At 39.6% G+C, this 72,089-nt stretch overlaps 1 protein-coding gene and 1 long non-coding RNA gene across 2 annotated transcripts; one reads left to right on the top strand and one right to left on the bottom strand.

Annotated features, from left to right (window-relative positions):
- Positions 1 to 12,934: 12,934 nt before the first annotated feature.
- Positions 12,935 to 55,482, top strand: LOC108244209 (rho GTPase-activating protein 20). Its single transcript, XM_017430186.3, has 15 exons — positions 12,935 to 13,208; positions 16,034 to 16,119; positions 28,501 to 28,677; positions 30,176 to 30,325; positions 30,943 to 30,984; positions 31,724 to 31,808; positions 31,911 to 31,988; positions 32,103 to 32,169; positions 32,790 to 32,975; positions 39,596 to 39,786; positions 39,954 to 40,118; positions 40,591 to 40,700; positions 41,173 to 41,362; positions 50,900 to 51,008; positions 52,265 to 55,482. Exons 1-15 carry the CDS (start codon positions 13,113 to 13,115, stop codon positions 53,902 to 53,904), a joined length of 3,372 nt encoding a protein of 1,123 aa, XP_017285675.1. The 5' UTR covers positions 12,935 to 13,112; the 3' UTR covers positions 53,905 to 55,482.
- A 2,022-nt stretch (positions 55,483 to 57,504) lies between these two features.
- On the bottom strand, positions 57,505 to 64,123 carry LOC112451042. Its single transcript, XR_003039783.2, has 2 exons — positions 60,413 to 64,123; positions 57,505 to 60,344 (listed from the first exon to the last, which is right to left on the bottom strand). It is a non-coding gene; the product is annotated as an uncharacterized LOC112451042 (long non-coding RNA).
- Between the last annotated feature and the right edge of the window lie 7,966 nt (positions 64,124 to 72,089).

The raw sequence follows: 72,089 nt of genomic DNA, 5'->3' as shown, positions 1-72,089 counted from the left end.
CTAACTCTGCTAGATAAGGATGTTTGTGTTCCTTCATGTCTCATCAGTTCAGGGGATCACTGTGAAGGAGTGGGAATGTGGTCTGGCAGTAAGGTAGTAGCTCACCCATGACTGTAGTTTCCACTTTGTAATGTGGTTTAATTTCCAGGTGAAACTACAATGGCAAAATTAACAATGGAGTCACTTCGAGTTTTTTGGGCAGGTGTTGAGCAGAACATAACGCACCTGCCCGGACAAGCACTGTAGTGATTGGGAAACAGCTTTGAACATTATCACTGTATGTTAGTGTTAGCAGTGTGTAACTACATGGTGCAGTTTTTTAAGTCTATTAATTGTTCAAATTTTGGTACTGTAATGACTGCTCAAACATTAAAAAATCCTTGCTGATACTTAGAACATAGCATTTCTTTTGTGTAAAAACACCTTTGGTAATTTAGCTATAATATCTGAATATGTGGTTCATTTTAAATCCACAGCTGATAAAAAATCAAAACTGTCCTAAAGTTGCGAATGCACATGCACCAAAAAAAAAATCATAAAATAAGGTTTTACAGTACACCAAGTACTTTTTGAACAAATATCTTTCTCTCTATCCACACTATTCTAACAAAACCACTAAAATACTTATTCTGCACCCCGACGTGACAAGAACGTCTGCAGTAACGACGTGGGAAAACACAGAGTAAGAACATTCTTGGGTCCCCTGAAGGTTCACCCAAAACTTTTTTTTTCTTTGACATTGTTTATAATTTCCTCTCAGTATTTTCAACACAATAAAGTTTAATGGCAACAGGATTAATATGAAACAAGACAGACACGCAAAAAAACTGTAAAAATTGCTTCATTGTTGTACTTGTTTCCATCAAATCAAATAACAGTGCTAAACAGGCTGTTCCATAGTTCCATATTTTAAGTCTGCATGATATGATGGATTCTTTGGAAAGGGTTTTGTGTATGAATAGGAGGTGCAAACAGCAGAAAATCTCAATTTTATTAATTATCCAGGCAGTGTGGACAAGGTCTGAACCTATTTCTGACACCAGCACCTATTAAACTTTGGTTATACTCAACTTATCAGTCACTGAATTGGTAAAGTGTGATATCAACACAGTGTGAAACAGTTTATAGCAGCACTTAAATCCACACACATTCAATGTAGACCTCCTGTTCTTAAAGGGGAGGTGTTATTGCTGCACCACAGACGTGACAGCAGAATAGAGCTGGTTGGTTTCTGAGTCACCCGGGTTAAAGATCCGAATCCTCTCACTGAATCAATACTCACGAGTCCAAGGTCTCAATTAACCCAGATCCTTCATGTCCTCTGGTAGAATATTGCTAATTTAGTGAACTCAATGAAAAATCAGCTGAATCCGTGGAAATACTGCTGCCTCAGGTGAGTGGGGTTAAAAACTCACTGGAAACATAAGTTAACATTTTGATGAACTTGTGTTTGATTTGCACATTTTACATTTTTGTTCCATTACTTCCATCATTTGTAAGTTGTAGCGAACACAGAAATGGCTACAATTAGAATTGTGAAATAGACATAATGCAAATCCACCGCCATGGTTGTTTTGTTTTTTAGTAGCAGGGATGGGCAGTGTGTCCGACTCAAGTGACTCAAGTGACTCAAGTGAACCATTTAGTGACTGATTCACATTAACCCAAATCCATGAAGTTTACCACCTTTACACCAGAAGGAGTCATATTGGAGGCGAATCATTTCTACATGAATATGACTGCAGTTTTAACTTTAAACTGGTTTTCATTCTTTTGTAAACTTGTATTTCTTCAGTTTCTCTTCCCTCCAGCTCCTTCTGTTTTTCAAAAGCACTACTTGCTCGACATGGATCAGGTTACAAAAATCTGAAGGTTCACAACAGGCTCATGACTCACCGAAAGCTTCAGGCACACTCCCCAACATCAATGTTGGCAACAACCCCAAGGTCAGTGAGGACAGTACTGCACTTTGCTTTAATTCACATCAGTTCAGACAGTCGTGAGGAAATAACTTGTTCTGCTGCATCCTTTAAATTACTTCTGTCTTTGGTTGAGAACACACCAACAAAAACATGCCAATTATGTTCAAGCATCCACACAAAAACGCACAAATGTTTTGCATTCTTGCGAAACCCTTAAAAGTGGTTGAATAAAGCAAACTGCAGAAAAGAAAAATATGACCAACTTAATATTACTGCTGCTTAAACTAGTATAAAAAATATGAAATACAATAACTTTAACACACAACATAAAACAAAATCAAAAGATACTAAACTAAGAAAATAAAAACAAAAAGAGCAAAATTTACAGTAGATAAAAAAGTCAATTCCGCAGTTTTTTTAGATCAGTTCTGGGTTCATACTGAAAAGGTTATTACAATGTAACAGCATCGAATCGAGCCACAGACGGATGCATTTAACTTCGTGACACACAGAGTGGAGTCAGGCTAAAACAGTCATAACAACCTCTATACAGCACAAACCCACAAAGTGCCGTGTGTCAGCTGTATCTTCACTCTGTAGGGACACAACACTAATCAGATTAGTGGGGTTAAAAGGTCCAGGGGGAGGAGGGGTCTCTGTGTGTGTGTGAATATGAGTGTGAGCGTGTGCGCCTAATAAGAGAGCAGATGTTACAAACCAACAGCCAGGCTCAGACCGTCTGTTTCTCTGATTTATTTTTCTGTATTTCTGACTGAAAGAGTGATTGTCTGTCTGTCTGCCTCAAGAGGATAAAGTCTTGGACAAAGTAAACATGTCAAAAAATGATGGAAAGTTCAAAGGTTCACAAGTTATTATTGGGATTTCTGTCTGAAACAACCAAACAGGCATAGAAATTTATTTGTGCTCAAAGCATTTTAAATAGATTATTCTAAAATTAAAAAACAAGTTATTCAAAATTTGCTTGTAGTGTTTTTTGTGGGTATGCAAGTATCAAGCATAGTCAGACAGTTCTTACATGAAGTGGAAACATACTGTGAGACAGTTTTTAGTGCACTAACACAGGTTTCAGTCCTCAGTGTATGAGAGGTACACATTAGTTTTAATACATTTGCTCTTTACTGATTGAGTTAAAACAACAAATGCTTTAAGCCTTTAGCTGCTCAAAAGTTTGTCTCCATGTAGCATAATATAATAAAAATGCAAGAATAAATAGTATTAAATGTGATATTTATTTTTTAAGTGGTGTTGGGTGGAGAACTTAGAACAGTCATTATTCTACCTGCAGTAGAAACCTCTAGAGTGATGTCCCTTTGGATCAGTGAAAAAAAATATCATGGAGGAGAGAACCTAACAGCTAATGTTGCTAATCCTTCAAAAACAAATGTATTCTATTTAAAACAATGCAAAGTTTTCATTGCAGTTTAAAAAACACAAGAACACTAATCATGAGGACACAAGACAAGAAACCAATGCATGCAATTTGACAAGTCCAACTGCAAATGTGTGACTTAGCAGTTTTCATTACAACTTAGGAGGTGCTAACGTGCTGCTTTGCCAATTGTCTGTTTAGGAGACAAGACATTTTTTGAGTAATTTCTTATTGCAATTATTGTGTCCTTGTGGTCTTCAGATGAGAAATTATTCAAAATTTATTCCCTGCAGTCACAAAAGTCAGGGTCGTACTCAGCCGCTGCTCAGGGACCTGACGTATCTTTGCATTCAGGTAAACTTTTGGAGATGAGAGTACAGTTGAATAAACACCGAACCATGAATTAAGCTTTGCGCTTTACACAACATAACCTCCTTTTTTCCTAACAAAAATAAAAGAGGATAATCATAAACATGTTCTTTAATGGTAAAAACAACAAGCTATAGCTTCTGTTATATTTTCTGATATAACAGTATACAATGCATTATAAGGTATTTACTAAGTCACTCACCGAAATAAACAAATCTAGTTAGAATTTTGTGGCTTAAAGAAGACAATTTTCCTACAAGAGAAACCAACAGGAAATTGCTTTGTATAGTAAACTTGTTGGACATTATCTGGGTTAATGTGGCCTGAATGTGATGAAAACCCAGCAGTTCTTTGAAGCGCTGAAAACCACCCCTGAACCATGAGCCTCTGTTGGAGGCAGTTTCCATCTAACCCACAATTTCCATCTCCAGCGCAGCATTGTTTGGCTGTGGCCCCTCGCTTCCCTCCACCTGAGTCACCTCCCTTCACCGCAGGCTTTGTCTCAGTCGGCTTCAACGAGGGCGCCTTCGCCTGTCTCCTACACGTCTCTGTGGCTTGATACGCCTTGGCCACCCTGGGCCACAATATTTAGACAAAGTGAGAGACACGGAGACACGCTGGTTGTAGAGTAGGCTGAGGCTAAAAATCCTGCAGTTTTATTCTCTGGAAGTAACCCTCCATGTTGGCCTCAGAGGCTTTAAAGGCTGGATCGGTAAATCCCAGAGGAGTAAACAGATAATGAACTGCAAAACAGAGCTTGACTCTCAAGTTTTGTTGAAAGAGCTGCTCATTAATGCAACATTATACTCTAAACAGTAGGATGTGATGTTTACGGTGTGATGTGCAGAAATGTTGGGGAATTTTGACTTCTTAAACACATAATTCTTTTACAAAGATTTAATCATTGTGTTTAGTGTTTAAATGTTTTTGAGTCCAGGCTGGTCAGTTTTTCAAACATAATTTACTTTAAAATTCCCACAAGAAATATCATTTGGTTTTGTGGACAATTATCTTTCAGTTTAAAAGGTTTCAGAATTATTTTACAGAGGTTTTTTTTTCCCATTAACTTTGTTAATTTGGGGTTTCATTGTAGTAATATTACTTCAAATCAAATTAAAAATCCAATACAGAAGGCTGTGTACCTTCTTGTTTGTGTTATTTTGCACGGAATTACAAATATTCTTGTTTTGGGTAGGGGTTTTGGGTCTGATTCACTTATATTTATGCTCAGGAGCCAAACTGGATAATTTTATTCTACAATACTTGATTTTCTGGAATAATGGTGGACTCAAGCATTAAACAAGAGAATTGTCTTTTGTGGAGATTTAATAAAGGCTATAGCAGGTCACAAGTTTAACAGTGTACAGAGAGTCTGCAAAAGTTGTGGCAATAGTTAAAACAAAGCAGGAAGCATAAATAACTAATCAGCTTCCAAGAAGCACTCATGATCAGAGCATGCACGAACCCCAGAACCAGTCACTGAAGAGGGGTTTCACAACAAATGACTGCTCCATTCCCTAGTTCAGGAGTCACAACATGAAGAGCTTATGATGCAGCAGTCAAAATGAAATGTTTGGCAGTCATAACATCCTTTTCATCCACAAATATAAAATGTTCTTTGCAATCAGTCATAATAATATAAATTTTCATCATCTATGTTTTAGTCCTGTCAGCGGTAAATTTACAGGACCAATATGCAGAAAAAGAGGCAGAAAGAAATGAAAAAAAAAAACAAAAAACAAGATTGAAACAAGAAACTAAGCCCAAGCTGAAACTTTCTGCTACATTTCCCCCTCATGTTCACATATAAACTGAGTTTTAGGTGAGAAAAAACAAAGTTTGCAAAAAGTAGATTTATGAACGTTTTGTTTCTGGTGCAGTCGTGTGGACAGGAGATACAGAGCTTTATAGCAGCCTGTTTCGGGTGTGCCACTAACATTTTGTGTCCTAGAAACCCCCAAAAATACAGGACTTTTTTTTCCTGGTTTTTCTTGGTCTGTCTCACTTAAGCATTTTGCATTTTTTGCATGCCTTTTTTTTCTGAAAAGACAAAACTATTCAAATGCAGCCAAAACTTGATTCTTTTTTTTTTTCAAATATTCTGAGCCTGTATCATGTGTTTTAAAATCCTCGTGAATTATATTAAAGTCTTACAAAAGACTTGTGTTTTAAAATTGTGAAAATAAAATATTTTTCTGCTCAGTTGTAATTCTATCCCAAATTTTCACAATCATACCTCAAACATTTGTGGGCCAGAAGCCACTGGATAATGTTCAGAGGGGGGGAGAAAAAGGGAAACAGTGGGGCTTTATTTTAGGCAGGAAGCTTGGAAGTCTGGCTTCTTAAAGTAGCAGCGGTGCCGGTGGCGGCTGTGGTGGTGGAGGCGTCCGCACCGTGGTGCCTGATGCTGTTTTGAGTCACAGCAACTCCCTGTCTGCCTGAAGCAACTCCCTCATTGGTCACTCGTCTATTCCTCCTTCGATCCATCCATCATCTATCTGAAAGTGCTCATCGCATCCTCGTGGCCTTTTCTCCGCCTCCCTGAAAATGTGCGAGTGTTTGTTTTCTAAATATACACCCAGCTATATTTTGAGCGTGTGTGTGTGTTTACAGTGCAAAGTGAAACCCCAACACCCCATACGTTGCACAGGTAAGAATGAAGCCTTCATGTACAGCTCCTGTCAGAACTCTGGACTGTCTCCAGCTCATTTTCTCCCTTTGGAATGGACTGTTTGCTGTCCAAGTCAATACGCTCCTCGGCTTCAGGTTTTCAATACCCTGACTCCTCAGGCGTGACAAAGACATTCCCTTTAGGCTCACATCAAAGGTGATGCCTGATAAAATTCACAAGGGTATTACTGATTCTCTGCCTTTCATTCAGGAGAAGAGTTATAAACAATCAGGCTTCCAGTTTCCCCCTTGAACTTAAGTTACTCGACTAATCTGGGTTCAGGTATGAGGAGAAACTTGGAGTTTTTGGCTGCCATCTGACATTCAGATGAAGGACCCACTTTACGTTTTCACGCCTACATACAACAGGTTTTTTGCCATGGAAACTAAAAGAAATAAACGCTTGCTTTTTATTGTTGTAATCCAGAGTGTGAAGCAAAGTGGAACATTTAAGACGTAGAAACTAAACAGTGCAGTGCAGAGGCAGTCGTGGTCAGCCAATGATGTCTCCAACCACATTTCTGACACACCCTCAATTTAGACTGACTTTTTTTCTTCTTCTTTTTTTGGATGCCTCCACACAGCAGCCCTCAAAGCAGTCATTTAACCCCTAAAACTAGGCTGCAATTTAAGCCCAGTGACAAATACAGCTTGGCCTCACTCTGCTCTTGATGAAGAGATGAGTTAGTCGTAGGGTGCAGGAACATTTATTTATTTATTTATGTTTTTTTACGAATATTGAGGACTGAAAGTTGAAACTCTTCAAACAGAAGCCAGTACTCTTTAGGTGGTGCCTGGTGTAGCATGTAATGTGATCTGAGGATGATGAAGCCCAACCGTTGCTCTTATCATCCTATGCAAACCAACTTTCAGGGGACAGATAAGCTAAAACAATTGCTGCATACTTTTGTATTTTACAAGAGGAAGGTAGTGACCTATGAAAACTACTGTTGATTTACAGTGAGTTGACAACAGAATCTAAATATGTTTCATAAAAATTGTAACTTATGGTTAAAGTTAGATTCTTTTATATGTAAAAAAACTGTTTATTCCTGTTGATGATTAATGAATAACAGTAGATAATTGTAATTTATTGGTATAAAACTGTAGTTTACTCTCAATGACAATGTTAGTAATTAGGCACAAAGTTTGTGAAACAGTTGACTGTTACACATTCTTATATATTTAATTCTCCATGACACGCATTATTGTTCCAGCATGGGAAAACTCCTTTACAAGCCTTTTACACTCAACCCTAACTCATTTTCACTTTTGTCAGGTAGAACAGCCTCCTGTGTCCTGTTCTCAGCCCTTTTTTAGCCTTGTTGTAAACACTATTGGGTTTATGCTCTAAACAGAAGCACAAATGGATGAATTCATAGAAAAAACAACAACAGCAGCAGCAGCACATATTTTTCCTTGGCTTAGTGGCCAGCCCTGTTGCGTCACAGCAAGATGTTTTCCGGTTCAAGTCCAAAGTTTAGGTCCCAGGTTTGGGTATTCCAGCTTCATCCCAGAGTCCAAAAACCTGTATGTTCAGGCTGACTGGAGACTCTAAATTGTCCCAAAGATTGAGTTTTAGTGTGCGTGGTTTTGTGTCTTGTTTGCCATGTGGTTGTGAGCTGGGCTGGTGACATGTCCAAGTGTCTCCTGCTTTCACCCAAAGCATGCTGGGATAAGTTCCAGCTCCCGCTGCCCTGAACCCTAATTGATAAGAATAATTCAGAAGGATTGATATCTGTTCCTGTATACATAATTTTTTTTCCCATTTGTATGTCTATTTTGTGCAAAAACATTCAAGAATTAGCAACTATGGAAACCACTGGTTCTACTGACTGTTGTTCTATAACTGCACAATGCTGCCATTTGGCAACATTTTCAATGTATTGAATAAGAACTCACATATAATAAAAACACATGGTGCAAATAGGTTATAACTTATTATATATTGTTGTTGTATTTTTTAAATGACGCCAATGTAAGAAAAAATGGGAATAAATCTGTGTTGAGGAGCTATTCTACACATGAATCATCATCAGTTAGATTTTTGTGGGTTTAAACCTCAGCTGAGGCATTCTGGTTAAGACTGTTCCCCACCTTCAATGTGTAGACCCATAAGTGTTTAAACTGATTTGTAGATATTAGGAATTTGCTGATACGGGGTACATTGCCATAAGGCAACACTGTACAGTTGAGGGTTAAAAACTTTTGTATGGAACTTTCCAAAAGTTTTAAACCACCCCTAATCTTTATATTTTTATTTCAAAGACTCAGGCTTTCTAATAATCTTTTAAAGTAGTGTGAATCAATAATTATCCAGACTTTCTGAAAGTCTTTCAAAACTTTGTTTTGGATTTTGCTTGTGTGTGTGTTTTTAAAAAAAAAAAAACATTTTCTGTCCAGTCTTTGTAGTTGACCATGACTGCTTTTTACGTGCTTTTAAAATAATGGAGGATAAAAGAAGCATCATGTCTAAAGTACAACAAACTGTAAAGGGACAGTATCTGAAAGTCATGTCTGTAAAAAAATGGAAAAATCCAAAAAAGACCTGAGACATGCATCATCCTTCAGTAGGTCATCTGCTTTATGTCAAATTTTCAGGTACTAGAACTTTGGGAATCACCTTTTTGTTATTAAAATGCTATATCATGCCTTTTAAAATGAGTTACCATTTATATTTTTTATAGATTCCACTAAAGAAATTGGAACAAATTGCGTCTTTGTGACCAGCTGTCAGTAAGAAAGAGCCTAAGGATTCAACTAATGATTGTTTTTTTTTTGCTAAATTATATTTTATGTGTTAGGAGCACTTTTATGTCTGAATGATTCATGGATCACAGTTGGCTTAACAAACCAATAGTCAAACATTCCTCTGAAAATACTCATGTACTGAAAATAAGTGATAAAAGAGCCAAAGTCCAAAAAAAATCTTTGAAAGACCTTCAGAAAGCTTGAAGAACTATTGATCAGGACCACTTGAAAGTCTGTCTCCTTATAAGCAAAATATTTTAAAAAATCAAAGCCTGAGCATTGCCTAAAGTAATGCTTATCGCCGTTACCTTTCATTTCAGAGTTTTAGACTAATCTAATCTGATGCTGAGAAATGACACAGTTTAAGTCATTTTGATCAAACTTAGAAAATGTGCAATCTCATGCAATACTGTAAAATGTCACGGTCAGATTAGGGTTAGGGTTATTGAGAATGACTCTAAGCTGCAACTACATCAAATTTTAGCTCAATATCTGTAAAATTCACTGAATTAAAGCCATAATTGTGTTGGTTAAAGTCAATTATCTAAGGCAAATATCTTGAATTGGATTGTTTCAAAAAGTTAATCAGTTGTAAATACATATATCCAATTATTGCTTTTTGAAACTTTCATTAAAATCGGTCCAGTGATTTTTAGATATTTTGCTAACAGCAAAGCTTAAGTAGCACTTGGGGTATGTGTTGTGAATGACTCCCAGATCCAATCAGTGTCTGTAAAATTGACTAGTTTATAGCCATATGTTGACTAAAGTCACTTAGTTGTGGTGGCCATGTTGAATTTGGTTGACTCTAAAAGGTAATCAGTTGTAGACAAACATTCAGTGATTACTATGTGGAAATTTTGTCAAAATTAGTCCAGTGGTTCATAGGATATTTCGCTAACAGGGAGACACACAAACACACACTGGTACTGTCACATTATTTAAACCCAACTGCTGTTGTAGTTTAGGCCAAATAAAGTAAGAAACGGTTAAAATCACATATATTTTTATGCACCCTGGTATCATTATTTTACTGTAAAATGTTTCACAGCGTAAAACAGAGAAATAAAACCAACCTGCCAGGCAGACACTTTCTACACTGTTACAAGAAAACCACAAAAGCTCACGAAAAGACTTTTGAGAAAACGATTTGCATTATTATCAGCTCCAGGTTTCTCTTCACTGTTTAAGCCTTAGCTTAGTGGACATAGACATTTAAACAGCACAATCCTAAAATTCACTTTGCGGTCACAACAAATATGTCTAACTTTGGCCTTGATGGAGGGGACTGGCCTCTCAGATTTCCTTCAGGCTTTTCAAAGTAAACACTCCCACCCTCCCAGGAGTGCTTCCTACAGTGAGGTTTACTGTAGCTGCAGCAGAAAGTCAGGGGAGTACTGCGTCATATAGTGGGAAAAATGACTGTGAACATTCCTGCTCATGGCTCGTGTTATTCTTGGCTTGTGGGGCACATTCTTGCACCTGGACTGGACCCTCTGTAAACCACTGTCATGTAGTGTAGGAACAGTGAACTTCTATGTGACACTGAAAACACAGACTAAGTCAAAGCATGCTTTCAGTCCAAGAGCTGGGAAAAGGTGTGAAGGTTAGATATGACTGAAGGTTGTTGCTGTTGTCAAAATAAAAGAAAAGTAGGATCTGTTGAGGTAAAAAAAAAATATGTTTAACCATTTTAATATGTAAATGTGCAGACATTTTATGTAACACATTAAAGAAGAAATAAATGTGGCATAGGGGTTTGGGTGAGATTCCAATTCATTGACTAAAGAAGAAGAAACATCCTTTCTGTCTTGATTTTTTTCTTTTATTACTTACTGGATCTCTGACTGACATTTCAATGAGCACAAAAATAACCAATATTGAACTGCTGAACGCAGCTTTTAGATTCAGTTTGCAGGACTAAAACTCAGCCCTCATCGTGTGGTGAATGGAACAAAAACAAAAGTAAAAGGAGTATAAAAATGTACATCATTTGACATCAGATTTTGGATATTTAAAAACAACTTCCATTCCAAAAAAGTTGGGACTTTGTGTAAAATGTAAATGTAAACATAATGTAATGATTTGCTTACTCATTCACATTTTAACAACATAAACATACAAAATGTTTCATTGTACCATTTTGGGGAAAAAATTATTTTACATTTAATAGAAGAAGCACATCTCAAAATAGTTGGGAAAAGGGGGTATAAATGAGAAACAGTATTTTGTAAGTAATTTGGTTAATTGGCAATGGGTAAGAGGACTGAATATGAAAATATTTTAGAGAGTCGGAATCTCTTAGATATAAAGATGGACAGAGGTTCATTAATCTGTGTAAAAACTGCATCTAAAAATGAGTGAGACAATTTCAGAATAATGTTGCTCAATGGAAAATCGAGAAGACTTGGAATATCCCAAGATCTAGAGTTCATAATAGCATCAAAAGATTTCAAGAATCTGGAGAATCTTTTTATGTGTCGAACACAACGCTAAGTATTGTGGAAAGCTGTTCTGTGGTCAAACAAATTGAAATATGAAAATTCTTTCTGGAAACCACGAACACCATATCCTCTGTATGAAAGATGAGAGGGACCATCCAGCCTGTTATTAGTGTACAGTTAAAAAAATGCCTCTCTGATTGTATGGGGGTGCATTAGTGCCTCTGGCAGGGCAGTTTACACATCCGGAAAGGTACCATCAATGCAGAACAGCATACAGGTTTTAGAACAACTTATGCTACCTTCCAGATTTGGTGCATCATAAAACAAGAAATCAGTCAAAGAACACCCAGAACTGTTGAACAGCTAGGATCCTACATGTACGCCTCCAGAACCTCCAGCAGCTGCTCTCAGATGTTTAAAGACTGTGGTAAACATGCCCCTGTTCCAATTAAAATGAACATCTTAATGTGTTTACTATGTTCATTTGTAAATACAATATGGGTTTAGGAGATTTGCAAATCCTAGCATTCTGTTTTTATTTACATTTTACACACATCCCAACTTTTTTTGGAATTGGGGTTGTACATTTTGGAAGTCTAAAATAAGTTTTAATTAAATTGCTAACAAACAAGACACTAAACTTCAGAGTTGACTTTGTGTGTTTATGCATATTTTGGTCCTTTTCAATACAAACAATATCTCTAAACCAGTTGTTCCCAAAGTGTGGGTCGCACCCAAACAGCGCCTGACTAATAATAAGGTGTGTGCATAATGGACATGTTTTTAACCCCATTTTGCACAGAGGCTTTTTAAAAATGTATTGATGATAGCAAAGTTGAATATTGTGACAAATAAAAAAAGAAATATGTTTGAAATAACACTAACAGCAAAGAATACTCTTCTACAGTACAGAACTAAAAAAAAAAAAAACAGCTACACAAAAGTGTTTCACTGTAAAGATGGTTTGTAGTTTGTTTTGTTGTGAAAAAAGTGTGAAACAAACTTCAGTGGAGTTTGAAAACAAAATTTGTGTCTATATCTGTTTGTACGATGTGTGTGCCCAGTTGATTTTTTTTCTGTTTCTTTTTTCTTTTCTTTTCTTTTCTTTTCTTTTCTTTTCTTTTCTTTTCTTTTCTTTTCTTTTCTTTTCTTTTTTATTTATTTATTTATTTTTTTTTGTGTGTGTTACTAAACCAATATAAGGGTAACCTAATATTGAGGTACATAACTGTGATTTAGGTGTACTGTTACACCTTACAGGACANAAAATCTTTGGGAACTACTGCTCTAAACTATAACGCAAACTCTTTTATTTTGGAAAACCACAGCGGAAACAGTCGGTCTCACTTCCTGTAGCTTTCTAACAGTTTGAATCAGTTCAGCAGGACCGTAAGCTCGGTGCTCAGATTGAGTCAGGATCTCTGCGAGCGGGTCGGTCGGTCACAGCCTCTTGTTTCGGTTCGGTTCTTCCCCGCCATGGAGTCTGTCCTCTCCGCCGGATAAAAGCCGTGGAATAACCTCTCGGATGATGGGAATATTCTGGTCCCGTGGAACCACACAGCCTTGATGGACAGCATGTCACCGCAGCAGGGGACCATGGGACAGAACAGGTCCGAGTCTCTGACGAGAGACAGCAAGCCGCTGCCCGACGGCAGCAACAAGGTACCCGGGGGGTGGGGTACTGGTCTGGTTCTGGTCCCGGTTTGGGTCCCGGGACGCTCATTGAGAGTCATGTAAAGCTGGATGTAAAGGGACCAGTTTGAAAATGGGCTGAATACTTTTCACCTGTTACCTGTTTCATCTCTTTTGTTACTTTTCTTATATTTTCTCCAAGTCTCAGTTGTTAAATGTGCACAAACTGCAGAGGATATTAGTTAAATTATTCTTGCTGTGTACTCTTATGGCATGTTTGACCGCTAATGTCTTCTTAGTTGGGCGTTCATCCTGCAGCATCTCTCACTGGTTTATTAAGACCCTTTGACCTATTGCTTAAGGCACGAGTTATTTAAGTGTGAATGAGAAAATGAAACTCAGGATATGGTTTAAGGTTATTTTGGAGAGATGTTTACCTCAGATTTAATTAGCGGCTTGTAATATTTTAATTTCTGATAAGCTTCCAGTTAAATTGTGGGTTAATCTTTACAGAATAATGTGCTGACATTAGCTGTTTGCTGGTTTGTTCATTTAACAAGCAGGAGCCCAAACCTGCTGAAATAATTCTTGTAAAATAAATAAACAATTTGAGACTTCTTTCCACTACCTTTAGGGCTGGAAAAGACATTGATATCCCATGACTAAGTTTGTTTAAAATTGAAACTCTCCACTGCAGTAGTTTCTGTGGAAATCAGCCTGCAGGTCATTGAGACTTTCGCAGAAACTGGTTCATTTTCCGGCAGATGATTTGAGAACTTGCAGTAAACAGCGCCCCCCTCCCTGGCGTGTTCAAACCACGTCATTACATCTGTTAGCTGGCAGGAGCATCTGAGGAGGACCAGATTGGTTAAAAAAAACAACAACAACAACAGCAACGACAAAAATACACTATGAAGGTTATTTCTTCTTTCTAACACGCAGAAGATGTTGACAAAAAATGTTTACCCACATCTAATTTATAAATGGACTCAGCACAATGACAAACTGTTTAAATTGACAGTTATGATGATGTATTCATTATCAGTGGTTCCTCTAACCAGTACATCTTTTTTCTGCTTTCTACTGTTTATATTTACTCGTGTCCAATAATTGGATCTTGTATTGTCTTTGCAAGTTCAGTCGTCTCTCAGGTTTAATTTATTTTAGCCAAAAAAAAAAAAATATCTCTGTTCTCTAAATGATGTGGCTTTAGCGTCTTTTATTGCTGTGTTCTTATATTCTGTGCTCTGACCTAATCTGACTTATCTGACCTCTGCTTTTGTAAATCATGACAATTAAACCAAAACAGGGCAGAGTGTCCCATTGGTCCCCCCGCTGAGGCATTTGTTATCATTACAGGGATATTTTGATCCATTTTGAAGTGTTTTGTGTAAGAGTTCAGCCAGGATCAAAGCGGATTGCGGCCATCTTGAAACGGCTCAAAGATTTCATAGCAGTTCATGTCAGTGCTATTTCATAAACCTTTCGTCGTGCTGGTGCAGATTTGGGTCAAATCCGACAGGAATTTATGCCAAAATACTTGTGTAATGTGAACGTGACAGTGGTGTGAAACTTTTAAAGACAGTGTGCACACACCGCTTTGACGTTTTTGGGGTGGTTTTAAGACAACAAATTTCGCTTTAGAAGTGGGTTTGCTTAGCCCGTACTGATGAGCTAATTATGGCTTATCCAAGTGGACCCACTTCCAAAGTGGATTTTGTAATCTTCAAGCAAACTGAAAAATAAAATAATAAAGGTTCATGCGAATGATATACTTTAAACTTTTACGCCACTGTCAGTTTCCTTTGGTGCTCTGTTTGACATGGATGACAAGTTTTCTGCTTCTGATGCTTTTTAAGTCTGCCTCCTCTTCGCCTTCTCCGCACAGTGAGCTCAACCTGAGTCATCAGGGCTGCTCGAGTTCACAAGTCTGCTCCGTGTTTCGTGTGCATCAGAGTGTGTTCCTGTCAGCAGTGCTGTGCGCCCTGACAGTCGTCTAGAACAAGCTGTCGTCTCTAATCTCACTGTTGTCTTCGTTTCTGATTCTGCAGAAGACTTAAAGAGTCTAGCAACAGAGGCTGATTGCTGAAACTGATTGATGTTCCACACATTTAAAGCTTTGGACTTAAAACTAATGCAACTCACTTCAGTGCCACACATTTGACCAACTCCAACCAAATTCTGAGTTTAGAAGAGAAGTAGACGTCTGGGGGAGCCGTTCATCTCTGGACAGACACGTCAGCCTGGTGTCCCATGATGCTCATCATTTCATGGTTGGGCTCCTGTGGCTTTGGCCTCCATATGTCATGTAAATCTGCTAACCGAGGAATATTATCCATATATCCCTGTAAAATGTGCTTAGGATGGTGTTTTTCTTATTTGTGTTCCTCGTTTAGGAATTTTCAGCTTTTTAAAATAATATAATTGTATTGTGAGTCAGCGGGGGATTTTGGGAAGTCGTAAATAGTTTAAATTGAATCGAAATGCTTGTGGTCGACACAGAGATGCCAGTCATACTTGTGTAGGAGCAGGATATGGTTGTTTTATAGTGAGCATACATGAGGATTGTAAAGATTGAGCAGCCATCAGGCGATCTATTTCACTACTCCGGAGCGTCTGTCGCTTATTTTCCTGTCTGTGTTGTCATTTCCTCTTCTCCCTCTTTGCTGCCACACTTCTCCTTTTCTACCAGTCCCCATCCTCCCCTTTTCTCTCCAACTTCCTGAACACACTGCTGACTGCGGACTCTCCTCCATAAACGTCATAAAGCGCAAAGGAAAAACACTGGTGCCAACTTTCACTCGGCACCCGCTTTGACTCGTGTCCTCTTGTTTGTGTGTGTCTCTCTCTCTCAGAAGATGAAGAGCCTGGCCCAGAGGCGTCAGTCGGCTCCATCGCTGGTCATCAGCAAAGCGCTTACGAGATCGAGAAGCGCGTCCAGGTACCAGCAAACACACCTGCTGTCATAAAAATCTACAGCTGGCCTTTAGTTCCTCTGCAGAGCTGTGATTCTCTTAATGTTACGTTACAGAAAAAGCTTGTCTGTATAACTTTTTAACCCTGTATGACATGCCTTTCAAACAGTTTACAACGTATAAATAATCTCAATGAAAAATCCCTCTTTGCTAATGTCCATACTCATCTAGTGTGACATTTGTTTGCTCAGGGGCTCTTAACTTCTGGACCGTCGTGCATCCTAACAGTGTATTCATCCTGAAATGCAGACTTGATATAAAAGTCATGCATGTCCCTTGGCTCATACACTTTCAAACTAACGTGGAAATGTTTGCCAACTCTTTGCCATTTAATTGATGTGTATTAGATGCATTGATTCATGAACCTTTCATGATTTTTTTTTTTTTTTTTTTTGTTGCTTAACGTTTACCAGAAAACACTAAAGCGGTGATTTAAAAACCTGAAAGCACAAAGATTAAAGATGGAGAAAAAAAAAACAGAGTGAAATCAGCAGACAAATGTGAAAATCTGGATGTGTAGCTCATTACCTCTTTGTAGCAGAGTCTCAAATTTAGATTACACACTTTTAAACAACCAAGTTCACAATTTAGACTCAAATGTTTGCCTAAAAGTTAAAAGGTTTGCCTTGGAGGCCTTTTCACTTGGGTGTTTGAAATGCTTACTTCTCCCAGAGCTATCGGCCTTTTCATCAGACCCGTATCACTCAAACCCCTTCCTCTTCCTTTACGGGGGTCGGAAATAAGCCATTACAAACCCTTTGGGCACAATGTTTATTTAGGAGAAACTTAGTTTATCTTTTATACAGTATTTAATTCTTTGTTGGTGCCAGCTTCGGAGGCAGGCTTGTTCTTAATGCACTTCCAGGCTTTAAAATGTAGGTTTTCATGCCAGCTGCTGACATGTTGGAGGTGGCAGCTTTTACTGCTCGCTGAGAGGGTGACAGGGATTGGCAGCAGCCTGCTTGAACCCTGGAAGTTTAACTTTTAGAGCAGTGCTGAAGGAAACTCTCTGCACTGTTAAATGGGTCAGTTCTCGTGGGGCGGTGTGTGTGTGTGTGTGTTGAACTCATTCTGTTTGCAGATACAGCGGGCGAGTGAGACAGACACTCTTGGCAGAAAGACAAATAGTCTGACTGACAGAGACGCTTAGTCTGTCCAAGTCTGACCTGTGTGTGTGTGAAGCGGAAGAGTATATGTGGAGCCAGGACTTGACACTCTCAACTGTCACCTTTAACCTTTGACATCACATCAGGAGGTGTGTGAGGTGTTTATTAATATCCGGACTTGTGTGTTAGCAGGGGGAGCTACCAGCAGAGAGATGGAAGATAATCCTGGTTAGATCAGGACATAGAGGTCATGAAAATAATGATGATGGCTGATGGGGATTATTATTATTATTATTTTTTATACATGTGTTTTTATTTAATTCTGTTTTGGAAAGCAGGCAGTTATTGTTATAAATTTGTTGTTAGGTTTTGGAGAGTATATGCGTGCTTTTGAGGCCATTTCATAAAAGCCATATAAACCCTGAAGCCACATTTATGCAGCTAAAATGGATAAATCAGTAGTTCCAGCAGTTCCTGGCAGTGGCTTCAACATCATTGCATCATCAGTGGGCTCCTCATCCAAGTGAACCCCAGTCAGTCAGGAGGAAAAGTACCAAAAATATGTATATTTTTTTTCTGGAATTGAACTGTTTTTATAGGGTTTGAATACTTTCTGTGTTTCAAAATTGTCCCTCCTTTATCGTAATATGGCAATCTGAGAGCGAGATTCAAGGTTAAGATCAGAATTTAGGAGAGCAGCACTGACCTGGTTAGACTGGTGGAGTCATGTAACAACCCAATATCCACTTGTCTTGATTGTACACTGTAAAACTAGGCTGAAGTTCTGACTGCATGATAACCTTGAACAAAACAAACGCCCGGTTTCATGATATTTTAGCATTTCAACAAACATTTGAGTGAAAATTTAGAAATGTACTGTATTATCTAACATATTTTATTTAAAATGCTTTATTTAAAATATTATAAGGCTTACTTATATTGCTAAATATCTAATGTTTTATCTTAAATACATATTTTAATTGAAATTGTCATTTTAGTTAACTGTATTGACTGACTGAACCAAAACATTACTTTGAGCTTAAATGACCATTTTACTATCACTTCTTTGGCCTGTTGGGGGTACAGTATATATTAAAAACAATTAAATTGTTGTTATTTTGTTGAAAGAAATCATTGATTCCTTAAAAATGGTCTCTGTTAAAACAATCTCAAATCTGGCGACCTGTCCAGGGTGAACTACTGTCCAATGACTGCTGGAGATAAGCACCAGCTTCCTGCAAGCAGCTTAAAAATGCATAGATGAATGTCTCAAATCCAGCATAGAATTGCATGAAGAATGGTTTATGACTGAAGGACAAAGGAAAAAACAATGGTATAATCTCGGAGAAGGTGGAAATATCAGTGTGAATCTGTTGTTAAACATGAAAGAAGAACAACTTTGTGAGGCTGCTGTCAAGAATAAATATCAGGGATCAAGCAGGGCAGTGGAGCGCCATAAAGACAGAGCTCGGCATTCAAACACGGGCAAAACTCAACAAATCAGAGCATAAATGTGAAAATGAGTCCTAACGAGCTCAAACTGCAGTGCACAAAACGTAAAAATGTTGATTTTTGCTGTAATTGAAATTTTCATAAAAATGACTCCATATAATCTTTGTAATCTACCTTTAACAGTTTTGTCTTCAAAAATTATCTTTTAAATTTTAATCTTTTTAATTTCCTTTGAAATTGACCATTTTTCTCTGCTGGCTGCCGTAGCGCCAGGAAATCCCTTCGTACAATGTTAGGTGTCATTGTGAAACTCGGGGATTCCCCCTTTTTTAAATAGAGGGCTGGAATTCCCGATGACGTCACTCCAGACCAATAAAATAGAGTTTTCAAACCTGCAAACTAGCTTGTTTCCAGTCCAGGTGATAAATCACTGAATTTTAACAAACTATGTATAATTTTGAAGGTTTTGAGTTGAAGAATTTGAAAATAAAAACAACTCGGTATTAAAAATTTCTCATTGGGACCCATTTTGCCAGCAAACGTCTCTTGCATTGACACCACCATTGTTGACCTGTTTTCAGTCACTTCGGCTGTTTCTGTAGGTAAATAAATGTACGTGGTAGTTTGCAGACGTTCATTGTTATATGGATTTAAGGACACATTAATCATTGATATGAGGAAAAAAAAAAGTGTAAATTTCCTTTCTTACTTGGTGACTTTTTAATTTTTTTTTTACCAGTTTGCATGACATTTCAATGAGTACCTTTTCATCATTTCATTAATACATCGTCAAAACCGACCTAAAATCTTGCTTCTAAATAACCCTTTTTACAGTGTATGCAAATTCTAAACTGCATTAAAGAACATGACCAAAAGAATCACACACATTGAGTCACATTTTTCACTCCAAAGTATGTAAATTTGGATGGTAAAAAAGTCAAATTAATCTAGTGAGTTATAGCCATAATTCTTTATGACCTCAGTAATGTATCAGCCATGTTATTTCCATTTATTATCTTTTTTTTTTTTTTTTGCAAATTGAGATCTGTTATAGCTATGGCTCTGATACTCACATTTCACTTACAAACTATTTTTATACAGTTTGTACTTTTTTCTCTTTTATGTTTCAAACCTTCACCCTTTCTCTCTGCTCTGTCTTTTCCATCAGGTTGAGAGGTTTAGAAAGGGTCTCTGGACCTGAGCTTATCCACTTAGATCACCTCCTCACACATGTACGCTGATCCAGGAGTGTAACCTCATCCTTCAGGCTTACATCGCAGCAGATTATTAGAGCAAACAGGACAAAAAAAGCCTCCTCCTCCCCCTCCTCTTCCTCCTCAGGGAATGAAATGTATATGTCACAAAGGAAATGAGCTGCACCATAAAACACAAGAACACATGACTAGCTGACACTCTCACTCGCCACTGGCCATAGAGTCACCACAAAGATATGTAAATTAAAAATACTAAAAAAAAAAAAGCGCTGATGGATAAAACACACCTTGGTTTTTTTTCTAGAACAACAATGTAATCTTGTTACTGTACCCTGAAACCCGAGTCCTAACTTCCAATAAGCACTTTGATAAAACAAAAACAGATTTTTTTTTCTCTACTTGAGGACATGCAGTGCTGCAGAATCACGCATCAGTTCCTGGTTTTAATAATGTTCCCCGTTTGGCTTGTGTGCCCTCATTACTTCTCCTTTATGGCATAAAAAAGAGAAGAGTGTCAGTATTCTGACCTCATTCTGTGTGTTTACCACTGTGTTTGTGGTTCTTCTGGTTTACAGAGAGCCCCGTGTCAGTCAGTGACAGCCGTCTGTTTTGCATTCATGGAAAAAATTTTGGACAAAATGAGAAGTCAGGTGGAAACAGGAAAGTGAAGCAGTGTAAAGACGGAGCCGTGAGTTTGACTTTTTAAAAATCAGGCGATAGTGGTAACCTTCACTGAATTAGATGTTTTTTCTTGAGGCGGCACTCATTTGTTTGTGTACGTTTAGTGAATAGTGTGCCCACAGATAAAATTTACTCATTTGAATTTATTCAGTAAGATTTGTGATCAGAAAACTGACTGGTTCTTCCAAAGATTACAAAGCTTTTTAACCTCATTTTTTTAAGCGCATTTGTTTTACTAAAAAAAAAAATAGAAACAATATATTTTTAAAATTTAAGTTACAGCACAAGAAACCAAATGTCCATTTTTTTTTTTTTTGATTTATGAAGTTTTAGCTCTAAGAGTTCTGCTTAAAAAAAAAACATCTTCAAAGAGCAGAAAAACGAGCCAGTCTCAAATCATCAGAAGCTGGTTACTTTATTTGCGCCTTCTTTTTCTAAAATTTACTTTAAATTCAACATTTTTAATTTAGTTGTGTTTGGAAATTAAATCAGGGTTTCCCCCAGCGTATTATAAGCCTGGCGGGTCGCCAGGCCTGTTTAATATAAATACGTCATTTTTTATTCACGTTTTTTCTCACCCGCACCCCCAAAACTGCTACCTTTATCTACCTCACCGCGCGTACCCTCGCATGGCAAAAGTGACGCAATCACGCTGTCCCCGCCCCTGCACAAAGGTCCCGCGCGGTGTCACATCGTGTGGTTGTGCACCTATTGTAACTTCGCGGATCGCGTGCCGCGCTCCATTCATAATGGACGATTTCAGGTTCACCTGTATCAGCATTTATATGGTCCCTCTATGGGAGATCACAAAGATAATTAAACGGTTCAAAACTCATGGAAGGAAATTACTGCTGCAGCCGATAAAAAGGAGTGTTTATAGAAATATTAGTTCTATGATGGGCGAATCACAACTAAAGCAAATAAATCAATGAAAGTCAATCTGAATGCTTTAAGTTTAAACATTCTCTCTGTATCACAGCCAGAAACACAACAGCTCTTCTTCCTGAATACGTGCAGCCATATTTGATGTGACAACCATCTGCTCTCTTTTTACCGTATTTCCACTGGTTATGTAGCGTGCTGTCCCCTGTCTTTTTGGAGAATACTGCACCCACGTAAGTGCCAAGTATAAACGCCCACACCGCGCGCTGTTCGCGGAGCCCTGCGGGACTCTAATGAGCCCTGAGGCCGAGCCACCTTCAGCTACCTGGAGTTAGCAGGTCATCGTAGCCACAGTAATAAACATCGAACGAGCGGGTTTAACTAAAAATGGTTAGTTGAGCTGAAATTCAGCTGGTGGCTTTACAAGACTGAATATGGTAAGCATGTTTTGTGCTTAGTGAAAATATTATCCTTGTTTAACAGTAAAATATGCTACTATATTCAGCATTAGATATGCACAGTACAGTACAGCATCTCTCTGTTTTTCAGAGTTCTCTGTTGTTATTCATTGGTCTTTACGTGAGACGTGTGTTGGTGCCTTGTTTGCACTTTTTCATTTATGTTAATTTAATTTATTTGTAAGTGTGTCTTAAATTAGGATTCAAATTAGGTGCAATCAATTATTTATTAATATTATAATTATTATTTTTTGATTTAATTGTATTTGTTTAAAAAAGTATTTCAAAAGTCCCTTTTTGTAAAACTGTAGTTGTGTAAATATTTGACACAAATATCTTACAATATCACATAATAAATAGCCATATTTTCAACTTTCCTGTTAACTTTAATCTTTTATTTTGACTAAATCACGGTCGGCTGGCAATCAGCGGGCAAATGACCACCTACCACCGGGCTTAGCCTCTTTTCTGTGGGAAAGCCTGTAAAGGCATAATTTAGTTGTTTTAATGTAGGGTTGTGTCAGGACGTTATGAACTATTAGTATCTTACCTGCTGTAGATGGCTCTTTGAATGACCTCAGTTGTAACAAGTGTTGTTTAGTGAGTCAGCCGTCTTGTAGTGCTGTTGAATATTTTCACTGTAATTTCTCATCTATGATATATATATATATATAGTACAAAAGAAGTGTACAGAAGTTGTACACTACATTGGTGGAAATAGACCACAATGCATTGCGACCTGAGTTGACACAGCAGGCTAATTGAGGCTAATGCTAACATCTGCAGCTCGTTGGGCTTAAATTACCACCAGATTTACTGTTTCCTTACAGTAACGATCTTCCTTCCTGTACACAGACTACCGGTACTTATGTGTCCTCAGATTCCCAGTACTCGTCCAGCTGTGCCTCTGACTGGCTCCTTGAGCCTAACTTTTACCTAATCCTCATTCTTCATGAGTTACGCTTCACCTTATCACCTATATTTAACCCAATCAGAAGCAGTACAGGGAGTCCTGACTTTTTGTTTTGAACCAATGTCCTGTGTGTAGTGTAGTTTAAATGACTCAGCTGCAGCACACAGTTGGTGACAGTGATTCTGATTCCCGGCAGGATTATGAGAAGTGGTGGTTTGTGATCAAATGTGGTGGTAAGGATGAAAATTCAGAAGTGCTGGTACTGCCGTACCAGAGAGTACCCGTCCACTTTGAGCACTGGTTTTGCAGTGAAGAAAAACTAGCAGTGATTGAGGAGGTGGTACAGGGCGGTGTGTGTTGGGTAACGTGACGTCTTCTTGAATCTGCCTGTCTGCAGACACTCTTTCTTTTCTCTCTGAATTGCTGCTTGTCTGGAGAACCAGAACAGACGACTGGTGATGCAATCCTCTAGTGTGCAGAAACTCACAAAAGTTCAATGGGTGACAGACACAGACGCTAGGACACAACGCACTCACACAAAGAAGCTGATGGTGTCCTCACAGGCAGCATCCTTAATTTCATTTCATCTGTTTCTGGTTTGTTTTAGGAAAATTCCACAAAAATCATATTCTGTAAAGGCTAAGAAGTCAAATTTGGCCTTGTAGGCAAATCAAATGCGTATAAGGAAGGACAAAATAGTGCACAGGCACTCCAATCTTCTCAGAGCTTTATCCATGGAGCAGATCAACCGTTCATCATTTCTGCCCTGAAACAGCCTCTCATCTGAACAAGTTGACCATTGATGGCTGGGATGATGTTTGAATGAAGGACGCAACACAATGAATCAAATTGATAAAAAAAAAACTAAACAAACTTTAACCTTCATGGAGACGCTTATTGTTACTCTTACTATAACAAATGCTGTGACAACACAACCAATGCTGGTTTATAAAAAATTCTAGTTGCTACACATTTGTGCTAAAGAGGAGGTCTGTTAGTGTTTTGTTGCAAAAAATGTGCTAAAAATGCAGATAGATTTAAAGATTTGTTATGAGTTACAAGATGTTTTTCAACTGAAACCTTTAAGAAATGGTCTAAAGCTTTAAGGCTTTTAAGGTTATTTCCTATCTTGAAACATGGTGTTTTGTAGACTGGTTCTGAACATTTATTATTCTGTTTGTTGCAGGCACCTTTTTAAATGACCTCAGTTTGTTGAAATTGTTAATTTCTTACCGGATGGACGAGCTAAGAGCTCGTCTGAGAGCGGACCAAAGTGCAGTGTATTGATCTTTAGCACCTCCAATCTCAAACATCTCATAGACATTCATGAAAGTGCTATTTTATCAACCTTTACACTTTTATTTTCAGATCACGTTGTTGTTTAAATAAATCCTCCTGGTTATTTGGAAGCACAAATATCAGCAGCTAGCTGTAGCCCACCTGCTGCAGCCTGGAGTAATTCAGCAGGAAGATCATATTTCTGCCAGAATAATGTAATGTGAAACTGACTGTGATGTAAATGTCATTTTTGGGCTTAAAGGTGTTTTAAGACTGCATGAACCCACTTTGGTCTTGGTCCTGCTTGGACTTATCGGCTCTTTTTTGTTCAAACTGAATTTGTTTTAAGAGCTATCTACAACAGGTAAGACATTAATATACCCTTTCTACAGAACCTCACTTTAAAAGATCTGACCTGTTGTTTTAAACAAAGTAAAAGTATAAATGGAAACACTTAAACATGTAACAGTAAAGAGGATGAGAGAAGCATAGCTACAGCTGTATGTCCAGCTGTTCTCAGCATGTGCACTAATTAAACCTGTTGGATCACAGTTGAGTTCATTACTGAGACTTTCCTTTTTTTATTTTCAATTTTTAAAAAAAGGGAAAACCTTGTTTTTCATTCTGTCGGCCCATTCCAATTCTATTTAAACTTTAGATTTGTCTCCAATAACTTTAGTAATGACAAAGAGCTCTCCTGGACACATTTTGAGTCCAGTTCAGAATCAAACCGTGTGAATTATGCAGATAAAATGCATCAACCTATAAATGCAAATTTTGCAGCACTGCTTCTTGAATATTCATTCTGTGACATTAGTATGCCGCGTTGTGTGGTTCATTGAACACTGGCCCCCCTTATTGTGACCCAAAAAGTCAACATTTCTCCATACGAAGCCATGCCTTAACAAAGATGGCCATGTACAGGCGAGCAGGGCGGGAACTCAATTTATCAACATCACATGATGTACAATAGAGACATTAGCTGTTCATCCATCAGATTCAAAGGGTGGTCTGCTCAGCTGTCAATCTGACATTTAGGAGGGAGGGATGTGTGGTGAATACGGAAGATGTTGGCTTTTTGGGAAGCAACGAGATGTGAAAGAGGCTTTATAAGAAGCTTGTCCGGGTGTGTGTGTGTGTGGATGGGCCTGAGTTCCTCTGACAGGAGAGTTTTCTAGGATTGCACTGACAGGAACAGAGACACGAGTTGTTAATAATTTTAAGATTTTTACAATTTGATGTTAATCCTACTTTGATTTAATTAAACCCTAAAATTCTCTGATGTCCTTTAGCTGGGTTTTATTTATCTTAGAATTAATAGTCATTTAAATGGTTTTTGTTTGTTATTTACATTATTTAGAGAACTTAAATAAATAAGTACTTCCTTTCAAAGATGCTTTAAGTTTTCGGTTGTGAATCCACAAATGAACTGTGTTCAGTTACAGTCAATGTTATTTTTTTAATGGTGCCAAGATGGCAAAATCATGAAATCATTTTATTTTAGCTTTAATTTGTAAACTTGTAAGTTTTTGCTTGGACAGTCTTTGGCAGTGTGAGTGTCCACATCATATTTTTTACTTCTGAAAGACTTTGGTGCAATTTGAGATCTACGTTTTACTCAGCTGTGGGATTTGTGTAATGTCAAATACACAGCATTTACCAGTTTGTCTTTACCTCTGCTGTCAGTGCAACCAGCAGCAGAAGAAGAGAAAACAAGCACTTTTGCTTTGACGAGATACTAAATGCAAAAATGTGCACAAATTCCTTGATTAGAAATTACTCAAACTTTCTGTTATTAAATAAAGCCTTGGCAGCCCAGCTCATAATGGACTGGAGTGTCATTGCAGACCCACAAGTTGAATACTGCAGACCCAAACAATAGTATAAATAGGATCCTGTGCTTGTTGGCATCGTCCCAAAGTTGAAGCCTTTAGCCTTTCTCTGCAGTTCTGTTTTATGTAAAATTGAGTAAATGGGCTGTTGCTTACCAAGCAAAAATGATGAGTCATATTTGATTGTCTGTTTTCATGGAGCATAGATTTTCTCAAACTTTCACATTCAACCCACTGTTCACGCTTTCACAGTTGCTGGTTATTTAGGGCAGCTTGTTTTTCCAAACTTATTGACCTAATTGGTAACAAGTGTTCAGTTCAACTAATTTCTCTCAGCTCTTTTTGGATTTAGTTTTGGATGACACACAAAGACAAACAGAAAAAGAAAGCAAGATCTAATTTTGTTCTCTTTTTCTTTGGTAATTAATTACGTAACCAGACATTGTGTCGCTGAAATGATTGCTGGTGGTTGAAAGAGTCAAAGTTTTTTTTCAGCCGTTGAAGGCTTTGCTGCTGCTGTCGCTGAGTATTTTTGAAGACTTCTGCATTAAAGTACTGAAAAGTAAACCATAGTAAAAGGAGGGTGTGTGTACTTACAATACAAAGTTTGTCTGTTTGTCTACATAAAAGCAACAGAGATAGAAAATGTGTATAGAAGTGGACATTTAAGTGTTTTTATCTGGTGCTGATGGATAAACAGGAAAGGATGGAGCTCTAAAATTATTTCCTTTTCCTCTAAAAGAAATCCTTCTGTTTACATCACTGAGGCATACTGATTGCAGATGAAAGAGTTTTTATTGAAATACAGTTAAAACCTTTTTTTTAGATACAGATTCAGTAATACAAAGTGCTTTAATAAAGGTATTTCTATCCTGGTTGTTCCTCTGGGTTCAGTTTTCCAGAGCTGTCTCTGTGCAGATCTGAAACATGTAAATAGTACGTGACACATTTTTCCAGCTGGCCTGGCTTTTCCAGTGATGATTTGTAGCCAGACGATTGCGCTGCATGTTGAACGTCCAGGGGTTTATTTTTCTGCAAGGAATCAGGAAACATTGTGGCAAAAATTCCATCCCATTAATTTCCAGAAGCTATGTGGACATTTAATCTCCTTTTAGAATCCTTCCAGGCTCGGTTTACCACTACATGAACACTGTGTTTTTAGTGACTGGTGCTGGATCATTATTTCCACGTTGTCAAAAAGCTTGAAAAGTGCTGTTTGTTTGTGGTGAAAGCAGCAGAGTTGAAGAGAACATTTGATCTTGTGGGAAGCATAAAGCCCAGCAGGAAAATGTCAACAAGGTTTAGCTGATAGATTTAAGCAGCTTCTTCACAATTTGCAAGATGAATATGATGTTTTCTGGCACTCTGTCTTTTTAGGCTGATTTGTTCTCAGAGCTAAGTCCTGATGGATTCTGAGGTTATCATGGAGGCCAGATGTCTAATTTTTAGTTTAAATAGATGAGTAAATAGGTCCATTTTAGCTCAATTCCTGTCTTCCATCCTGACACTGAAATTAAGCTTAAAGTATTTATTTTATTTTGCAGGGATAATTGTTATAATATTCTGTATTGCTTCTGTATTTTTATGTAGATTTCTTGTACTTTCACTCATCTACTCCTGGTAGCTACTTTGTCAGCACTTTGTTCTGAAAATGTTTTTGTTGTTGTCGTCGTCACTCGTCATCATGAAAGTCCGTCGATCATGTTATTCTCCATATTGGTGTGCCTTTATGTTAGCAAAATATCTCATGAACCACTAGACAGATTTAATGAAACTCCCAGAAAATAATCACTAGATATACCTCAACAGCTGACTAACTTTTGGGGCCAACTTGATTCAACATGGCTGCCACAGCTTATTGACGTTAAGGTAGTATCTCACAGGGCTGAGACAACAATCGCAAGGGAGTCTCCAAAATGTCTCGAAACATCCTTGAGGGTTCTCATTTTAGCCACGAGTTGCAAAGGCTTGCAGCATTGTTGCTCGAAGTTGGAACATGTTCAGAAAAATTGTGCAACAAATTTTCTCTCAGAATAGTTGCAGAGTTCTTGCAGATGTCTCCAACTCTGCTCAAATTAGTTTTCATAACTTGTAGAGCACTAGAGCTGTATTTTGATACCTGCACGGGAGCTGTCTTCTGACAGAAAACACCCGAGTCAACAGCCCTGAATGTCCAGGTCTTAAAAACCACGCAGATTAGAAATAATAATAATTTATAAATTGGTCCAAATCTTCATTTCAAAAGTGAGGTCCAGTAGATTATTTCATAAATGTGGGGACGGCTGTACAAAGTGGGCCAAGGTGGGCATCAAAATATTGTGCGCAACCTTGAATACTGTTTTGCAAGCTATGCACTCAAAAATAATAATAATTTCTATAGAGAGACAGAGAACACAGGGTTACTGGTAGCAATTATTACAAACATAAAGAGTAGAGAGAGTAAAGATGGCAGATTTCTCCTTTGAGCATCAGTAGTTTAATTTTCTTTTTATGTGTCTGTTTTGTGTGATAGCCTTGTTTTTGTCTTGTAGGGAGAGCTCCCTGACGCCGGTCAGCCCGGAGTCCTGTCCCCTGGTCCAGGCCTTCCTGGCTGAGAGTCCCGGGCGCCTGTTCCTGGGTCACGCCCAAACGCAGCTAAAAACAGGCCTGCAGACCCAGGAGAGACACATCTTTCTCTTCACAGACACTCTGCTCGTCGCTAAGGCCAAGTACGTTCCCCTCCTGAAGTTGCAGAGAGAATCTAGATATATGGTTGTTTTTGTGAGGAGGACACAGAAAATCAAAGCAGGATAGAAACAAAGAAATTCCATTGAAAAATTAAGCAATGTGAAATATATATTTGTTAGATTTTTCCACCTTTCTCTGAGTATTAAGTTGTATTCTGACTCTCCCTGCTTCTTTCATTTCTCCATTTCTCACTTTTCTCCAGTGTTCAATTATTTCTCAGCCAATTAAATCCATATGACGCCTGGCTGAGATCAAAGCTCCCCCGCCTGCTTTAGGCCTGCGGTATGGGCTCCATGCCCACAAACTACAACATATACACACATTCAAATATAGAAACTTAAAGAGCATATAGTCTTTTTTTGGATCCGCATGCACTCATCCATAAATAGACATGAAGACTTTGTACTTACTGTACGCAGAAACCTCTGACTGCAGACACCAGGATGTCTTTGGTGTGTCCTGGGAGGCATGTGCCAGCGGGTGGAGCTGACCCTTCAGTACACAGAGTATATACACTGTAATTGGTTTTAATTTACTATGGCTGAACATAGGGTGAATTAGAGGAACGTGCGATTGGCAGAGAGCAATGCTAAGAGAGAAAATGATGTACATGTGTGTGTTTTTCTGCTTTTATATTAGTATGAAATAAGAGTGTTTATACAGTAAATGTGTACAAGTGGATCTTCTGCTTCTATAATTAGAGATGTGGCAAATGAAGACACATTTGCTCAGCGTTTCTTTTTAACCTCTGAAAAAAGCAGAATCTTTTATTAGTTGCATCTGTTTAAAGTGCCACATATTAGTGGGTTAGAGACGTGTGGTGAGGTTCCTTCAAGGGAATCCTGGTAAGGTCCGTGGAAACCACAAAAAATAAATACATCCCTGTATTACCAAGATCATTTAATTAATAGGGAGGGGCATTTAAAGTAAAAAACAGTTCTTGAATTTGCTAATAATTCTCTTCAAGTATTCGACCGACCCTTCCTCTCTACCAGCCACTGTTCCAACATAATCAAATAAAATCAAATCATATTTATGTCATCCTTTCTTCGTATATTTAACACAAGAATAAGCATAACAACAAACTGTTTTTAAAAGCAGAAAAGCAGTCTTAAGCACTGTTCTGAGCTGCTGCTTTATGATTTAGGACTGTTTCATGTTTTTGCATAAAACATGCCCACACAGTTGGGACTTGTGGTGAATTAAAGTTTTCTCACCCGAAGTCTTGCAGCTGAAACCCTTATGCTGCTAATTCTGCTAGCCGGGGATCTTTATATTCCTTCATTTTCACTGGTCCAATGGATCAACATGGAGGGGAATGCATGTAATCTAGCAGTGAAGTTGGGCTCACCTGTGACCATTGTTTCCACTTGATAATCCTTTCAAAATAAACTACCATGGGAGAAACAGACATAGAAATGAACATCTTTGAGTCCCAAATCTTTGAAACCATCACCTTTTGTTTTTGTTTTTTTTCAGATCTCCTACTCATTTTAAGGTAAAGGCTCAAGTGCGAGTGGGTGAGATGTGGACGGCTAACTGCATGGATGAAGTGTGTGAGGGGAGCACAAACCCAGAAAGGAGCTTCGTGATGGGCTGGCCCACCTGCAACTGTGTTGCCACATTCAGGTATGAACTCACTCTAACACACACATTATTACATTCATCTGGTTTCCGAGGAGAGGAATGCCTGCAATGAGATGAAATTGTTGATATATTTTTCTAGTTTATCTTAATTCGATCAAAGAAGAGTAATTTCATGTAATTTGGTGTCCTCTTGCGCAACATAAATCACTCTCATAATGCAAATTCTGTTATTCATGGCAAGCCCACCAAAGATAAAATATGTCTCCTTTTATCCTGGAGTGTTTCTGACAGGGTACGCATTGTTCTGAAGTTCAGGAGAACATCACAGAGGGGAACTGCAAACTGAACTCTCAGCCTTAAGCCTCACAGCACTGCAGCACTTCCCATTTTTATTGCCTGAGTAACACTGCAGGAGACAACCACATACACACAGCAGGCTCAAACATGCAACACAAACAAGTGCAGTCATTTATGTCATGCTGTGTTTTTGCACCTGCCTCAGTGTTCCGCACACGTTTGGTTTAGATTTATACAAACCTGTTACATTTTTTGTAATGACAAACAGCTGAAGGTAAAGTCTGTGGTTTGGAACTACAGCTTTAAATAAAAAGGCGGAAAGCCTTTAATTTTGTTTTACTGTTGTCTGTATTTGTCTTCAGCTCTGGAGAGCTCAAGGATAAATGGTTGGCACTCATCAACGAGTAAGTTGTTGCTCTTTCTGTTATCCTCCCTCCAATGTTTGTTTAAGTTCTTGATATTAATCGTAGTTATAGATCAACTGCTTAAAACTAAAGACATTAAATTAACTGATGTGACAGAGTTTGCATGCAAATGAACATCAGTGGTAGATTTATTGATTTTGAGTTTTATCTAATACATCAAATGTTCACAATAAAGGAATCTGGTCATTTTTTTAAGCAGTGTTCTGTCTAATAGTTATCAATAGTGTGTATCTTATCAGTCTTAACTTCAGCCATAGAGCACAGAGTTTGGAGAAAGAGACAAAAGTCTTCATCCAGGCAAGGCTAATGGCAAACCAAACAAGGGCCTGTTTTTTGTTTTTCAGGTTTATAAAAAAATCTCCAAAATAACATACAGGTGTGAAACAAAAAAGCTACATTAGCGATATCACGCAAAAGTGTAGAAGTTCAATATTAGCTAATGTTTCACACTGGTGTGTCGTTTGTGAGAAAGAGTTGTTTATTAAGCCTGAATAACAATAATAAAAACAAAAACAGGCACTTGTTTGGCTAGCCTTTAGCCTTGCCTGGATGAAGACATTTGCCCCTTTCTCCCTCCTCGATGCTCTATGGCTGTGTCACGGTTGATAAGGTATTAATTATTGCTAATTATTTGACACAGCATCACTTCAAAAGTGACCAAACTTCCTTTTAACCCCTCATTCCAACACTTCTCTTTGTTTTTTGTTTCCACGTTCAGGCGGTTAAATGAGGGAAAAGAGAGAGATGACCCCAAGACCATCCCTCTGAAGATATTTGCCAAGGATATTGGAAACTGTGCCTATGTGCGCGTCACTTTTTACTTTTACTTTTGATTCTTTTGTTGAGCCCCACCAGCAGTACAGTTATTTTATGTAACACACATATTTCCATCATGTTTCCACTAGGCCAAGACACTTTCAGTCCACAACAGTGAGAGCACCGACGATGTGATCCAGATGGCCCTGCAGCAGTTTGGCATTTCAGTAAGCATGAGCTTCGATATGGTGTTAAAGGGCATGAAGGTTTATGTAATCATTAATGAAATGGTTCTGCTTTATTAAACTTTGATTAAAAGTAACCTTTTTCGTTTTTCGTAGGGTAGTGTAAAAGACCACCGGTTGTGGGTGAGTTCCTGTAAGGACGATCCTCCGTACCCTCTCATTGGTGAGCCAATAACATCATTACCTTCTACAAACACTTAAAAACCTCTGACAAATGTATGATTTAGGACTTTGGATAACATTCAAACATCTGAATTTAGACTTAAACTAATTGGAAATCAAAGAGCCAGCGTTCCTTGAAGAAATTCTGCATCAGGTACTCTCCAAAAGGTAATCAGTTGTAGAGGTACATCGGGTGTTTTTTACATCGAGATAAACACACGCAAGCGTTGGTTTTAAATATATATATATATGTCTCTTTCGTTTATCACCTGAACAAATATTTTTAAAACCGAGTCAGTATTAATGCCATAAAAGCACACACCAGGGCGTCGCTTCTTAGCGAGCATCAAAAACTCAACATCTGGGAGCGTTTCAGTGTACATAATTTCCCCTCACAGTGGTATTTCCCCAACATTCCTTCACCATAAGTTTTTGTTTCATACTTCACGCTGAATTCTTGACACCCTTCCTCAATATTTATGATTTCTTGTTGCCTTTTACCAACTTTGCCCTATTTTTTAATCACTTCTTTTTTTTTTACCTTGGCTACATGTCAGATTCACACACTCATACCAGAGCCTCAGCCCTCCTCTGACCTCTGAACTCTGTTCTTAAATGCAGGCCACGAGTTTCCCTTCAGCATTAAGATGAGCCACATTCGAGACGGGGGAAGAGTGGGGATGGATCCGATGACCCCCACAGACTGCCCTGAACTTCTGCTGCTGGACCAGTGTCTCCCCCCGGACACCCAGTGTCAGTTCATCCTCAAACCCAACAAGGTGGTCCTCGGCCCTCCGCAGCTCGTAGGTAAGGGATATTTCATGCAGAAATTCACCTCAGTGTGAGAGGAGCTGTGGGAGGAAACAGCTGGAAAGTTCTTTCAGTTCCAAGAATTTCAGGATTTAGCCTTAAAGGAAAAGTTTACATCTTTACAAGAAAGGCTTGAAGAAAACTTGTAAATTGTTAATATCTTACACATTTTAGATAGCCTTTTAATAATCTTAAATTTGGAGAAAAAGAGTTTAATTTTCTTTTTCTTTTTTTTTTTTTGACTGAACTGATGAGCTAACACCTAAACTCTATAGAGCCAGTTCCAAAGTAGATTTCTGTCAACTTTAAGTAATACCAATCTTAAAATTTTCATAGTGGTTCTTTCAAACAGAGTTAAATAAAATGGGTGATGTCAGGTCCACATTACACAGTTACTGTGTCACAAATACAATGATATTCTGACAGGAAGTGTCCCATGCTGCAACAGAAGTACGACAGCTAGGCGGCTGCTGCTATTTGCATTTGCAGAAAAACACAGAATTCTATGTAAATAACTGTGGTGCAAAATTAAAAACATTTTAATGGTTTTTACTGGCATAAAAAAAGCCTGCGGTTGCGATCATGCAGTTGCCTCTGCGTGTGCATGTTAGTTTGTTTCTTTTTTTTTCCACAAACTGAGGTCATTCAAAGAGTTATCCACAGCAGGTAAGATATTATGATCATAACCTTTCCACACAACCCCATTTTCAAAACATCTGAACTTTAAGAAGCCATTAGTCTACTTTGAATTAAAACGTCAAGTGTTAATGCAACAAAGCAAAGCTGTAAAATCAAAGTTTCCACTAGATGTTAAAAATCAAGCGTATATATAAGAGCTATCCACCTCTGCTTGTGAATGTTTTCACAATAAAAAAGATTGAAAACATCACAGCAGTGTTGTAAAAAATGAGTTTTTAAATAAAATCAATTTTTTTCTATAACATAAAATTAGAGGTTTCTAAACACGTGTCCAAATCCATCCATAAATCTAATTCCCTACAAAACCACAAAAATAACTGAGGGTAAAGAAGCATTTAAAACAGAACAGAAAGTCCTTCCCAGAATGTTTTCCACTTACATAAAATTGTTACTGCTTGTGTTCGGTCTTGGCAATCGTAAGCCGGGTTCTGAGGAAAGATCAACAGGTGGAGGAGAAGCAAAAGGAGAACGGTGGGAAAGGAAAGTCTAACAGTCGAAGGGTTACAGCAGGGGTTAGGAAAGACGCTGTATCAAGATGAAGCAAAACATCAGACTGACAAAGGGGAAGAAGCCCCTGAGGGGACGGACGAGTGTGAGAATAGGAAGATGGAAAGTGAAAAGAGATGACACAGCTATTGAGTAAGTGTGAAGGCCAGCGGAGGTGAAGGAAAGAGAAACATCTGACCTTGGATGATAGGGAACGAGGAATGTGCAACGGGAGACAATGAAAAATGGAGACCTCGCAAGTGAGCGGGAGGAGGAAAGGGGGTGGCGGATGAAAACAAGATGACAGTGAAGTGGACAGGAGAAAGGACAAACTGCAGATACGAAGACCGGAATGGAAAAAAACGGCCAAGATGAGGTTTAGAGGAAAACAAGTTGGGGAGAAAAAAAAAAGTGTGTGTTTTCCAGTCAAGGAGGCTCCAGTTTGCCAACCACAAGCTTCGCCTCAGATTCTTTTGCTTCGAGCAAAACAGTGGGTTACGCAATCTATCCATACCAGCCTCACAGCCATACAGCACTAATGGCTCACACTCGCCCTGAAAGCTAACAAATGTATGCTGGGTGGAAGCCAAGCTAAGTCCTTTGTCAAGCCTTCAGTTTGAAACGGTTCAACAAAACCTGCCATTTAGGTTGGTTCCAAACTCAATCTTTATTCCTCTACCTCGGCTCTTATCTTGACCGATGTACAGTTTCTAATGAGCATACCAACATAAAAAATGGTGTCCGTGTCTTGATGTGCAGTCACAAAATGACCTATTTTACTACTGTTTCATGTTCTGCCGGCTGCTCATTTGGTACAAAAAGAAGGTTTTTGCTCTCTGTGCCACAGGGTGTTTACCAGAACTTTTCAGAAGATACAGAAAATCTCTCAGGTATGAACCATGTACTGATCGGTCGGCCTCTGGCAGAGACGGTCTGCTTGGTGTAAAACAGCCTCCGTGCTTCATCACCTTACAGCTGACTGGGCTCCAGCAGTGAATCATTGTGTGTGGTTTATCTGGAAGTTTATTTACGGGAGGATTGTTTGACACAACTTATTTGAGTTGAGCAATAATTACAAGAAGTGTGTGTAGTCCCAGCCACGTCATTGTTGTGCTTTTGGAAAATTTTCCAGTCTTTGCCATAAAAACTCGATTTACTGTTTTTGTTTTTTACTGTTTTACTGTTTTTTACTGTTTTGTTTTTGTTTTACCTGGGTAGGATGACTCGCTCTGACTGTGCTTCTGGTTCAAGTAGCTGCTTGTTTGAGGCTGTAGACTCGAGATATGTTAAATTAGCTAACTGAAGCCTGCAGTTCATAGCTTTTGTGTCTGTGTTGGTGTGAATGTTTTATTATTATGTACCAATGAAAGAGAGTATAATGGAGTTTGGGTTTTGTTGACAGGATCCCATTTTTATCTATTTGTTCATCAATTAGAAGTTGAATACAACCATTTTTTCCTACACCAAATGTAAGACAAGTCTTTAAATCCACAACACCCTTTTTATATCTGTTTTGTGTTAATCTTCTTTTTTTTTGGTGTATTGAGATATGTGCTCGAAGAAAACAATGTCACTACATGGCCTTTTTATGTATTTGATGTTGTAGCACATAGTGTGATCTCCAGCAGGTTGCCACAGATTTATTGGTCATGTTTGTGAATTTTGTTGCATGAACACAGCAACTTTGTGAGGTGTACCTCACATTTACATCCTAATGGAATTAACAATGCAATGATCCAGCAGTAGCATTTGAAAATCTTATGCAAGAATTTGCAAATGCCACCAGTTCCATACTCTGTGTTCACTGCTGCTGGTGTGATTATTGACCTACTTCTGCCCTGTGATATTGATCATTTTTGCAAGCGTGTTGTTGGTGCAATGCATGGGTGTTGCTTTTTGTGATGTTCTGTATGGAACCGATAACAGCTGTAGCTGACATTTATGGGTTTGTCTAAACTTAAACGTAACAGATAAACAGCAATAACATCACAGGGAAGAACAAAATTCCACAACAACAACAACACAGATATGTTAAAGCAAAAGCAGTTCTTAGGCTGTATTGTGCTCCAACTTTCCCCTCTTTTAATCTGGCACAGGACTTGACATTTTACAAAATGCACTTTTTTGGAAAGTTTGGACCCGCATGACAGGTATTTCTGGATACACCAGCATACTTTGCAAAATAAGAAACAGCGAGACTTAGGAGCAGGACTTGAGCTCTGCTCACAATGTCCATTTTCAACAATCCTGAAGGACTTGTGTCGTTAGCTTGATGTTAGACAATCTGGATGGTAACTCGTGTCACACTGTACGAGATGCGGGCCTCTGCAGTTTCTTTCCGCATAAAAGTTGCATTTAAAACAAGAGACATCAACAATATTTAGAAACTCAGTGCTGGTAGATTTTAAAGATGAAAGCCTTTCTTAAGATTCTTTTACAGCAAAAGATTTTTGTCTACGACAGCTGAAAACTGAACAATGTTGAACCCAGTTTTACTCAACAGATACAAATGCTTAATGCAGCTTTTTTCAGCACGATCTTTACTATCCAGAGCCAAAATATATACACATATTTAATTTTACTACAAACTTCTTATGACTCAGCCCTGGCACATGCAGAAGGGTTGGCAGCAGGTGCCTTTTTTTTAGCCCTTTTATTTATTTAAATATCTTTTTTTTTGCCAAGACACACCCTATTTAAGTCTATTGAAGCACATGCTATAAATAAAACAAATAAACTGACTTTTATTACATCAGAGTTCTACCCTCTGAAAGCTTTCTGACTGTGAAAAGAACATGTAGCCAAACATTTGAAGGTGTTTAATTTCATAACTTTGCCACAAATTCTTGATTCTGCAGGGGGGTCAGCACAACACCTCTGTAAGAAGGAGCTGATTTTGCACCAGGTCGCTGATAAATTGCTCATCCTTGGATTTGTAACTTTTAAAGTCACACACAGTGCATTCACTCTGTCCAAAAACATGAGTTACAGTGTGCAGGAATCTGAGCAGGCAGTCCTGCTCTCCCTGCCTTTATAGCTCTGTTTCTGTCTCTGTTCTGTGGCCAAATATTAAAGCTGTTTTTACTCCTTCACTGTGAGAATAAATTTGTCCTGGTTGGGTCCATTATTTTAGTTATTCTGCTACTCCTAATTCCCTTTTCTCTCCGTCAGAGTTTATCATTAGAACTATATTTTAACCAGGTAAAATAAGGTATACATACACCCAATTTTCTGTTCTTCAGAATATCAAGGTTAACTGTACTTGCTGTCAGAAGCCTTTATCAGCATCATCATTTAAAAGAATTTTATAGTTGCAAATGTTTATTTTTATCTAGCACCCCTGCAATTGTAAAGACCAAAAAGATAAAGATGACGGGCCATTTAAACTAGACTTGTCAAGTGCAAAACTTTATAACCTCTGAGGAGAAATATTTCATCATGCATCTGTTTATAGTTGAAGATTTGCCTAAAATATTGCCTAACCAGTGGACGAGCAGTCTCTGTTTCCTTGTTACCCCTCCCTGAACCTGTCCCCTGTTTACAGAGCCGTAATGATTTTATACCTGATTTACAGCAGGGCCATTATTTTTCTCCCGTTTTAATGGCTGTTAGGCCTGCTGAGAAGAGCCAGAGCCTGTAACTCTGTTACTGCTGCACTTTGTTCCACAGTGTATTTAGGCACAATGCCACAACAGATTGTTAAATAATGAACTGTAAGTGAGGCATGCCGTGTAGTTTTGTGGGGCCTTTTTTTGGCCCCAGGATCCTCCACCCGCTTAAAGAATCTTCTGTTTGTTCGTATCCCACCCTTGGATACAAATCACCACTGCCTAATAAAATAAATGTTAATATTTCAAGACTGTTGGCAGGTCACTGCTGCTACAACTGTGTTTCAGTACAATGGCTTGGTAGAAGATTTATTTCAGATTTGCCCTTTTTGGCTGTTTTGTTGCCATTACTTAAAATATTTAAAAATATGTCTCATTTGATTAAATACTGGTGCAACTTCCCTAAGTTGTTGTTTGTTTTATCATATTTTAAGATTAATAAAGCAGAACAACAGGAAATGATTGGCAGTAAATTACCTTAAATGCTTTGTCAATCAAATTTATATCAACTAATTCTTCCAAATGTGTGTGCTAAAACTAATAATCATCATTTTCCACAGACACTGGATTACATTGGCTGTTCATTCTGATTAGTAGCTGCGTCAGTGCACAGTATGCAGCCGTGTGGAGTTGTTACATCATAGACATGCAGATGCACTGCAGGCCTGCACGTACACAACACAGGGAGACATTGTGACACTGCACCACTTGGTAACGCTCAACAAGAAACACAATGACAAAAGTAAAGCAATGAGTACAAAACTACTTGGAAAAAACCCATGTGTGCAAGGAGAGACCATGCAGACTCCACACAGAACGGCTGCAGCTGGGTTTTGAACCTGCTGTCTTCTTGCTGTAAGGTGACAGCTTGTGATATATTTAATACTGGTTAGCTCCTGTCTCTTTTCTAAAAGGCCAGCTTTACTTTGATTGGTTAACTGACTGATCCAGAATGGTAGAAAGCAAAACATTGATGTATTCTTTGTTTGAGGGCTACCAAACAAGCCCCAAAACCAGGCGGTATTCAAATGTATCACATAAAGGTGCCATGAGGTTAAGTTCAGTTTAGTTTATTTAGCAGCAATTCACAGCAAAAGTCATCTCAAGACACTGTACAGAGTAGTAACGAGTCCAAATCAAACCCAGATTCAAATCAAAATACAGCCAAGACACTCCAGTTACAATAGAGTATAATTATAATCATATTAAGGAGGTTTTTAAAATGGACAGGCCTCAGACGGGCCTCATTGGGGCAGTGCTGCAAAAACAGTTGTCCTTCTGGACAGTTCTCTTCTCTCCACAGACCAATGCTGGAGCTCTGTCAGGGTTACCATTGGATCTTTGGTCACCTTCTAGACTAAATCTCTTCTGCTCTGATCGCTCAGGTCGGTCAGGCAGAGAGTCCTGGTGGTTCCAAACTTCTTCTGTTCAGAGATGATGTAGGCCACTGTGCTCAATTGGACCTTCATCGCTGCAGGATCTTCTCTGTACCCTTCTCCAGACCTGTTCCCGTTCTGAGTGTCATGGCAACAGCTGTGAATACTTATGTCCATTCTGTGTTTGTTTTTTATTTTTATTAAATCTGCAAAAATTATAAACAGACATTTGCAGTTTGTCGTTATTGGGTATTGTGTGTAGAAATTTGAGGGTTGTAACATGATCAAATGTAGAAAAAAGTGTAACATTGTGAACACTTTCCGGACACACTGTAAATATTACAACCTCTTTTTCTGAGGCTTTAGTTTTTCTGTTTGAAGCCATCTGTCAACACAAACAGCAGAAGAACCCACAGCTCACCTCTTCCTTTTGATTCCTCCCCTGCAGAACCTGGTCAGCAGAAGCCGTTTAAGAGGAAGAGGTCGCTGATCAACTGGCCTTTTTGGAAGGGGTCCAACCCGCAGCTGGATGGCCTGCCTCTGTCCCCGTCCCTGCTCTCCTCCACTCAGGGACGGCTCTTTGGACGACCCCTGAGCTCCGTGTGCTCCTCAGATCATGGCTTGCCGAAACCTATCATGGTGAGCAGTTTCAGGCTCCACGACTTTCCCTGCAGGGGTCGTAGGATGTAGTTTTGGGTTGCACATGTGTTTGAGGAAAGGGAGTTGTGAACTATAGAGAGTAGATTCATTCAGGGATTCAAAGTTGTGAAGATTTGATTATTTTGACCGTTTCTTGTTTCCTTCAGGACATGTTAGGGTTCCTGTATCTAGAGGGCCCATACACGAGAGGCATCTTCAGGCGCTCAGCCGGTGCGAAAGCCTGCAGGGAGCTCCGAGACAGACTGGACAGTGGGGCCGAAGACCCGGAGATCACACACCAGTCTGTGTTCGTCATCGCCGCCGTCCTCAAGGTAACACTCTCAGCCGCACGCAGCTCGTCCCCGTCCCACCCGTTTGAAGCCAGATGACAGAAAGCAGGCGTGACTGATAAGCATTCAAACTCACCAAAGTCCAGACAGGCTAATTTGTCTGCGCTCAGCCAGGCAGGCAGCCAGTCGCACTCATAAGGTGCACCATTGTCCAGGATCCAGGCCAAACAGGAGCTGCACTGTCAGGCATCCAGAGAGGAGCTCAGGTGGTTTTACATGGATCTCTCATGTCACTTTTTGTTTTGACCTGCCTCACCTGAGACAGAAAGTATAAAAGCTTCAGTGACAGACAGTTAATTAGGGTTTTTTTAATTAAAATTTTACTTCAGCAAACAAAAATAATTAACCATTCCGTTTTATTTAAAAAAAAGTCAATAATCTTTGGCACTTACCATTGATGTTTAAGCTTTACTGAAACAAAAATCTCAAATAAATGTCTTTTTTTTTCCCCCAGGAATTCCTGCGAAACATCCCGGGCAGCCTCCTGTATGTGGATCTGTACGAGCAGTGGATGGACGTGATGGAGGGGGAGGAAGGAGAGGAGAGGATGGCGGCCATTCAGAGGTACATGTAGGGTCTAAATCCTTGTTTTCACTTCAAACTTTTACAGCTAAACTGTGTCACAGACTCGCCCAGTTTGTTGTACATATTAAAAAGCTAAAGCAAAACTGCATGCCATTTTAGAAGCAGTTACTGAAAAACAATAAATAATGAACTACATTTCTTGTAGGAATGCATATCGCCCATTGCCTTGCATGCCATTGTTGTAATATTAGCATTCAGAGTACGACTCTCAGCTACTACCACACCAAATTTTAGCTCAATATCTGTTAAATTTGCAATGGCCAATAATAAGCAACATTAAAGCAGTTTAAAGCTCTACAGGCTGCTGCAGAGGTTGAAGTCCACAAATACTGAGAGAATAAACCCTGTTCAGCCGAGGATCAGGCTTCGAGGATGTGTTTCATATTAACTACTGATTGCTTTTCCTTCTAACTGTTGCTGTCCATCCTGTCTGTTGACCTCCTGGCTGCAGGTTGGTGCACCTCCTCCCCAGTGAGAACCTGCTTCTTCTGCGGCACGTGATTGCCGTTTTGCACTGCATACAGGGCAACGCCCACGACAACCAGATGAACACCTTCAACCTCTCTGTCTGCATCGCCCCCAGCATGCTTTGGCCTCCAGCCCCAAGCACCCCTGAGGTGGAGGGAGAGGCCACAAAAAAGGTGAAAAACAACACACACTTTAGCTCTGTGGTTCTCACACTGTGGTGCTACTTGAACATTGTTAAGTTTAGTTTATTAATTGAATTATTCATTATAAACTGATTTGTGATGAAAGCTAAAATGCAAAGCTAGCTAAAAAAGCTTTTTTTTAGGCATATTTGGATTTTGGCTTTGAATTGGAAAGTGAGACGAGCAGTGGAGAATATTTCAGAACCCCTGTGGAAACTGAAATGGACGACAGCAAAACTGGAACAAATGCTAGCTGCTACTTGAGTCTTTGAAAATCCTGCTAGCAGCAAAAGACATAAAACAGTGAGGCCGTTACCAAATCAATAGGAACTTCTATTGATTTGTTGTGGGACAACTGAAGATCCAAAACTGCAGTGTACATGATGACATTTTTAGCAACGAATGTATGAAACTATCACACGTTCGATCCAACACGGTCAGGTTTCTCTTGTTTATTTTTGTTTTTCCTGAAACAAAGAAAAAGAAAAAAGTCAAGTCCTACTATAGAGCCCAAGAAAAACACTCACTTTAATTGTGTTGATCGAAATGAGACATACGATGAGACAGATTTGGCTGATTTGCTCATTTACATCACATATAAATTTAACTTTATGAGCTTGTATGACTGATATTTAATAGGTGTTATAATGGTGGTACTTGAAGAACCTCTTTTCTGAAGTGGAACCTGGTAGAAAAAGTTTGAGAACTAGTTTTAGCTCGTGAAGCCTCATATAAAATCTGATTCGGTTGATTGAGTTAGTAAAATAAAAGTACTTTTTAATCTTCCTTTTAGCATCAGTAACAAGCTATAAAATATTTTGCCATAAGTGATCCGTTGCGAAAATCCAAGCAATCCAAGTAAAACCACACATTTTTTCTTTTTACATAGTGTTTTTGTTGCACATTAATCTGACATTACACTAACATTTATATCAGACAGACTTTCTTCCTGGATGTTTTTTCTTCTTTCTAGTCTTTAGGTAAGGATAAGGTATCCCGGCGCTGCCTTTTCTTAAGCCACTCAACCTTCTCACTTCTCTGGGAGAACCCAAGTGTATTTCCCAAATTTGTAAAGTCGGATGTGTTACCGGGTTGAGCAGGTTTATGTGAAAGAGAGTAGAGAGACCTGCTCAGACAGTGTGCACATTCTGGGGAATTTAGCAATTCAGTGGAATAACATAAGCAGACCGCTTTAGTGTGTGTGCGTGTGTGTGTGTGGGGGTGTGTGTGCTGCTGTGAAACCAGACAGAAATACAGACAGAGGTAGGTTTTTGACTGACACCTCAGATATTGAGCTTTAAATGACACAAGTATCCACATACTTAGTGTGCTACATGTTTTCTGTGGATGTGAATCCCAACCCACTGACACACCTTCTCACACACATACGTACACACATTACATATTATGAAAGGTTGTGCAAAATTATTGGCTGAAAATGTATAAAAAAGCCTTGATAGCTGAGTGTTATACAGGTATGTTCTAGTAAATTGGCAAAATATGAACTGAAATAGTAGTTTGATTGTAATTTAGATATTCTTCTGATTCTAAAAGTAAAATGATCGGTCATATTTTTTCGAAGTGGTGTTCTGTGAAATGATTTTGAACAGTTATTATCTTATCTGCTTCAGATAGCTCTTTGAACTTTAATTTGGAGAAACAAAGTTGAATTCTGACAAGCTAACAGCGAGTCTGAAGTCAAACACAGTATTCCTATTTTACAAACCTTTTCGTCGCCATCAATTTCACTTTACATGGATATTTATATATTTGTATACACATGGCAAAACTAGCTTAATACTTCTGTTGCAATAGCTGTAATGCAAAATTGGCAGTGGTCTGAAGATTTATGAAATAAAGTTCACATGAATCGCTGGGACATATTTTGAGATTAGAGTTGTTTGAAAATGGCAGAAATCCATTTTGATCTTGGCTGCGCTCAAACCAGCCATCAGCTCATCAACCCACACTAAATTAAACTATTACTCCAAACTGACATCACTTACAGAGCCATCTACAACAGGTAAGATATTAACTGTTCACAACACTTCAACTGAAGTCCACTTGAAAAAGTCTGAACTTTAACTTGGTAACTTTCTCCCTCAAGTCTCCTAACCTAAAACAGCTCCAATGTGTATCCTGAGCTGTCATGTACACACACCACAGATGTTTTTATTTGTGGTCTGACCTGAAATGTAGGCATGTTACTACATCTAATCTCAGTGGGTGGTGGCTTTGCTTATCTTTTTATTTAATGTGTATGTGCGTGTATGTGTGTGTGTGTGTGTGAGAGAGAGAGAGTGGCAGATTGTGTGTTTCTAGAAGCGTTTGTGGTTCATTAAGAAAACACGCAAAGAATTTCTTTCAGAATCCTGACGCCAAGTGTGTGTGTGTTCCTGAGTGGAGAATTTTGTCACTGAAAAGACTCCTTATTTTCTTCTTTTCATACACACACGCATAGTGGTATGTTGCTAGGCAACAATCAGAATGTATTTATTTAAGTGTTTTGTAATAGCCATGATGCTAGGATGTTTATTTGGGCAAAGGTTAATGATAGATTATGTGAGGGGCAAATTGTTATCCATAATAAACATAAAGGATTTTCTGAATTTAGATGTCAAAAGGACTCTGTATGTTGTTTGGTGGTCTTTGTATCTTGTCTTGTCACAAAGTAATAATCTAGATATAACAGTAATAAAGCATTTTTCTCCTAATTCTAAGTAATGCCCAGGCTTTTATTAAAAACATATTGTATTGACATTACATTTCATTAGAAACTGTTGCATTGATGTAATAGTTCAACTTTGAATTAGCATGACTAATATCAGACGAGCTAAAACCTGCAATAACTTATATCATGACTAAAGATGCTTTAGGTCATTGTTGATTGGATTGCTTTGAGAACAATAAAAAAATGGCACGAGTTAATAGCACAAACTAGGATTAGATACTGTAGCTACATTTTTGTCTGCCTCTTAACTTGGCTGTCAGGGAGTGAGACACGTGTGTGGTTACCATGGATACTATCATGAGCCACTGGCAGCAGCTTTAACATCTCTTTGAATCTTGGTTTTCTTTACACTTCCTATACAGGTTTTTACATCAAAATATAGTCATTTCTTCTGAGCTGAGATATTATAAAGTTATGTTGAAATGTGGGGCTGTAGCCACAGTTTGTGATCAGTTCATTAATATCTTCGAAATGCTGCTTTAATACTTCAGAGCCTACAGTCAAACTTAGCTAGAATTTAAGCTTCAGTCTCAGCATTAAAGGAACTGATAGCTTGTCCTTTTTATTCCTACAGATAAGAGGGGATTGTTTTTATCATGGAGTCAGAAAAGATGCTCTACATTCCACAGGTTGTAGGCTGGAGCCTGAGAGCAAAATATGATTACAGATATAGGTACCACTACATAATACAGCCCAGTATGTACCAATTGATATGTAACCTGCAGAATAAAGTTCATTTATTATGGGTTTGTGGGGTTTTTAGGCACGAATGAGCATAGCTGTGTTTTAAATCACAGCTTCTTTATTTTCTTGACTTTTAACAAAATATGTGTGCTACTAGACTGTTATCTTCAATTATCTCTCTGCTTATTCACTTTTCACAGCTGGACATCTCATGGGTCTACAATGATCTCTATTAATTTAAAGGTCAAAGGTCACAGGTCACCTCTTTGTTTAAACCTCGTCTATGCTCCAGCTTCACATCCTTCGTTCCTTGGGTTGTACCTACTGATGTATTACGTATGTACTGTTAGAGGTACTCTTGTAAGGTTAGGTTTGGTGAGGAACCTCCGACTTATTCACAACTCCAACTCTGTGGGTTGCTTCCAGTTGTAGTTTCTAACTTACAGTGAGTGAGTTTCATCATCAAAACATATATGCAAGAAAAAGCATCAAATCCTGTGTTTTGATCCATAGCAACTTAGACTTGTGAAGCAAATTTGCACTCATTTGTAAAGCTGTTTACCTTTTATAGAACATAATCATCCATTCATTCATTGATTTGTTCATTCATGCACTCATCATTGACCCCATGGACACTCAAGTCCTCAGATGGCCCCTTCCAGGACACCATCCAGAGACTTCAGTCTGAGCTGTTGCTGAGACTGTCAGAACTCCAACACTGAGGCACTCAGCTGGAGGCTGATGAAAATCCCCACACCTGCATAACACTCACACTCTCACACACACACACGCACACACCAATCAGCACAAAAATCTTCAACACCCACGAATACCAGAAGATCTGTCTCATAAATCCTCTCCTGGTGACTCTTTCTTGCTCACACTGGATGTTTGTGTTTTTCTAGGACAGGTCCAAGAACAAAGTGGCTGTATAAAAATGGTCCATTTTGAAGTGTGTCAGGAGACATGTGGTCTTTGACTTTTAGCAGATCCTGTTTTGCCCAAGTGTCTGTTTGTCTTTTCATGTAGCGTATAATTTAAATGTTTCTGGCTGAACATAGTTGTGTAGGAGCTTTGGAGGTAATTGCAGCTTTAGTTTGTTTTTTCTCAAGCCTGGTTCAAGAAATGTGAGCAAATCTTTTTTAACTTCTAACCTTTCCACATAGCTGAAACAGAGAGGTGACAGTCAGTTCGAATGCATATAATCACACATGGAGATTGTCCAGTTTTCTGCCTGCCTTGTGAATGGTGTAACATTTGGTTGACTATTTTACTGAATGGTTTCCAGAGGTTAAGATAACATCCTACAGAGATAAAGAAGGAGCAGCTGATGGATGGACGTCTGAAAGCCTCCTGGATGCCCACAGGCTCTTTCCAACACTGTGTTGTATCACGTAGCAGCCCTCACCGAGTGACAAAAAGGAATTCAAGAGAAGCAAATTACAGAAAAGGAGTAAAATGAAACAAAAGGAGAGACTGACAGGTCAGAGACAAGAGGGAAATATCTCAGTGAAACAACACAGATCATGTGTTGATATACCCCAGAGTGGATTCTGTTTCAAAAGCTGAACAGCTACATGCAGAATTAAAATGTTTCTTTAATGTTTACGGCTTGTTTTTTTTCTGTTTCCATTGGTCGCATTTTTAAAATTACACTTGTAGGAAATGGCTTCAAGAAAACGTTTAGAAAATTAAAATGGTCAATGTGAAAACAGTTCTTGGTGCAGCAACAAATAGTGTTTGAGTCTCTTGAGTTGTGAATCTTTATGCAATCACCCCAATGTAAAAGCCTTCCTTTTTATCTTCACCTTATTCACAGATGGTCAAATGTTTTACCTCCAGAATCAGCTGATATTTATTTAAATCTCTCCTCCATCCTCTTAGTTTACAGTTCTTGCATCTAGCTCCAAATCAAACCCAAAACGTATAATAAACCCAAGTGACCATGACAAATGTCAGTATTCTTTTAAATATATTAATTACCTCTTATGTATTTGCAATCAAACATTTAATTTATTCACTTGTACTGCTGGTGTCAAGTGGAAATACCGGTATTCTGTGTTTCTGTCCTGCATTTTGCACAGCAAATTTAAGAAAACATACAGATTTTCATTTTTGTTTGCTTCTCTAAACAAAAATAGGCAATAAAAGAGATTAGTGGCTTCAGTCCAGCTGCTGAGAGGGATTAAATAGTAAACGGGGGCAGCCACATTATTTTGTCATAATGTGCATGTGTACAAGTCATCACTTCATAAAAAATATGTAGTTTTACTAAATTATGATTTTACTTCTTTTGGAGGAATTCTAAACAATACATTTATTTTTTTGAGAAATGTAAAAGATCTAAACACCTTTGCGGCTAGTGATTAACCTACCATGAAGGAGGCTAGTTAGCTTGTTGTATAATAATGATTTAATTAGTTTAATGTAACTCAAAGTAAACAGCTTAATAAAAATAATTCAGATTCACTATAGGTCTGCATATAACACATCAAGCCACCAGGGGCCGACACTCGTCCGGCTAACTTCAGTCTATATTTATAAAAGGTTTTTTTAATCTAACAATGGTAATTGTTGTTTGGCAGCAATAATAAGTAATTAACTGCCTGACAGGCCACGGTATTTGGGCACGTAAACACTTCAAAGTGACAGTCTTATAATAGCGCTCACCTCAGGAGTTCTGTTTACCGCCGCTCAAAGTGGGGGGGGTTGTTTTCTCCCAGAAAGAGGCGGAGCTTTCACTGAGGCTAAGTACCCAGATGTGTTGCCCCACTTTGTTATAGGACCCATAATAATCCACACTTATTCAGATTTCCCAAAGCAAATTTGTATTTTTGCAGATGGTTGCAAAGTAAAATAAGTAATAGATTTCCTAAAAATTTATTGTCTTTTTGGAAATCCGTTCTTCTTGCTTAACCCCTACAGATTTGTGTCAGCGTAACTTCTGCGTACCTGTTTACATTTATTTTTTATTAAAAAAAAGAAGTAAAAACTCTTATTTCCTAACACCGTTAAACTGATGTTAGGCTGAATTTTTCCACGTGTGTGTTGTAACAGACAGTGTGCTGTTGTTCAGGAACAAGACAATGGAACGTGAATGTGCAGAGGGATATCTCACCTTTAATCCTAATCAGACTCATCGAGATGATTGAGTAGTTTCACACACCCTGAAGGCAAACCCTTGCCATACCTCTGTCTGTTTATTCCCCCAACGAGTTGGTGAAAGCAGATTGTGAAGATATCACCAGGAATGCATGTACAACAGCTTAGTCATATCACAGGCAGTGAGGAAAGAGCAGACACATAAAGCATTTGTGTTCTTCTTGGAAACTTTGGAAAAAGAACAACAGATTTCTCATAATGGCTCATATGTAGCTTCTTGAAGAAATGCATATGACCCACTGCTTGTGATGTTCGAATTTTGCACTAAGATCATCTTTATGTTGAGAAATCTTAAAAAACTTGGAAAAAATACACATCGCCAGTTCCTTTTATGCCAAAGTTTTAAACAAAGCTCCAACATGATCTGTTAGTGCTCAGAGTACGTGTTGTGAGTGACCCTTAGCTACGACCACATCAAGATTTACCTCAATATCTGTAAAATTGAAAGAGCTACAGCCCTCTTTGTTTGTTAAGGGTGATGAGCTTAGCAGCCATCTTGAATGGGGTCGATTCCAATAGTCAGTTAGTTGTAGGTGTACGCCTAATGATTACTTTCTGAGGCTTTTATTAAAATCTGCCCAGTGGTCCTTGAGATATTGTGCTAACGGACAGACACATGAACACACACACACACAAGCTTCATCAACACATATAATGTCAGAAGAGAGGCCATGTTCAAACAGGGGAATGGGAGAAAACTGTTGCCTTTACCGCCACAAATCACACAAATATTTATGGAAACAGATCAAAATGTTCCCCCCACACTTTTCGTAAGATGCTGTTACTTTAATCTTGGGAGAACTGCTAATACAAAGTGTCCTGACTGTGCCCTGATTAATCAGGAGAGGTGAAGCAGATATTGTAACATCTGAATGCAGCGTGTGTTTATCTGTGTTGCTCACAGAGGATCGGCGACTGCAGGAAAAAAAACCCACCTCATAAACACAGCCGGCGGGTTTTAGTGGAAACGCTGCACATGTTAGTGGTTCTGCTTGCTGGTCTGTTTGTTTCAGAGAACATCGCTGGTGGTTAGTAAATTTTGTGTTAGGTTTGTTTAAAGACTGAGTCCAACTGGACTAATAGTCCTTATAAAGCCCAAAACTTCATCTGCCTGGACTGTTAGAAAATATGATCATGTTTCAACCTCAGGAGGTGAAGATTCAGATTCTGTTTGAAAACTGGTGTCTATTAGTTTAGTTTAGTCATACAGTGAGCAGTCATCAGAACTGATCTCCTGATGTGATCCAGGACTGGCAGGAAGGAGCTGCAGGAGAAGGATGAGTCCATTTTATCACTGCTGCTGTGGAATGCAAATACTCTCGAAGCACTTGGAAGATTGACGTCAGCGCCCCACAAAACCCCTCGCAAGATAATGCAAGACAGCAAAATGTTTAACTTTTTCTGACTAGATTTGTTCAGGTCACAGTTTCAAGAAAAAAACGGTCAGTTTCTGCAGTACACATGAGTTTCAGTGGTGAATTATAGCTACCATACATTAAATGATAACTAGACATTTGAACCATGTGTGATGGAAGAGCATGGAGGCATTCAGTGACCAGAAATTTCTCTTGACAGAAAACAAGTCACGACCTGCAGCAAAACAAACTGCCTCTCTAGTATAAAGGCTCATTTGTGTTTTGAACATACTGAGCCACAGAGGTAGTGATAATTCAAAAAACATCTCATCGGAAAGACTTCAGATACGTATATGCTCACCTGAATGAACGATGAATGAATGAATATCTGGTTTATAGTCGATATTTAGGGTCTGCATGGTTTGAGTTCTCTGGTGTTCTTCTAACAAATCTTCTCATAAAAAAGGCCTGTTACAATAAAAGCCTTAATTGAGTTTGTTTGCCTCAAAAACATCATTGTAAGAACCTGCTGAATCTATTCATTTTTATATTGAAGCAATGGTTCAGATCTTTTGAAGAGGGGATCTGTGAACAGTTAATATCTTACCTGTTATAGACAGCTCTTCGAGAGATCTCAGTTTGGAGAAAGAGACAAGGCTGATGAGCTATCGGCTAGTCCTAGTGTGTTGCTGCTGGCATTAAACAAATCCAGTATTGAAGTAGTTTTATAGAGGCAGCAATCCACTTTAGTCTTGGCTGTGTTTGGACTGGCCTTTAGCTCATTAGTCTGGTTAGAATTAAATCTATTTCACCAAACTGAGGTTGTTCAAAAGAGCTATCTAAAATTGGTGAGATAGTTATTATCCATAACCTTTCCACAGAACCCACTTGAATTGATCTGAACTATTACTTTAACATCTGTTACAGAATAAAATGGATCATTGATCCATTAAATCCACATTTTTTGTTGGCTGCGTCAGTTGTCTATAAACAGCTTAAATATTTTTGCCATCTGTTCAGAACAAGGCACGGTGACTCTTCTGTCTGACGGTTGTGTTGTTGCCGTCACAGCCCCCTGACCTAAATATCAACATGTGGTTAGAGTTCGAGAAAGTAGTGCAGACAACGCCGGCCTGACAATCTCATGAAACCAGAAGCCTTTTTCAGGTCCTCCAGAGGAAGAAAGTTCACGTTTCTATTTTAGTACTTTAGATCGTCTTGGCTGAAATTAGATATATTAAGTATAAAGGATCCTCAAAACACTTAGCTGCAAGTCTTATCTCAAATATTCTGCATAGTTTAGACATGTGAGGCAGCCTAAAAACTGTTTAATATTTTGTAAGTACAGACAATTTTGTTGTTGTGTGGGAATGTCCAACATTGACATCCCACCAGTCCCTCAGAGTTTCCTGCATTTGACCAGCAGTTTGGGAGTTTATTCAAGGACTTTTTCCAAAAAAGACACTTTGAAACTGCATGTTTGTGACTGACCGGACAACTGAAACACTCCTTCAACTGCAAAATATTTTTATTAAAAAAATACGATGTTTGGCTCACGACCACATGATTTAACCGGTCTGTCTCTCCCCCCTGCAGGTGTGCGAGCTCGTTCGCTTCCTCATTGAGAACTGCAGCGCCGTGCTGGGAGACGTCGCCCTGCTGTTCAGAGACTTCAGCCAGAAAAGCAGCAGCGACCACGGATCCGGTGAGAACCGAGGGGAATACAGAGAGCGGAAAAAAAACTGCATGATTTTTAAATTTGGTTTAAAGATGAAGGACAAGTCTTTTGATTTTTCACCTCAATAACCAAGAAAATTTAGTCTTGATGAGCAGAAGACTTTTAGACAAAAACGCTGAAATATTTCTGTGCTACTAGATGGCTATAACATCGACAATAAGAGGATGAAAATACAAAGAAAGAAAATTGTGATGTGGCTAAAGAATCTTTCAACACCATTGCAGCTCACTATTTGGTTTCCCTTTAATAATCAAACTTTTCAGCTCATGGTTGAAGTTAAATGACGACAAGATAGTAAGAAAAATTAATTTTATAGCACCTCTCACAGACAGTAAAATCACAAAGAGCTTCACAAAGACAAACAGATCAGGATAATGGTAACCAAAAGTAGAAAAACTTATAAAAACTTATCCTTTATTGGTACCAGCACATGCACAGCACACAGAGCACCACACTAACAGCAGAGTTTTCTAGAAAAATCTCCTCTTTAAAATGTAAAAATCTGTTTTTTTTCACTAAAAAAACACTGTTCACATGAGGATGAGGTGCAAACACAGCAGACCTGATCTAGCAATGCAGACAGGGTGATAACGATCAAACAAGATTTTCTGTAGTCCCATAAAACGACTGATCAAGACATTAGGCAGGGCCTAAATTTACACAAATGGCATTCATCACTTAATAATCATAGTAAGAATGTAAAATTGCTCTTTGACTAATTTTAACACTACAATGGTTTTTGCTGAGTAATTTGTGCACACACTGTGTAAAATGCATAAAACTAGAGTTTCAACTGAAGAACTTAAAACCTGTCGGTCTGTTTGTTTCCTTTTTGAACGTACTAATAAAGCTTTAGTGTGTTGCTGGGAGGTGGACTGTCTGTCTCGCTGCGTCTGGCCTCTTTCAGGCCCGTTAATTGCGGTCAGCAGTTTGACCTGCAGTAGTTTCAGTGACTGCCGGGGTCACAGGTGTCGATTAAAATGCTGCAGAATCTCTTCATTCAGACGTGGCTCTAATTTTCCTCCCTATGCCGCAAATAACCGCTGAAGGTCACGGAGCTCACAGCAGGACCAAGCTTTGTTCTTTGTTCTCAACATCGTTCGTGGTGAAGTGTGACTTTGTTCATTCAGAACGGGGGGGTGGGGGGGTGGGGTCAAGATCTTGACTTTCTTTTATCACAATATATTCTCCCGGTAACAAACTTTTTGTGTTTCCCTTCCCAGACGTGTCTTCCTTCCAAATGAACGACTCGTCCTACGACAGTCTGGAGAATGAGCTGAACGATGATCCCGAGTCGCCCTACCAGGAACAGTTGCTGCTTCGGGATAAAACCAAGCCCGACAGCCGCAGCAGGGACTCCGTCATCACCCTCAGCGATGGCGACCCCGAGCCAGACCCCGACTCTGACCTCCTCCTGCAGCTCCCTCCCCTGGCTCGGCCCAGGAGATTCAGCCCTGCGGTCCGAACGCCACGCGCCTCCCGCCAGGTCAACGGCTTGTCGCAGGGTCCCAGAAGGCTCAGAAGGAGCTCGGAGCCCGCCTTGGCTTTGGCAAACATGCCTTCCTCCAGCGTCGTAGTGGTTAACGCCGAGAAGCGCCACTTCCCGCTGAGGAAGGCGAGCTATGATGCTGCCATGGAGGGGGAAGGCGAGGAGGAGGAGGACGAGGTGTTTCTGGAGCAGGGGCTCAACAGGCTGCAGCTGAAAGTGGCCGGAAAAGATGAGCAGAGAGAAGCCAGCAGCGGGCAGAGGAAGATTAAGCATGCACCTCCTCCTCCTTTGCGACTGGATGCCAGTTGTTCCAGTCTGTCGTCGCCTGCCACCTCTCCGACTGGCTCCTCCCTCAGCTCTTTAGACTCCGCCTTTTCCCAGTACTCCACTGACTACACCACAAATGGAGCCGTTCCACAGAAGTCACCAAGAGACTCTCCGCCACAAAGGGAAGCCCTGTCTCCATGGCAACAATCCTCCCAGCCTCCTCGGACCAGCCAAACCTCCTTTCACTCGCATGGCCTCCACCCTAACACGTGGCTTAAAAAGGACCGCTGCCTGTCCCTGAGGCAGCCGGACGGTGGACGAGCAGAGGAGCTGCCAGTAGCTGCCGGATCTTCCTGCCCACCCAGCGATGACAGCTCCGTCCCTGTCCAGGAAGCCGCAGTGGCAAATCCAAACAGCCAGCAGCGATGCAGCAGCCCTCCGTCCTACCAGCAGGCTCTGCTGCAGCTGCAGCGCAACCGTTCCCCCTTCTTCAAGGGAGCAGAGAAACCCCTGACTGTCAAAGAGCTGAGGAAGCTCCACGACCAGACCTGCGCCGCCAAACGCTCAAACCCACCCTCCGCTAACAATCCCAAACCGCACACAGGAAGTGAGGTCGCACAGAAACCAGCAGGGAGCGAGTGGGTACAGCCCCCACAGAGCGTTTTCTATGGACAGAGCGCCGCCACTCTGGTCCTTCAGAGACCAAAGTCCCACTCCCTGACTCTGGCCATGGAGGGCGTCAAAGCGAGGAAGACCCTCCCCCGCAGAGCGTCCGAACCCGCCAAGGTTGCAGGAGACTCAGACCCCCCCATCAGCCTCACGCTGGAGAAGCCTTCTAAAGGCCGACAAGGCGACAGACTGAGAGGGTCAGAGGGGGAGTCCAAGAACTCCAAGCAGCACCTTTGTCTTTCTCCCACCGCCAGCCGCGTGGTGAGGGACTACTTTTCCACGCAGGGTCAGGTGGATCCCGAAGCCTGCCTGCGGAGGAGCCAGGAGGTGGCGCTGGCTATTGTGCAGGGTAAGAAGGAGTGGCAGAGCAGGAGGTGCAGCGACCCACGACTGGAGGACTTCGAACAGCTGTTTTTTGCAGAAGAGTCATATGTGTAAAAAAGACGTCTGTATAGAAAATGTACATTTTCATCCGATAAGTTTTATTTGTATACAACCACTTTCTTTACATAATACTGTAACGGTACTACAGATTTTAAAAGGTACAGAATCCTGGTTCAGTTGTTCACTTGACTGTGATCAGAAGCAACAAATATCCGACAGATTAAACAGGGTCGGTGTTGAAGCTGGAGCACAAAAATTGGGGTTCTCCCCACAAAAACCAATCAGTTTTTGTTTTTTTTTCAGAAAATTGTTGGAGAATTTTGTCAGAGATAAAAGAAAAAAACACAGAAAGGCCTTTTGTTGGTCGAAACAAGTAATTTTAAAACCACAATAATTGATGTTTTAATTCATTACAGACTTTACTACGGTTTGACCAAATTTTGTGGGTTTTTTTTTTTTTTTTTTTTACATGCCACCATGAAAAGCTGGCGCTCACGTCTCTTTCTGTAAGGAAAATATCCCCTGAACCGCTGGATGGATTTTAACGAAGTTTTCAAAAAGTAACCACTGAATGCACATCTACAACTGTTTCACTTTTGGAGATCCAAGTCAAGATGGCTGCCACAGCAAACACAAAAATGGCTACAACTCAGCTATTTTTACAGATATTGAGCTAGACTTGGGTGGGGTGGTAGCTGAGAGTCCTCTCCAACACAGTGCCAGCTGATCAAGCAAGACTTTAGTTTAAAACTCTGCCGTGAAAAAACCGCAGGCAATAACCATATTTTCATGGAATGCTACTTTCTTTTTCTGTAAAACCATTTTTTTAACCACATACTTTTTTTTTAAGAAGGAAAAGGTTTTTTTGAATCCTTGAATCTGTTTGGTTATTTATCCGTTTTAACTGCCTCTGAGTGTCATATTTGGAAGCTCTGGTTTAAAAAAGAATAAAGTTTCTTTTACTGCGTTCGTGTGAAAGAAAGTTCAAAAGTTGAGATCATGAAGTGATTGTCTTGCTTTTATAGCACTTCATCATTTTTATTAAGAAACTCCCATCATCCTCATGTGCGTAATGTGTTTATGTTTCAGAATCCTCTCATTTTTATGTTTTTTTTGTAATCCATAAAAATATAATTTTGTTTAGTACAGCTCCGATTTCACTATTTATTCTTAGATGACACTTAACACCAAATGACCATATTCCACATTGTACAAAAGTCTGATCGCTCATTAATAATTATCTCATGAGTAATAAACAGTGTTATTTACATAACTTTTTCCAGGATAATTGTGAAATAAGGGCATTGTCATGTTTATTGTTGTCCCAAAAAGTACTTAATCCTTTGTTTATAATTATCTCTACAACCATAATTTGTTTTCGACCTGTACAGATGTGCATATTTATAATACAGATATGTGTATAAATATATAAATATATTTTGATCTTTTTGTGTGTTGTGTAATAAAACATGAAATGTGTATTTTTGTACATGCCAATTTTGCTGCTGCTGTCTCAATAGAAAGTATATTTGCTACCAAACGCACCATTTGTATAATGTGTACATCTGATGTCTAATGCTCACAAGAACAAAAAATATCAAGTTTAATAAAATGTTGCTCCTGTGAAAAATACCTTTCAGATTCCAAGTGTTTTTGTTCTCAGCTGTAATTGGTACCAGTGCACAACACAGCCTGGCACGCACCGGGTACTGTCAAATAAGCTGAAACATTTTAAGTTATTTAAATTATTTTGAGCACGATATCCTTTCCAATCATGTAGTTCTGTCTGATTTATGAAAGATTCAGTAAAGTCTGAAATTATTTCAGTTCAATTCAGTTTATTTCTGTAGCACAAAGTCACAACAAAGGTCATCTCGGGGTGCTTTACAAAAACATTCACATACATTATAAAAAGCTAATTAGTATGAGTTCAGGAGTCCTTGAGGACTCCTGAAGCAGCAGACAGGTACAGGTTGGGCCGTGGGCCGCTATGCCCTCTTGCCTAGCCTCCTGCCACTCCTGGCTGGTGCGGATGGGGTGGGGGGAGGGGGGGTCGCTGTGTAAGTGCTTCCCCTTGGCGTCTTTGGAGGTCCACGGTGCTTCCTTGGCCCCGGTCGGCTGGATTGGTGCGGGCAGGTGGGTCGGGAGGGGGCCAGTTGTGGAGCTGGCTAGGGCCTTGATGTGTGGGCCGGAGAGCCCTGCAGGCATGGGGGAAGCACCAAGTAGTGCCCTCCCCTTGCCATGTTTGGCCCCGCCCTGCACCTCTATTTTAATGCATGAGAGACACTTAGGGTTTTGGGGTTGGGAAGGGTCCTGCTATCTGCAAGCAGTGGAGCCCCACTGACCCCATTTGAATGCACCTTTAGACTTACACAGCTGCACCCATTGCAACATTTCACACTTGGGGAGGGCATGGGTTGGGCTTGGGGGGGCTGGTGCCTGCACTGGTTCAGCAGGGGCTGGGGTTTTGTGGGGTGGCTGGGGGTCTCTGACGGCATCATTGGGGGGCTGCCTGCGGGTTGCTGTCCCCTTGGTGTGGGATTGTTCGTGTGGCTGCCCGACCCATGTCCCGGAGTGGTGGTCTATGGGTCCTGGGGTTTGGCTGGGCTTGGCGAGGGTCCCGGGGGCTGCGCTGGGCTCCAATGGGCGTCCCCTCCCTCTAGACCCCTCAGGGGCTTGGCCCAACAAGGGGATGACTATATGCCCTTCCACCTTGGTGCTTCTGGGTTCCGGCTGCTGCGGTGGACCGGTGCCTGCCTGGTGTGTTGGGGGCTCTGGGGGGGCCTCTCCTGTTTGATGCTGGGCGGTCTCTCTGCTGGGAGGTTGTGTGGGCACTGGCCCATTGGGGGGTCTGGTCCCGGGCTTAGCCTGCACGGCGGGAGGTGGTGGCATGGCCCATACCTCTTTGTCCTGGGGGCTGCTGGCCCTGTGCTTCGCTGGTGCCCGGTGCCTGTTTGCCTGGGACTGCTGCTGCCTTCTGGGGCTGGATCCACCTGTCCTCTCTGCTCTTGGGTGCTGTAGATGACAGGCCTTCTGCTGTTTATGGCACCTTTTTTTTTTTTTTTTTTTTGTTCAAGGTGGTTAACTAGCACACATGCACCGACATAACATGAACACACCTTTTGTATGTATGTATGTGTGTATATATATATATATATATATATATATATATATATATATATAGTCAGTCTCTCTGCATCTCTGCTACACATAACCTCACCCAAATGTGTCATGGTTGACACGCCTTCTTAATGTGGAGGACCGGGACAACACCCGTGGAGTGGCAGATTGGGGTGGTGATTCCCATTTTTAAAAAGGGGGACAGGAGAGTTTCTTCCAACTATCAAGGCACACCTGTGCAATAATCAGGCTGTCTAATCAGCATCTTGATATGACAACTGTGAGGTAGATGGATCATCTTGGCAAAGGAGAAGTGCTCACTAACACAGATTTACAGAGATTTTTTTCAGTATATTTTAAACTTTAAAACTGAAAACTTTCTTGATTCTTGTGACAAAGTCTCAAGTATTATAAATCCATGAAAGCACAGCAGTGACACAGCACAAGAATCGACTGTGGTTTTGTCTTTTGTTTCTCTGAGCTTTTGTTTGCAGTCCTTGGTGCAAACAGCACATACTTTAACAAGAAACAGACTGTGTGCAGTCAGAGCTGACTCATTTATTTAGAAAAATGTCAAAACCTGATTCACTCTTTAAAACTTTTAGATTCGTACACTTATGCTCCTCATATTTCCCAGAGTGGGTGACACTGAAATACACAGGTACATGTCAGTGTTTCTACTCAGCGAGGCGGGTTTCTAAGCAACACCAACACAACTCTGTTGCACAATGGAAATATGTCTCACAAAACTTATTTTCTAAGATTCTTCAGACATGTTTTTTAGTTTGTACTTATCAGACTGGATTAATTCTGACAAACAACAGGATGATTTTTTTTAACCTTTTCTCTAAAGTTGACGAGGAATGTTCTTGGGAAAATGTTCATATTGGAGCTAAATATAAAAGTACATTTATGCAGTTTTTGCATCTTCACCAGACTGCATTAATGATTAATGTTTCTGTAGCAACTCTTTACAGTTATTGTTAGGGTTCAACAGCCCACTAACTTTAAAGACTACAAAAATGGCTCCAACTTTGTCAACAGGCTCTTTCACAGAACAAGCCAGCCCTTAGACACCTTCTGGCCTTCTTAGGGGGTCAAAGCCAACCAACCCCTGATGTGCCTTGGGGCTATACACAACAACAAACAGGTTTTTTACAGAGGGAAGATCAATGATAATGCACGACAACTTTGCTTTGCATTTTTTGCAATTTATAAACATAATATGGATTCATTTGGGAAAATAACTTTTTTTTTTTCAAACTAGTGGTATATTCTTAACAATGGCAAATTGGGGCAATAGTGAAATTTGTGAACTTCTTACTCTTTGTGCTGAACACACTTTGTGTCTGTCACACTTTTATTGTACAGTGCAGCACATAAAAGCAGCTGAATTCTGCTAGGCGCCTCTTTTGGTTCCACATTGCTCGCTTCATTTCTGAAAGCTGCCGTCTGTGAGGGACGTGGAGTGTTTCGTCTGTGATTTTCGAACAGCCAAAGGCAGCTTAGAGAGACTGTTCTGTGCGGCCACTTCATGGGATTTGTTTTATGGAAGAGCCTGTAGACGTAAGCTTTCAGAAATGAAACAGGCATCACGGAACCAAAGGAGACACGGAGCAGAACACATTAAATGTGTGATGAACATGAACCATTTTCAAAACAAATGAACTCCATTTCACTGTCCCCTTTGTGGTCTACTAATGTTTTTAATTAAATGCAAAGTTGTTGTGCGTTATCATAGATCTTCTCAGTAATAAATCTGTTGTTTAAACTGGTAATCGTGTGGTCGCACAGCCCATATATCATCACTTCATCAGATTACTGAGCCGCAAAGCTGGCTTACCTTTTCACATGTTGACTGTTTCAGCTCTGTTACTACCCGACTTTGTGGCACAAAGGTGCATCAGGGCTCAGATATTGACTCACCCGGGATGATGATCTGAATCCTCGCACTGAATCTCAGTTAACCTGGATCCTACATGCCCTCTGGCAGACTGCTGCTAAGTCCACGAGTTAGTAAAAACAACAGAATCCCCAGAAACACTGTGGACTTGGGTTGCTGAGTGGGCTAAAATTCCTACATTTAATATAGGTGACATTTTGGTTGATATATTTGATTTGCACATTACATTTTTGTTCCATTTGTCTTGTTCTATCACCTATGAGTTGTTTGTTTATTGGTGGGTTTAATTGTAAAATGAACATCTCAGAATAATGAGTAGTTTTGTTGGTATTTTTTTTGGCAGAGGGGCAGGAGGGGGTTTGCAGCATGATTGACTCAAGTGACCTTGATCACTTTAGTGACTCAGACTAACCTGAGTCCATAAGGTGAACTGAATTTACCAGCACTAAGGTTGGCCCCCCTTTGCTGCCTCAGTCCATTCAGAAATTACACTAAAAAGGTGTTTAAGAGCAGGCTTATGGTGTCCTTTGAAAGAGCCTACATTTACTGCTGTCAGTTTTACAGATATTAAACTAAAAATGAGTGTAGTAGTAGCAAAGAGTCCTTCCCAAAACACACTCTGAACGCTACGCACACACTATGCAAGATTGTTGTTTAAAACTTTAACAATACCTGTTGAAGTCAACCTTTGTGTGTATTTGCAAAATCTCATGATTCACAGAGTGGATTTTTATCAAACTCTCAGGAAACAATCCTTGGGTATACAACTACAACTGATTAACTTTTGGAGCTAATCAAACACATAAGTAGTTTTAAACCAAAATAATCTTACAGACGTTGAGCTAAAAGTTTGTGTCAATAGCTTAAGAGTTATTCACAACAAATACATGTACTTTGTGCGATATGGTGTGAAATTGCACATAACATTACATGTTTGACCAAACCATCATTTCTCAACAAAAGAGGAGCTTAGTTTAAAACTCTGGCATGAAAAGCCAAATTGATGAGTTGTTCTCAGGGTGCAATTAAAGAAGAAAAAAATTTTTTGATACCAATAGGATTTTTTTTTTTTAAATGAGGATGTGTTGTATCAATGTCGCATCACAGTGACAGCGAATGTGCAAACATGAGCCAGTCAATACATCACTGTCAGCTTTCACAGCAGGCGATGGGCCACATTCCAGTCTTATTAAAAAAAAAAAACAGCTACTGGTGGGACAGAGGAGCCATGATACAATCTCTGTAAAGGAGGATTTCAGCCAGAAGTCACTGAAACGCACATAAATGTACAAACTGCAGCAAGTCAGAGAAAGTCTGAGCTTCATGGGCGTAATGGCCTTGGCTAGTGACTTAGCCGACATGCAAAACACTCAGGGGACAGAGGTTTTAAAATACTTACTGAGAAAAAAAAAAAAAGAAGCAGAACAAGGTCTCATGGACTGGAACCGGGAACACAGGAACGGGTCATCCACTGGACAGAAGGGAAGAGATTACAAAAAGGTAAATGATACTTGAATAAATTAGGAGGGAACGGCTTACAGGTGGGTAGTTGGAATCCGCCAGGGAGAGATGAGCGAGGTCGGGGTGATGAGTCCTTACTACTCTGAAGGTACGGACTAGATTGTTCCGTTGGTGGTGTCCTGGTGGCCAGGTGAAATCCAGTCAGGCTTGGAGGGTGAGCTGGCTTCAGTCTTTCGGGGAGCAGTAGGAGTTGCTGCCGGGAAGTACTAGATTTATCTTGAGTTTCGGTGGCTTGGTTTCAAGAAGCAAGGAGTTCCTCTAGGTTTGAAGGTTTTTTTTCAAGAAGACGAGCGCTAGAGCCATGAGGTAAAGCACGTACCAAACAGGTTAACACTCTAACAGTGAAGTGCTGGCAGCAGACTCTCTTTATGCTCCTTCTTAACGAGCTCCTCATGCCAAACACCTGCCAGTGGAGCCACCAGGAGAACAAGGCCACCTATTGAGGAGAGCAAAGAACCAACAGGCAAAACACAAACAGGGACTCCCAGAACCCTGACAGTAGGTTTTACCTTTAAGCAGATATCAGGTTTATGTTGTTGTAAAGATGTTAAATGTTTGCTTTCATTCAATCCACATTTGAACAAAATAACACAAGTTTTTCAACTTTAGTGTTTTGCAACTGAAATCCCCCCAATTGCACCAATATGGCTGCCTTTTTTGCACCTAATGTGCTCTGGGTGTTAAAAGTCAAGGTTTGATGATGAAATGATCACAAGCTAAAACGTAGTTCCCTTTCAGCATATTTGAGAAACAAAAGGCAGAAATATTCATAGCATGAAACTCCACCTATAGGGTCACAACCTGAGACAGACCAAAACAAGTTTTTCTGATCTGACCTCATTCTGACATTCTGTGTGTGGCTCGAGAAAGAAAGCTCACTGTCAAGTCAGAGTTCACGGTGTGTAAATACCATTTGTAAGACAGGATTGATGAAACTGTCATCATGTAACAGAAGAAACTCTTTGAGAGCAAAAAAGAAAAATGTCAGTGTTAGAGGTCTTTCAGTCCTCTGTGACCTGAAAGATCCACAGACAGTAGGAACGTTGTATGCTGGAGGTACTAAACCAGGGATTAAAGGCGGATCTCCATCATCTGTAAAAGTGAGAAGGAAAGACAAAATACCTTTTTTGTTGTGGTCCTATTAAAGCCATCTAATCTTATTATGACGCTGCTTTCAACAAATAAAACAAACCAGAACCGAAGTTTTATCCAATCAGAGCAGAGTGGGTTGTATGATGAGCTCAGGTGCAAGCATTGTTGCCACCTTAGAGACTTTGTCACTATATTTAACAAATTTTCAGACCCCTTATTGACTATTTTTCAAAAAAATGACTGCTGAATTTTTCTAGTGTTTTAGGAGACTTTTGAAGACTGACGTAAAAGAAAATATTCAATTCAATTAAATTCAATTCAAAAATACTTAATTAATCATAAAGGGAAATTAAATTATATGTATAACCATAAATTGTACGGTTCTTTCCAACAAACAGCGGGTGCTGCAGTGGACCCTCCTCTGTCCCACAGCGCTCACAGCCCTCAGTCCTCCAGCTACAGGCAGAACAGGAGATGTTTCCCCCACTGCGTCCAGGCAGCGCAAAACTAACGCTGACTGATCCATGGCAGGATGGACATGTAAAATGTCCTCTGTCTAAAATAAGTCACTGCACCAAAATAACTGAGTTTCTCTTTTGTCGATCCCAAGTCTGGATACAGGATGAGGGTTAGAACTGTGACATTTAAACAACAAAACAAATTGACAGAAGAAACCTTATTTGCAGTACTATATATATTTAAGCTGTTTTTATTGACTTTTTGTCACTCCTGAGAGTTACCTGTTTCAGTAGTTGGTGTTGCTTAATAAATGTGTGCAAAAATGTCTCAGGGTTGTGATTCCTAATGAAACTGTAAAGCAGTTTCTGCTGCAAGTGTTTTAATTATCAGAGGCGTTCAGTAGTGTTTTACGTGGGTTGGCTGGTGATAACTTCTAGTATATAAACAGTACATGTGAAAATATTTGGCCCCTGATACAGGATGATTAACAGCAGCCTGCAGAAGATGGTTCAGTTCAGGATGGTGGTTCATCCCAGACTCCACACCAGTGGAGGCGCTGATCAACGGTTTTGTTAGGTTATTGAAAGGTAAAAATGTGTTATAGGCTAAAATATGCCTATAATGCATACAGATATGTCCTGAGTGAACAGTGGCACAGCTGTGAACCCATCTCTGTCCCAAGGGGGTCAGGATCACAGCAACATCGATCACAGCGATCCCTGCTGCCGTCAGAGAACAGACACACACACTCCACATTACACTGCAAACGAACCACACATGTGCACAGGCACCGCTGATGCCACCCTGGTTGACAGAACCTCCTCAGAACCTGTAGCACCTACTTGGTGCATTTAGTTTCGCGACCAAAAAGCACAAATGAAAATTGCTCGAGCTGTTTGCAAAATTGCACTTTATGGTAAGTTGTTCTTTAATGTTTGTGCTTATTGTTCTAAATTAAATTAATAACATGCACTGAAAGGTTATGGAGATGGTTGAATATTTGTATGACTACTTTATATGTGACTCAAACCTTGTAAAATGTGTTTTATTGAATAGATTGAAAACACTAAAATGACATTAAAGTAAACTATAGAAAAGCTGTTCGAAATCACCCCTTTTCTTTAAAATGCCATTGGTCTGAGGATCTAAATGATACAGTTTAGTCTTTTTACAACTTGAATGCTTCAGTAGTGTGGCGACACTAGACGGAATTCAGGGCTGTCGTGGTAGCTTAACAACACCACCCTGGGAATTTCACCCAAGGAATATTACCTCCTTTGTAAGGCACGCAGATATTTGAAACATCTGAGACAGAGTTTAGAATTACAAAACAATTGATTAAATTCTTTAAAAATACTTGTTTAAAACCACAGTAAAACAGAAGAAAAGCCACAGTAGCTGAGGTTACCGGCAGAAGGGGCCACTATATGTCAGGTTTCTGAGTAGTTTCTATTGAGCAGTCCAGCAGCAGACAGACACAGGAGACCAGGTGATAACGGTAAGTGATTTATTTACAGTGAGGGAAAAATATTTACAGGAACGGGAATCGGGATCTGAAAGAGTGAGGGACACGGCAAGTATGGAGGAGAGGAACACGAGAAATCTAAGAATGGTAAGTGATGGTTGGTAAGTTAAGGTTCTTACGACTGGGCCGAGAGTCCAACAACTCGAAGAAGCAAGCGGTGGTGAGTTCAGGTTTCAGGATGGTTGTAGTGATCCTTCCAGTGGTGAGTAAATCCTTCCAGGTGACAACGTGGAGCAGACAGACAGGCACGGGAGAACAGGTAGGTACTTTGCGTTGACAGGAGTCTCAAAAAACAGAAACCAGACTGGATCCACGGGAACAGAGGTATTTCCTGAGGCAAAAACGGAACAGAGTTAACCAACACAGGATTACAAATGACTAGTCTTTTACAGAGGCTCAGCGACTTTACCACTAGTAGGTAATGCTCCAGCGCTGGTCTGGTTCCTGCCGACGCCTTAAGTACACCTGTCCTAGAAATCAGCCAGATCTCTTGCAGGTGAGGAAAGAGTGTTGACGAGACGTCAATCACCCGTCTGGCCACGCCCACCAGGAAGCACTCACACACACCAACAACACAGTCCCAAAACCCCAAGATCACCACACTATAGGGACGGCATCCACCAAGCACAGCAAACGAAAAAAACAGACCCAGTGAGACCAGGGCTGTAGCTACCATTGAGGACACCGAGGTCCGGACCTCAGTATTTTTCTGTTGTGTATATTATAAAAAAATAAACAAAACAACGCTTTTGAACGGCGTGGTTCTCTGCGTAGCTCCACCAGTTTACTGTAGGAGGCGCTGCAACTGTGTGCAGCTGCAGCCAAACTCAATGTCTACGAAGAAGAGTGCAGCTTTGCTACCTTACTGCTAAAAAAAAAACCAGAAGAAGAACAGTGCCACTTACGGTGAAACACAACCGAGGTAACTTGCTGAAAATATTCTCCTTCACTTCCACAAAGCTGAAGTTGATTTCCGATTGCAGCTTCCGATTCGGAAAATGACTAAACAGCGATTCCACCTAATTTTTCACTACCTTCAGCATCTTAAGTATTGCAAAAAACCTTTCAATCAAAGGATTTTTTTTTGCTTTAATTCTTGTGAAACATAGCAGGACTTTTATACACGCCTGAACTCATAATCCAGTCAAATGTATCTGGTTGCTTGGTTTCCTGTGTTCTTCTACAGTCGAAGTATAAATAATCACATGAGAGTGATGCACATTTTTGTTGAAAGCAACAACTTTGAAAACTATCACTGTTATCACTATGGCTCTGTCTACACTTCAAACATTTATTTTCTGTTAAGTAAAAAACGAAAATGCTGAAATATACATGTAAGAGCAAAAAAGGTTGGCTTGTGCTGTTAGGGAGCCCCTCCATTCCACCTTTTGGCTTTTCCTTTTCCCTGCTTTTTCTAAGGTGGAGCTGTGGGCTGGCTGTCTCACTGATTTGCCCTCAGGTGGAGTTTTTACATCCCAGGCTGTCCCACTCACAGATCTTAAGCTCATCAGCAGACCGCTTCATAAACCCAGCTTTGGGACCTGTTCATCACCAGATCGTTTTTGCCATCATGGTGAACTTAGGCTTTTAGTAAGTTTAACATCTTATGTGCCGAGTTTGTGGTCATAGGCTAACCAAACTAAAGTAAACTTAAACAGAAAAACATGCACTTTTTTCTTTGGAGTATTTCTTCATTGCTGCTATGATTTTATCCAAATCTTGCTCAGTTTGCAGGCTCAGTTTTCCTGAGGTTCTTAGTTTTTATAAGAATGATAAGATCCGTCGTTTTAGAGTTTCCCAGTTTTCTGGTGAGATTCCTCAGCCAATGCGTAGCTTAATGTGGAATAAAATCACACCCAATAAAATGTATCCCACGCATGAATTTCTCTCCAAACAGCAGTTAATTGTGTTTTTCTTCCTTTGCTGCTCCGTCAACCCGCTCGGAACAGCATGTAAACCCCCGGACAGGAAAGCGGAGGAATTTTTTCACATATTATTTTTCTGACACACTCTGCTGAGAAAAACCAAGTGTGAGTAAACGCTCCTTCTGAGACCCGGAGGACCTCACATCTGATGTTGCTTAAGTTTTCACCAGGCAAAATACTGGAGCTCACTTACTTTTACAACATTGTACCAAGTGATGGAGGTAGCTGCCGTAAACGAACAGAACCTGCCACACCGTTGTTTCTCCGGAGCTGAAACCCATAAATACGACTGTGTGGTGGTTTATGGGACTCCCCAGAGATACACATCAACAGAAAAACATTTCACTTTTTGTTTGACATTTTTACATCTAAATAATGCAAATTATGGGCACAACTGGAACAGTTTAGGACCTCCAACAGAGTCCGGTTACGTAACAGGAGGGTAGATTGATGTTTTGGGGCACTGACCACCGAAGGAAATCTGCCACACAGAGAAACAAAACCTGTTAGAGAAGATGGATTTCTGTGACTGTGAGTGAGTGAGTGTATGACCATGTCTCTGTAAATTTACATTAAAGAGCCAATTAAAACTCTGCTGATCTTAGTGTGGTTTCTCTGTAATGATGGAGAGCATCTGCAGATGATTTGACAAAAAGCCCAACACTTTTTTTTTTGTTGTCTTTTTTAATCTGGAATTTATTTGTCTTCTTGCTTCGAGCACATAGTTTTAAACCAATAAACGTTTCAGACTACTTTTGTATGCAACCAAAAGCATTAGAAAAAATGTTCACCCAGTAAAAAACCAAAACAGGAAAAAAAGAAAGCATTTCAAATAACATAATTAAAGCACAAAAGCCCAGATACAAATGCTGCTGGTCAGTGTACGTTTTTTTACTACTGTGCAAACCGAAGTTGGTTTGTTCTGGAGGAGTCGGCACAGCAAAATTACCCGTGTTGAAATAACACTGACTCAGTTCTGCATTATTGATGAGCTAAAAATGCTTAGTTTGACTGAACTTAAAGGGGATTTTGCCGTCTTAAAACAACTCATATCTTCAAATGTTCACTGTAGTTCACACAATTGCTATTTTAAATATTTTTTTTAAGATTGTTATCATTTTTGCATTACACAATTATTTCAGCCGAATATTGTGAAGTTTCTTTCAAACGTGACTCCAGAAGGCCATGAAAGTTTTACATGGTGCAATTCTGGCGCCTTTTTTGCTTGTTAATAGTCACTGAATTATGTGTAAATGACTGAAATGTAAAGGTTTTTAAAACAGCGTTCACATGAACCATTATGAAATTTTGGAATTTGGAGCTTTTTAAAGACGACAACAATCCACTTTAGTCCTGACTGTGGTTGGACAAGCTGAGACAACGTCAGTCCAGTCGGACACGAACTTCAGGACACTATCCACAGTGGATTCTTTAGGGTAAAAATTGCAAATGACGCTGATAATCATGCACTGGCATAGTTTGGTCTCAGTGACCCAAATAAAACTGCTTGGAGTCAGAATGTCTCCCATTGTAAGGAAAACATGTTCATCTGTGAAAGTAATGTCTGTTTGAGGGTGTAATATTGTGTCCTTCTGCCACTAGGAAATATAAGTATGATTGTTGTTATTCTCAGAGAAAGACAGATTGCAAGACTGTTCAAAGTATCTTAAACCATAATTATGATTGACAAAATAAATTCAGTCCAGCAGTCAGTGGTTTAATCAGAAACCAAAAAAAGCTCTCAACAGCGTAAGATAACGATTACTTGACACTTTTACACAGAACGCCACTTAAGAATGGTCGAACTATTCCTTTAGGAAAAGACTAATTCCCAGAACTAACAGGGCAAACCTTGTTTCTGACCTCACCTTCGCTATGTTCACTGTTGCTGCACAGACGATCAGAGAAACAGGCAGGAGGTTTTCTGACTGTTGTATTATTTGATGCTGCTTTTTCTGTGCATTGTTTTAACAAACCAAACACGTGAGAAAACAATATATTCGAGACTCCGCATATTTTTGCATCCTTTTTTTTTCTATTTCAAATTCAGCTCAAAATGGAAGTATTTCACTTTGTGACACCAATGTCATGTGAAACATCAAATTTAATAAACAAGTTTTTTTCTTTTTAATGTGACGCTTGTATGAAATAAAACAGATCCAAAGGTTTGTTTCCTTCCAAGCTGCTCTGTACTTAAACTGAGTACTTCCATGCTGTTTATGAAGCACCTTGAATAAAAGCTTCCATCAATAAAAGACTCGATGTGACCCAGCGGACCCTCCCTTTCTTCTACAGAGGAGGGAGTCTGTGTTGGCCTCCTGCCTACAGTTTCCTTTGAACAATTATCCCCTGTCTCTCACTGTATATTTAACAGCTTACAAGCTCAAACGCTGATTTATGCACTCACTGCTGATTTGCACTTTTTCCAACCACACAAACAGCAGAACAACACTTAAGAGAAACATCCAAACACAATGATTGTTTGTATAAAGCAGATGATGCATCAGAGTCCCTTACGTGTGTGTGTGTGTGTGGCGGGAAAGGTGGGTGGAAAGGCACGAGTGTGACCTTTGCTGGCATTAAAAGAAAAGGATTGTTTGACTTTTATCTACCTCTTTGTTATCTCTGCCAATGCTCCAATCCATACGCCCTGCTGTGCTCCCCCCACACCCCCACTGGAGGGAACTCCACATTTCCATTGTGATTTTAAGGTTGTCCTTTGCAAACTGGTGTGTGCGCAGCAGTATACTGGCACAGATTCTAAGTCACTCAGGACATGACAATCCTAAGTGGTTACATAAAAGACAACTCTCGTTTCTTGAAGACATTTCACCTCTCATCCAAAAGGCTTCAGTTGAACTCTGGTTGTCCTCAATGTACTTCAATTTCCTTTCACGGTCTAGAAACATGCAGGTTAGTTTAACTGGTTGTTTAAAATTGATCTTAAGAGTCACTGTTGTGTTTTTGACCGTGTCTGTGTGTGTTACCAAAATAGCCCATGAACCACTGGGCTATTTAGTTAAATTGGCAACTAACTTTTAGAGTCAACCCAATTCAAGATGGCCGCCACAGCCATTTGACTTTAGTCAAGACAAAAAATGGCAATAACTCTGTCAATTAATTTGGTGTGGCAGTAACTGCGTCTCATCCCAATACATACTTTAAGTGCTACACATTGTGGAAGATCTTTGCTTAAAGTATTGGCATTAACTGGGAGATTAAAAAATGGCCGCCACCAAAAACGTGTATAACTTAAGCTTTGTTTTAATAAAGGTACTAGAAAATCTAAGGTAACTTTTCAACCACATAGTTATGTTTCATATATTCATAATGTTTTTCCTAATTCAAAAGCATGTGAGCTTTGGTCCATCAGAGGGTTTTTCAGTGGCACTAAAAAGAACTATATTCACCACAAGTCTTCATCCCAACCACGGGGAGATGGTTCATTTTAAAACAGAAATATGAAATGGGCAATAGTCCTAAAGGGTATAGTTGTTGTTGTAATTAGCCTTCATTAGTCTGTACTGTTTTCTCTTACAAAACGGAGTTCCAATTGCTTTAGTTTGGCTCAGTGGTTTTTTTTTTTGGAGGTTTTTGTTGCGCTGACACTTGTGCTATAAGTAAAGGATGAAAAAATGTTGTTAAATGTCTGAATAGCAGTAATTTGTGTGTGCAGTGTGTGTGATGGTGGGGTGGTGTGAGAGTGTTTCGAAAAATCCTCAAATATAGACCGACAAATTCAAAGCGTACTTTTGCGTGGAATGCACAGAACCTAACCCTTATTTTTAGCACACTTTCCCAGTACTTCAGCCTTAAACTTAACCATTTTTTATGTCCAGGCTTACTTTTTTTTCTCTCCCCATCCATATTGACACAAAACATAACAAACATGACCTACGACCTGTGAGGGCATCGGGAGCAGCTGACATCTCCCATCAGGGCTTTAAACACACCCCCATTTACCACCTTCCTCTAATTTTATGACAAGAAGGTGACACGCTTGGTGGCAGATTAGCATTATCTTGTTGTCACTTTGGTCAGTGCAAAAGAGCCTGTAGAGAATGACATGTATACAGTATCTATGTGTGTATAAATGTTTGTGTATATGTGTTTGGTTTTGACAGTGTGCAGATCTCTGCATGAACTCGTAAGTCTTTCTGTATCCAAGGGTGTAAAGAACAAGGACAAAATCATAACCTTTTAATATCTCTCTAAAAAGCCACAACATATTTAAACTTTCATATGTTAACTACAAAGATCTGTTGCCTATGTGAGTCAGTTTTGTAGTTAATGAATAAATGAACTACAACCCCAGTTCGTCGACTCTGAGCCAAAACAAGTGCAGCAGATTAACTTCTGTATGTGTCTGTATGAGTTCATAAGAAATGACCTAACACCTTTTCGAAGAATGTGACAGGTATTTTTATAAGGTGTTGCTGAAATGTGTGTGTGTATGTGTGTTTATGTATGTTTTACCTGGTCACAGGTGGCTGTTATTTCCATGAACTCTGACCCTGCTACATAAGCTTTCCTATTTACTTCCCTCACTGTTTTTTACAGCCCTACATGCTCCTTGGTATGGACAAAACATAAATGTGTTTTGGTCCGCTTGAAGAAAAAGTGACTCAGATCTGGCTTTAAGGTGACCCACTGTCTAAAACCCTCTTCGGCATTGCTTGGGTTGAGAACTTTCTGTTGTTCAGTGATTAAATTTAGCGGTGAGGGGGATCTGTAAATCAAGAGCTTCACCTTTTGGCTCAGCTCCTCTTTTACAACAACAGATCAGAGCAACAACATTATTACTGCAGATGAAGCCCCGGTCCATCCTGCCATCACTCATGAGCAAGACTCCCAAATACTTGAAGTCCTCCTCCTGAGGCAGAGACTCACTGCCAACCCATAAAGAGCACTCAGACATTTTCCATTTGAGAACCATGGAACCAACACTCATCCTGTCACCTTCACGCTCAGCTGCAAACCACCCCAGTGACACTGAAAGACATGTGCACCTTTGGACAACATCCTACACTTGTACTAATGACTAGATTCTGTCAGAGTTGTTGTGCAATACACAGCTGTCAGAATCCTAAAACATTCAACCCTCCCCTTTCTTTTTTGTTCTCCTATTTGACAAGTCCTGCCAGATTTTCATTTGTTACTGGGATCTTTTCTGTGTTTATGCTTAGTCTTGTTTTTGTATTCCTGTCATCATTCACTTCTCCTCAGTCAGTCACTTGTTTACTTGCCATGTCCATCTCCACCTGTTCCTAGTTCAGGGGTAGGCAACCCTGGTCCTCAAGTGCCACCATCCTGCATGTTTTAGTTGTTTCTCTGCTCCAACACACCTGATTTGAATCAATCGATGATTAACAGACTTCTGCAGAACATGAAGAGGTGATTTAACCACTGAATCAGGTGTGTTGGAGCAGGGAAACAAAGAAAACAAGCAGGATAGTGGCACTTAAGGACCAGGGTTGCCTACCCCTGTCCTAGTTTGTAATCACTCACCTGTGCCCACTTCCCCTAATTACCCTCTGCTTTAAAATCTGGTCAATTCCTCAATTTACTTGCTGGTCTGTTGTCGCTTTCACACGTGTCATGTCTTTGCCATGCCATGCCATGCCATGCCTCTTATGCTGCTTTTTGGATTTTTGTTGTTTTGCTTTTTGCTGCCTTGTCAGCCTTTGTTTTGTTCTTTTATTTTAAATTAAATAATTTTATTTTCTGGAACCAAGATGAGTCTGCGCACTGGGTTCGCGTTTTTTTCCACCCCACCTGACACAAACAGAATTCTGAGAAATGAGAACCAGCTGAGCACATCTTCACCAAAGTTTAAGGTTCCCCAACTAGTTGACTTAATAACCACTGGAGATGACAGTCAGGGTGAACAATGGTTATGTTTTGGTTAGATGTCAAACAAACATTGGAGGTGATTTGGTGACTAAAACAAATGTTTATTATGAATGATCTGACATACTAGGTTGATTAAAGGGACTGTCCAGAAAGGGACAGTGTTTTGTGAATGTGCAAAAGTTTTTGTTTTTTATTGTGTGAACCTCAAATCCACATGGAAATGGGTGTTTTAAAAGCCCCTTAATATTCCTTTTTTGAAACAGGTGAAAAAAATCTTGAAATGCCACCTCTGCATTTTCATGTACCCAGCCAAAACACAACCTTGTGAAAACGGTGATGTCATGACAGCGCAGAATAAAACAAGAAATGAAATAAAATATAAACACAAAATGCAAAAGCAAGTTGCACAAAGAAATCTAAATCAGGGGCACACTGAAAACCTTTGAGTTAAATCCAGTGGGATAGATGGAAAAAAAGAATCAAATATATACCCAGCGAGCACGTGTTGCACATCTAAAAACAGTGAGTGTATGCAGAACCAGTGGTTGACAGAAATAGTTTTTCTTGGTGCTCTACCTCTCTACCAACACACAAGAATCTGCAAAAACAGATTTATTATTTATTACATAATATTATTGGAAAATACACATGAAACCACCAAACCACGAGCCGAGGCAAAGTTATGTCTGACACATTTGTGTCCTCTTCCTCAACAATTCACATTTCATTAAGAAATGCTGTTTGATTTTTTTGCTTTATCTTTAACATTTCACTGCACATTGGTGATGTTCATTTATTAACACTTATAGCTGCGAGCTGTCTCTAAGTGCTTACTTTATTT

Source organism: Kryptolebias marmoratus, linkage group LG6 (genome assembly GCF_001649575.2).
Source record: "Kryptolebias marmoratus isolate JLee-2015 linkage group LG6, ASM164957v2, whole genome shotgun sequence".
In the NCBI taxonomy this organism is placed as follows: Eukaryota; Metazoa; Chordata; class Actinopteri; order Cyprinodontiformes; family Rivulidae; genus Kryptolebias; species Kryptolebias marmoratus.
This window is presented reverse-complemented; position numbering and strand designations above follow the sequence as displayed.

Bases quoted from the DNA above. Each gene is read 5' to 3' on its own strand.
- LOC108244209 (XM_017430186.3), top strand. From the start codon at position 13,113: ATGGACAGCATGTCACCGCAGCAGGGGACCATGGGACAGAACAGGTCC. The intron at 13,209-16,033 runs GTACCCGGGGGG...TCTCTCTCTCAG, and splicing joins TGCCCGACGGCAGCAACAAG to AAGATGAAGAGCCTGGCCCA. The intron at 16,120-28,500 runs GTACCAGCAAAC...TTTGTCTTGTAG, and splicing joins AGATCGAGAAGCGCGTCCAG to GGAGAGCTCCCTGACGCCGG.